General features: G+C 37.6%; 3 protein-coding genes across 4 annotated transcripts; 2 read left to right on the plus strand and 1 right to left on the minus strand.

Moving 5' to 3' along the window:
* The first annotated feature begins 1,020 nt into the window (after positions 1-1,020).
* Positions 1,021-22,121, plus strand: si:ch73-74h11.1 (desmoglein-2). Its single transcript, XM_052095235.1, has 14 exons — positions 1,021-1,155; positions 2,696-2,803; positions 4,651-4,809; positions 6,548-6,686; positions 10,827-10,996; positions 11,514-11,648; positions 11,752-11,937; positions 12,046-12,752; positions 14,715-14,857; positions 16,089-16,310; positions 16,857-17,096; positions 17,228-17,346; positions 18,476-18,787; positions 19,472-22,121. Exons 1-14 carry the CDS (start codon positions 1,099-1,101, stop codon positions 20,198-20,200), a joined length of 3,426 nt encoding a protein of 1,141 aa, XP_051951195.1. The 5' UTR covers positions 1,021-1,098; the 3' UTR covers positions 20,201-22,121.
* Positions 22,122-25,105: 2,984 nt separating this feature from the next.
* Positions 25,106-30,694, plus strand: LOC127621584 (transthyretin-like). Its single transcript, XM_052095241.1, has 4 exons — positions 25,106-25,221; positions 27,092-27,231; positions 27,588-27,723; positions 29,960-30,694. The coding sequence occupies exons 1-4, from the start codon at positions 25,159-25,161 to the stop codon at positions 30,065-30,067; spliced, it is 447 nt and encodes a 148-aa protein (XP_051951201.1). The 5' UTR covers positions 25,106-25,158; the 3' UTR covers positions 30,068-30,694.
* A 1,940-nt stretch (positions 30,695-32,634) lies between these two features.
* On the minus strand, positions 32,635-60,610 carry LOC127621582 (beta-1,4-galactosyltransferase 6-like). Of its 2 annotated transcripts, XM_052095238.1 has the most exons (9): positions 59,933-60,610; positions 50,075-50,191; positions 49,828-49,941; positions 48,253-48,374; positions 46,607-46,723; positions 46,218-46,405; positions 40,382-40,504; positions 40,021-40,122; positions 32,635-34,967 (listed from the first exon to the last, which is right to left on the minus strand). In XM_052095238.1, the coding sequence occupies exons 1-9, from the start codon at positions 60,081-60,083 to the stop codon at positions 34,820-34,822; spliced, it is 1,182 nt and encodes a 393-aa protein (XP_051951198.1). In that variant the 5' UTR covers positions 60,084-60,610; the 3' UTR covers positions 32,635-34,819. The 2 variants fall into 2 exon arrangements, with proteins under 2 accessions (XP_051951198.1, XP_051951199.1); XM_052095239.1 differs by lacking the exons at positions 49,828-49,941; positions 50,075-50,191; positions 59,933-60,610 and adding an exon at positions 49,338-49,477.
* Between the last annotated feature and the right edge of the window lie 11,479 nt (positions 60,611-72,089).

Consider the following 72,089-nt stretch of genomic DNA (forward strand, 5'->3'; position numbering starts at 1 on the left):
ACAAAATGAACAGCTGAACATTAAAGGTGCACTTTTTTCTTTGTCTGATTTATCAGTTGTCTTGGATAACGGACCCTTTGTGATATCTATGTATAGGAGTGACAATTTCTGAAGCCTATATGGAAACAAGTCAATCTATTGGCAGATGGCAGTTCATCCTATTTCTGCATGCATCATCGCTGGCATATAAACCGAAGCACAGCATCATTTTGTTGGACTATTTTGACTGAAAGGAGAAGCCATCTCTCAGTCCCTTGACGGTGAAAAATCAGTAGCGTGGCAAAGTTATTCAGAATCTCCTTCCTATGATATATGCGTAACTGAGACTTTCCCTTTCAAGTTGGTCTCTTAACACTGTCAGTAGCTGATGCTATGGGAATCGTATACCATAAGGCTGTGCTACTGATTCACACAAACTAGAACAATACTCACTAGCCAAAAGTGCAGTGAAAAATTATGAAAACGAACTCCCTCTTCACCTTGAAAAATGGAAAGAGGAAGAAATGCTTAACATTAAACATTAAGAGCAAAAACATTAAGAGCAAAGCCACTAGCCAGCCAGGGTAGTGAAACATTCACAAGCTAACCCTTCCTTGCATTCAAAACTTGGTAAAAAAGGAGTAAACATAGGGGAAGGGGAAAAACATGTCCATGCACAAAATTAAAAAGCACAATACACTTAACACAGTTAGGAGTTTTTCAGGTCAACTCTGGTTAACATTAGGTTTGGATTAGTTTCCTTTTTACATATTGAAACGGGATGAATTTAGTGCACACACTTTAAACAGAGGGTGAACAGTGAGTGAGTGAGTGAGTGCGTGAGCGAGTGAGCGAGGGAGTGAGTGATAGAAATTATTAGTAGGGGGCTCCTCTACTGTGGCAAAAATTCTCAATGCTGGGTGTGTTCAAGAGAAAGTGCTGGTTCAGATGCCCCACCCAAAAAAGGGAGGAAATCAGGAATCTAGCCCCCTCTGCCCACACTCTTCTCAAACCCTCTACACAAGCACAAGTCTGATCAACAGGTCAGGAATGAGAGACGAAGAAGAAGGACAGGAGAATATAGAGAGCCAGTGACTGGCCGCTTACTTCAGAAAAATCATGTCTCCTGTTTGGCTTAGAAGAATATGTTTGGTCCTGCTGCTGTGCAGGATTGTGGTAAGTGACACTGAACCATCAAGTGTTTTTGACCAAAATTTTTGATTAAAGTTTCAGTTTAGTTTAGTTCACAAATGTAGTGTCTCTATGCTATATAATTAAGAGTATAGCAATATAATGACAACAGGTAATGATAGAGCACATTTATTTTTTTACATGAGTGCTGCTCTTGATGTAAAAATGTTATTCTTCACCAAAACCACTTTGACCTTTTTCAAAACTTTTATACATCAGATTATGCAGTGTTCAATTGATAAATTGGGTCTGATCATTTCTACAAAGATGCAATAGTATGTTTATATTGGAAAATCCTAATCTAATCAATCAAGAAATTACCCCAAAACAAAGTGAGTTTCATAATAATCAAAGACTAATTGATGTGGCCTCTTGTTATCTTAAGCTTTGGCAGCAAGAAGTATCTGCCATTTGTCACTATTAATACTGAAAAACACCTTTGGGTAACATGGTCTCAAGTTTAAACTTGTGCTCTGTGCTATAGTAGCAGGTTCTCACAGATGACATATGAAAACTTTGTTCTAACCTTCGCACATACTTGGAACAATGTAGTACAGCTCACGATTCAGAAACAAATTTAGACAATTTGCATTAGCTCCTTAGGCTAAATTAATTTGAAAGAATACTAAGCATTGAACCAGTTTGCATAATAATGTGCACTGAATAATCTCTAATATACACATACATCTAATTGAATCAGTCAATACAAATACATGTATTTGAAATGGCAAATTTAACATATTATTTTAAAGATTATTATAACAAAGTGCATTATAAAAAAAGAATTACACTTTTTTATATTCAATTTGGACCTTCATTAATAAGGGTGATAGGGTTGGTTAATCGAAAGGGCAATTTTGATTTAGACACATACTGTAAATGCTTTACGAAGAAATTATTTTCAACTGTCTTCAATTCTGATCATTCCTATGAACAAATATTATGTACACACCTGGTGTAGTTTCACACAGATCATAAAGACTTCACAAAATAATTTACAGTTATAGAGTGGTAGTATGTACAAGAATAAGAAAAACTGCTTTCAAAGGACGCAACACTTACATAAGAATCTCTGTAAATTGCTGTAAGCTTCAGCACTCCATAAACAGTTACCAACCATAAACAGATGACATTGTACATAACATTGACTGACAAGAGAAAATCTTCATATGTATATTATAAATAATCAATATAAATTCCCCAAATCTTTACATCTATTTTACAGTATGTTTTAAGTAGTTACCATTTATTTAATACATTTTCTCAGCTGTTTCAATTTTTTTATCTGTATTTTGATTTTGTCAATATACTATATATGTAGATTTTTGTTCACTACAGATAAATTCACATATTATTAAAATATAGATTCATTTTAAACAAAGGTCAAAATATAAATGGGAAATGAAGTATACTAACATAATATAAATTTAAGATAATCTTATATAAATATAAGCAATGTCATGGTCAAAGCATTACACGTGTGCAACTGTAGTGTTGTAAATGTAAAGAAAATGTAATTGTTTAGGCATCGAGAACCCGTGGCAGATCTAGTCGAAGGAAACGAGAGTGGATTCTTCCACCAACAAGACTGTTTGAGAATGTTGACTACAGGAAAGAGGAGCATGTGGCAAAAGTAAGAATTTTAAGTCTCCATTGTCTCCATTTTTTTTTTTTTTTTTTTTTTTTTTGTGATACTATAATTATTTATATACATTTTTATTAAATATATAATTATTTATTTTATTATTATTTATTCATTGGCTAAAAACTATACACAGTCCAAAGACATGTTTTGCTGATGCTTGCACTGGGTGGTCAAAACTTTTGCTGTTACTGTTGTCATCTCATAAACTTGAGATGACAACTTGATCTACTGGTTCTTAAAGATCTACTGATCCTGAAGCTCCTCACATTTTCACCTGTTACATAAGCTGTCCTACAAACTGCACAATAAATCCTCCTGAGACCCAGCTGAAAAAAACATGTACGTTTGTTTATGTTTTTTAGTTTTATGATTAATTTAATTATCTTGTAAGAATTAAGTACTGGCCCAAAAACAAGGTTTTCTGCACGTGTGTATTTCTTGCACTTCTGCTAATACTACTGCTCCATTCAGGAACCTTAGTATGTTGTAATCCTTTTCAGAAATATGTAGTAACTCAAGCGGGGGTGCCGTTAGGAGTTTTGGGCCATCTGAAAACTTTGCAATCTGGGTATCCTATCTTAACTCAACCTGTAACGTGTTTATTGAATTTTTTTCATACAAATTCCCATTAATAAATGTAAACATAAACGTGATTGCACATTCAATAAGAGACACTTAAAAACAAACTAAAGTTTGAATTGTTCATTAAAATATAATTTATGCTTTAACATAGTATAATGTTTGATCAATTCATTTAGTTGAGACTGCGCTTTTGATGGAAATTTTGTCTTTTTATTTTTTGAAATGCTGATGTAAAACATTTATTGGTATATCTTTTGTGGTATATCACAAAAACATATTTTTCCCCTAAGATCAGAGAGCATTAGAATACAACAGACTTTTATACAGGAGGAAAACTGAAAGCTTGGTCAATAATTCATTGAAAGCCCTTGATATAACTTTATTCCTTTCTAAAAAAAAAAAAAAACAATTCGGTTAGGTAAGACTGTAGATGTATCGTCATAGATTAGATCAATGTCACTATGGTCTCTTTAAAACAAACTATAGCATTTGGTTATGCCTTTGTTATAATAGTTCTCCTTCCCCTTTTATAGTTTTAATGAATCTATAACATTTCTGTCAAATCATACCATTTATTAAAAATAGTGTTGCTACAGTAATGGCATATATTATATTTAGTCTATTCCTCATCAGTGCTGTTTAGAATATCATGGCTGTCTGGCCTTATGAGATGTTTGACATTCTCCATTGTGCATCAAATGATCAGTTTAATTCAGCTTTTGTGGTCTGTGCAGCATTGTTTAGTGTAATCTGCTCTGCACGCTCCAGTCAAGCCTAGTTTATGATGTGTTATTATTAAGTCACCATGAGGCCATTTGAAGTTACTATAATTATTAACAATTCTTTTAAAGTGAAAATCAGACTGTCATAGTTCCAGAAAGTAAGTATATCAAGTTAATATTATTTAATTATTTAAACGGCACTAAACCATAAAATAAACAGGCATCATAATTGCATTGCATAAAGCCTGAAACATGGTAACTTTTTTAAGGTCAATTTCTGGCAACCACAGCTGCAGGTATTTTACTGTAAATTGAAAAGATTTTTTATTTTTTTTACAGTGTAGTCAAAGAGTCAGAGATGCATGCCAAGCAATAAATCAGTTCTGGCTACTGATTCTTCCCTGCTTTTTTGCCTGCCTTCTTTAAATTGACAAAAGTTGAACAAAAGTGAATGGCTGGGTCACAGGAGGATAGACTGTAATATATAAAGATATTCACGTGTATTCTTAACATCATTTTGCTATTTTCTAGATCCGATCTGATAAAGATCTTCACAGACAGATGGTGGAATATGGACTGTCAGGTCATGGTGCTGACAAGGCACCCTATAATTTGTTTGTTATCAATCCTGAGACGGGCTTTGTTAAAATTACTGGCTTGCTAGACAGAGAGAAAACAGCCTTATACAATGTGAGTTACACCACCCCGATCTTATGAGACTTGTCACAATAGTACTGTATGAAATCATACGAGTTACATACCTACTAATGAGAGATGCTCATCCTCATGTCTTGTAGTTCCCGATGTGGCGTTTGTTCTGTGTTAAAACTGTTCTAACTGCTAAACAAAACCCCATCCCTGAACTTAAGCATAGAATGTAACACCTTACCCATCCCAGAGCATAAACATATTAATGTTAAAAGGCCTGATTTGTTATATAGAAGAAAGCAACACTTCAGGGTTCCAAAGCAGGTTCGTGAAGCATATGGCTTGATGTATAAGTTATAAGTATAATACCTCGTAGTATTGTGACGAATTCTCATGATGGATACACATTAATTGCCCTCTTGAAATGTCTGAATGCCTATGTAACTTCAATTTCCAGCCCCAAAGAAGATACCACACTCATCATTTTAGACAAGGAATTATACACTCACCTAAAGGATTATTAGGAACACCATACTAATACTGTGTTTGACCCCCTTTCACCTTCAGAACTGCTTTAATTCTACGTGGCATTGATTCAACAAGGTGCTGAAAGCATTCTTTAGAAATGTTGGCCCATATTGATAGGATAGCATCTTGCAGTTGATGGAGATTTGTGGGATGCACATCCAGGGCACGAAGCTCCCGTTCCACCACATCCCAAAGATGCTCTATTGGGTTGAGATCTGGTGACTGTGGGGGCCATTTTAGTACAGTGAACTCATTTTCATGTTCAAGAAACCAATTTGAAATGATTCGAGCTTTGTGACATGGTGCATTATCCTGCTGGAAGTAGCCATCAGAGGATGGGTACATGGTGGCCATAAAGGGATGGACATGGTCGGAAACAATGCTCAGGTAGGCCGTGGCATTTAAACGATGGCACTAAGGGGCCTAAAGTGTGCCAAGAAAACATCCCCCACACCATTACACCACCACCACCAGCCTGCACAGTGGTAACAAGGCATGATGGATCCATGTTCTCATTTACATGGATCATATTTACGCCAAATTCTGACTCTACCATCTGAATGTCTCAACAGAAATCGAGACTCATCAGACCAGGCAACATTTTTCCAGTCTTCAACTGTCCAATTTTGGTGAGCTCTTGCAAATTGTAGCCTCTTTTTCCTATTTGTAGTGGAGATGAGTGGTACCCGGTGGGGTCTTCTGCTGTTGTAGCCATCCGCCTCAAGGTTGTGCGTGTTGTGGCTCCACAAATGCTTTGCTGCATACCTCGGTTGTAACGAGTGGTTACTTCTATCAGCTTGAATCAGTCGGCCCGTTCTCCTCTGACCTCTAGCATCAACAAGGCATTTTCGCCCACAGGACTGCCGCATACTGGATGTTTTTCCCTTTTCACACCATTCTTTGTAAACCCTAGAAATGGTTGTGCGTGAAAATCCCAGTAACTGAGCAGATTGTGAAATACTCAGACCGGCCCGTCTGGCACCAACAACCATGCCACGCTCAAAATTGCTTAAATCACCTTTCTTTCCCATTCTGACATTCAGTTTGGAGTTCAGGAGATTGTCTTGACCAGGACCACACCCCTAAATGCATTGAAGCAACTGCCATGTGATTGGTTGATTAGATAATTGCATTAATGAGAAATTGAACAGGTGTTCCTAATAATCCTTTAGGTAAGTGTATTATGTTTGATACAATGACTGAATTATGAGAATGTGATACAAACAGCTTTTATATCGTTCTCTTTTTTTAGCTGACTGGAATAGCAAGATACCACAATGGATCAATCGCAGAGGAAAAAATTGATCTGAAGATTAAAGTTGATGATCAGAATGATAACCCACCAAAATTCAGATTACAAAACGGAGCTGTGAAGGAAAGCAGCAAGATCGGTGTGTAAAATAAACCATTCACTTTAAATTTTGTGATAACCTTTAACTAGACAGTGTCTGTTGACATGCTTCAGTAATTCTTTAAAGACTTTGGAATTGTTGAAATGACCTATCCCAACTTTTTTAAACATTTTGTAAAAAACGTTCACCCTCATCATGTCTTTCCAAACTCATTTGTCTTTCTTCCTTATGTGGAACACAAAAGTTAATAATTGATAGAGATAGTGGCCCCCAGCACCCAGAAGTATCATAAAAGAGGTTCATGCAGCTCATGTGTCACATTCCATTGTTTTCTGAAGGCATACGATTGGTCTGAAATAACCTGAAGAGTAAGTCATTTTTTAGAGAAAATCCTGATGTCCACTGCACATTAATGAAATCTATGAGAGCTTAACTTACAGTAGCTCACGTGTTCAAGTGAGAACTTGTGCTGTTTTTAGCGCTAAACGATGCAAGTTCTCGCAATCCAGTGTAAACAAACTTCTCTCTTAGCAATCATGAACGTGCAACAAACATTTTTCACTAAAAAACAGATTTATTTTTTCTTCAACACTTTTTTCTTGTGTTCGGAAAGCTGATAGGGGTGGGAACATACCACCACACATGGAGTCGTCTCAGTGTGTGGTGTTCTATGAGGTTCATACGACCGGGTAGAGACAAAAACACATCGGAAAACTCCTTTTGCAACCTGGCAACCTCGTTGACTTGGGACGGTGAGAGGTGGTCTCCACAGGGAACTGGGGTGGTTTGATGGGTGGTTTTTGATTCCACCCCCGCCCTCTCTGGGATGACCGTAGCCAAAGCCATGGGTACCACCTCTCTCCCTGTTTTTAAGAGATTAAGGTGATAAATTTACCATGCTCCGCATCTATCTGTTCATTTTACCTCATGTGGGTAATAACAAGAGGACCTTATCTCCCTGTGAGAATTCCCATAGCTGAGTGTCCCTGTTATACAGCTGGGACTACCATTCCTGGGTCTGGAGCAAATACTCCTGTGTTAGTTGCAAAAAACAGGGGTTCAAGCCATTTTGCACGTCTTCATGTACGAACTTCCGAACTATATTTTTAAGGGTCCGATTAAATCACTCGACCAGGCCATCTGTCTGAGGATGGTAAACACTTGTGCAGATCGACTGAATCCCCTGAAGTTAATAAATTTTGTGGAGTGTATGTATGTGACATAAACAAAGTGACCTGACAATTAGGATCTCTTTCGGGATCCCAACTCGACGGCTCAGGCAACGCCTCCCCAGCCAGTACTGCATAAATCCCAAACCGGATTACCCTATTGCAGGATACATCTGCACACATTCCCCTTAATAATGTCTGAAAAGCTGGCCAATTCGTACCCAAAATTAGTCGATGGGTGAGGCGTCGACTAACTGCTGCCTCTATTCTTTGTTTTTGTCCCTTGAATTGAACAATAGCATGTACTAAAGGGTATTCATGTATATCCCCAAGCACACACCTTACCTTCACCCAAAGCCTCACCTTGAACCAAGCTTTGGTGAATCAAAATCAAATTTCAACCCAAATCCACCAAGGCTTGATATGCACCCCATTACCATATACTCACTGGTATATGGAAGCGCTGATGGTGCCGTTCGGGGTTATGGCCAACCCCTTGCAGGATGGCAATTTCAGGTCAGAGTACTCCAGCAGACTCAAGTCAGGTAGCTGTTGTGCCACAAGCTGAGCCTCCCCTGAAAACAGTGGCAACAGATGGACCTCCCATTGTGTATGGGACCGCCCCAATCCCTCTGCAGCATGCTCGAAAAGTTCTATGAAGGCTTTGGGGTTGTCCTGTGATCCCATTTTCACCAGCATGATCTGAGCCACAGCAGGCATGGTTGGGGTCATGGCTGGAGTACCCCACTGTGGCAGCAAGCTCCGGATCACCTGTCGGTCCTCCGCCTGGTCTTGCATCAAGGTAACCGCAGCTGCAGGAGGATCTGGTGGATGCCAGCAAGGGCTTTGACAATCTCTGCTGACTGATATTCCTTGTTCCCGGGTTTCGGCACCACTGAAGCAAATCCCTTAGTTCCAGAGAATGAGGTACCAGGAGATGGTGTACTCCGTTCAAAATAACACATTATTAACACAGTATCCTCACTGTTCAGCTGAACATTCCAAAATCACACACACACACACACACACACACACACACACACACACACACACACACACACACACACACACACACACACACACACACACACAGTTTGAAGATTGGCTTTCTCTTTCCTCTGCTGCTGTCTCCTCCCCTTTTATCTCCTGGTTACTGCTCCCTGAGAATACAAACTATTGTTAGCACAGTAAATCTTTAACCACTCAGCTTTCCCAGACTTTACTCTCCACAGATCGGGGCTCAATCACACACCCGCCTTCACATTGAGTGAATTTTTATGTCATTTTTGCGGCTGTAAACTATTTACTGTCATGCAGATATAGAACAGTTTGTGGCTTCAAACTCTTATAATGTACAGGAAACTCTAAAGTTATATTGAATGCTACGGCCCTGAATGTAGCCTTAGTAGGCCTACTTATGAAATTATAATTGTTTTTTTCATTAAATACATTTTAAACTAACAGTATAATTTTTATAATTTGAATATCAGTCAAAACTCTATTAGCTGTCCATATTAAAGTCAGATGAAAAATATCAATGTGCAAATGAACTGAATTGATGCATATGCAAGTGAGGTAGTCTTATTGGCAACCAACAAGATACCTTTGTATATCAAAATACATAAAGCTGACTTTTAACATTAATATTTCTATTTTCAGTCAAATATCTTTTTAAATTATCAGATCAACTGAAAATACACCATGGACTGCTAAGAGTCTGCAGACCCCCTGGTTGAGAAACACTAGGCAACACCATAGAGCAATGGTCCTCAACTGGTTTTGCTTCAGGACCCATATTTAACATTGGGAATCTAGTGGTGACTCACCAAAGTAAACAGTAGCCTGTATTTAATGTAGCCTGGGACACATTTTATTTTATCTTGCATAGTTTTTTTGTTGATAATGTCTTGGAGGTCCAGACTTTAAAGTCTTTATGTACTTGCCCTTATATTTACAGTGCAATGCCATATAAGCACAAGTAAGTCCATGGATGGCTCCTCATTACCGTCGTTAGGTCAGTGTAGCCAGTCTTTCTAACAATTATAATATTACATTATATTCCTTTTTATGAAAAAATAGTTGCCTATACATATTAAAAAACTTGAACTACAACTGCCACAGTTGGAATAAAGGAAGGTCTAAGAGATTCTACCCAATAGATTAGTAAAGATGATAACGTGCAATTTGTATAAACCTTTGTTTTTGTGCATGGCATAATTTTATATCTTTTCCTCTTCAGTGCTGTCTAGTATGTCAGGGCTGGCTACCCTTTGAGAGGCTTGACTTCCTCTATAGCCATTTAAACTAGAAATTTCTCACTAGAATTCAAATGAGTCTCATTGGTTTTGTGATCTGCGCTGTGACATTGAGGGAAACCGGTTGATTTGTGCATGCTCCAGAAATTCATAGGTTTAGAGCAGAGCAGATTATCAGTGCGAGTGGTTCTGTACTCAAACCAGGCTTCAATTGCACCGTGAAAATATGGCATTGCATATGAGAAGCATACTAAGCACATTTAAAGCCCCGGTAAAATTTCAGATTAAGTCATACTGTTCTTTCCCTGCTGTCCGCGACCCTATCCGAACAGTCCTGCGACCCACCAGTTGAGCAACACTGCCATAGAGTACCTTAGTGGGCCCCCCTCTTCCCCAAAGACAGCCCTGGCTCGGGGCTAACACATTCCTCATTAATTCATTTTCAGTGTAAAAGCCTAATGTGCACTGATGTGAGAAAATATCCACAAGAGGAGATCAACTTCTGTAATTACAAACATTTCAAAATGGAAACATAGCTGACACATACAAAAATGTAAAAACATAAATCACATTTTACATAAATAATTTGAATTCCTATTCACAGCCCCCTAGTGATTAAGCCTTGAGGTTGTAGCCCATTTTGCCATTGGGTTAATGTGGACTTGTGCTATTGCCAATGTCATACTCTTTATACTTGATAAAAATTACTAATTTTTCTATCTACATTCAACAAAATGTTTCTTATGAATCAACAGGAACACCTGTCATACAGATAAAAGCTACTGACGCAGACGAGGAAGGCACTATCAATTCCAAAATAGCATACAGTATAGTAAAACAAACACCAATGGAATCTGGGCATATGTTCTCCATAGATAGAGATACTGGGATGGTCTATGTAAAGGAAAAAACCCTGGATCGAGAGGTAACTGAAATTAAATCTGACACTACAAAATATTAACAATATCAAGTATCACAACCACGGTAACTGAAGTTCTGAGCTTTTATTTAATTAAAATTTTCCTTTCAATTCATTTTCTTTTGTTCCTACTACACGATGGTTAAATTTTGTTTTCTAGTGTCAGTTTAAAGTTTTTCAGTGCATTTACTTTTTAGTTTAATTTTAATTGTTAAAGTTTTTGGTCTGTCAAATTTAATGTGTTAAATGATATCAGTTAGGTATTCATGCTTAAATAAAGACAAACTGTAAAGGCTTAAAATTATATCTATCAAAAACTGGTGGTGTGTATATTTTAGTTAGTTTGGGTCATGAAAATTAAATTTGGTTTGCCATTTTTCCAATCGTCTTAATATATCTATTTTTATTTCATTTATTGAAATTAATTAGTTTTAATTTTAGTTTTAGTTAACAATAATAACACAACAGCAAAATGTAACACTGAGCATTAAAATTCAGATTTTGGTAATATTTTCTTTCACAGAGACATGACACATATACTTTAATAGTTCAGGGGGTTGATATGAATGGAGCCCCATCTGGAAACACAGGGACAGGCACAGTTCAAATTCACATTTTGGACATAAATGACAATGTCCCCAGTCTTGAGAAGGAGGAGGTAAGATGAAACGTTGATTGTCAAATCAACAAATATTTTTTTTATATAAAACATTTTCATGACACATCATGTTTATTATAGGTTTTTGTCTTTCTTCTGTCAGTATTCAGGCAGTGTTGATGAAGGTGTGGTTGATGTGGTCGTGATGAGAATAAAAGCGCAAGATAAGGACCTGGAATTCACTGATAACTGGCTGGCGGTTTTTAATATTCAAAAAGGAAATGAAGATGGTCTCTTCACCATTGAAACTGACCCGAAAAGGAATGAAGGAATTCTAAAACTTGTCAAGGTAAATGCATTTGAATTTACTTACACTTATCGTGCATCTCCTGTTAAAATAAGCTACATTATGTAATCCTTTTTTCTTTTTTCCTTAACCTTTGCTTACTGTCCAAAGCCTGTTGATTTTGAAAAGGTAAAAGCATTGGACCTCAGCTTGGTTATATCAAATGTAGCTCCTTTTATAAATCAAAGTTCTTTGGAACTAGATGTTGGTCTGGACAATGATGGACTAGGGGCTGGAGCAGGTATAGGGGCAGGGGCTGGGGCTGGGGTTGGACTTGGGGCAGGGGTGGGGGTTGGGGTAGGGTTAGGTGTGGGAGTAGGTTTAGGAGTTGGAGTGGATCTTGGAGTGGATGCTGGATTGGATTTGGGTGCTGGATTGGATCTGGGCGCTGGAGTGGATCTGGGCGCTGGAGTGGATCTGGGTGCTGGAGTAGATCTGGGAGCTGGAGTGTATTTGGATGCTGGAATGGATGTTGGACTAGATGCAGGTGGTGGGGCTAAACCTGATATTGGGCTTAAACCAAACCCTGAAACTAAACCTGGAACCAAGCCTGGCCCCTCACCTGGTGTCAAACCTGGGACAAAACCAGGAACAAAACCTGGCTCCAAACCTTCTGGATCTGACCCAGATAAAAAACAAAGTGGGAAAGGTTACCCAGTAAGGATCAGTGTTAACAACTTACCTGATGGTCCTATCTTCTCACCTTCTGTGAAAGACTTCCCTGTGTCAGAGGATCCTGATAATGCAGAAATTCCCAAAGTGCTTGGCACATTTGCTGCTTTGGATGGTGATACTGGAGAACCAGCTGAAAATGTAAGGTGAGCTTTAATACCAATAAACATACCAAGGCAATAATGAAGTGTATCACAAATTATACCGCTAATCTTATTTAAAGGAGTCATGTCATGAGGAATAACATTTTCCTTGATATTCTGACATATAAGATGTCATTCTACTATAAAATAGACTATATTTTAGAATTCAAAACTTAATCACCAATGCTATAAAAGCATTTGTTGAAACCAAGCAGCTAAAATACATCGTTCTCAACTTAAGCGACTTCTCTACGAGGGCCCATTAATTCATGACCACCTCTTCAGTGAAAGAACATCTATGCCTACTTTACGTCATTAAATCCTTGACCCCATCCACTGGTGCTTCAGTTCATAAACTAAGAGAGAGCAAGGCAGGCAGGCCTAGCGTGGCCTAACTATTCCTGAACACCAAAGGGGACCCATCTGGATTATTTTTAATTATTTTTGTAAATAAACATGCACTAGACAGACATCTTTGACCACTGTCATGTATCTACCATTGTTATTAAAAATAGCTCAACAACCTGTTCTTTTGCCCATTTATGCAATTTTTAATTGTTGGTGTATGTAAACAAGCACTGGATGTGTGTGTGTGTGTGTGTGTGTGTGTGTGTGTGTGTGTGTGTGTGTGTGTGTGTGTGTGTGTGTGTGCCTATACTCCATGCTTTGGATTATGTATGTGTGTTTTATTCGGCTTATATCAGGGTGGATTTTTTGTGAACCAGTCATAATACGATTCAAACTTTGCAAAGGAACTGTTTTTGAAGGATAAGGCAGTTAAAAACACTTGAACCCAATCAAAAACACATGAATATTTCAAATGTCATGACTGTTTATAATTTATGGTCCTGAGAGTTAATTAACAGTTGTGCATATTCAGATACAATGTGTTGGATGTGCGATGTGTGTAAACCCTGAAATTTAGTTTTAAAATGTTGAGGGGCTTGTTCATTCTCTTCCGATAGAGTTTCAAATATGGATGTATTTGCTACACAATGTCAGCCAATCATAACAGTGGCTGTTTACGTTGAAGCTTTAATGAGGTGCTTAGGCCAAAACTGAGCCTTTCAGACAGATGGCTCTGTTCGACTTGCCTCAACTCTACTCGTTTTACTTTTCCGAGCTTGCATTTCCACTGCAGTATAGTGCCACCTCAACGTGGATGGGATTATAGGCTGATCGTCATATATGCGCCGCCTCTACTGCCATGACATCATCTTAAACATGACACAGACTGACCAAAACAATAACATGACCGCTAGCTTTTAGCTACTAGCTCATTGTGCAGCATAAAGGAGTTGTTGCGTGGTAATTTTACACAAGTGTAACACTTAAATTGACCTGGTTGTTTTAGAAGCAAGCTTCCAGTAGCTGGTCAACTAAATAAAGTGAAGCTGTCACACAGAGTATAGAGTTAACATAACAAAACATACCACCCTCCATCATGGATCAAAACCAGTCCAGGGCACTCTCCCTCCCATTGCTCGCTGGTTTAGATTGCGTCCATTTGGTCGAACCACTTCCACGTTTCCTTGATGTTTCTGTAGTCACTTTTAAGTTTGTTTTACTTGGTAGGTTCAGTGGTAGCCGTGTGTGGCCAACAGCTACTATCCACAGTGGAAAACCCCAAAATGCGAGTAAGTCGAGTAGAGTTGTACCGTGCAGTGGAAAAGACCCATATGACAGGGTGGAAAATTATCATATATTCCTAAATTATGTTTTAATGGGGGAAAAATTGTTTTACTTACATTATCAGTGGAACTCAGGGAAGATACTAAAACTAAAAAAAAAAGAGCATTTCATGACCCGTTTAAATTACTGTTCATGTCAATTATTTATGCACATATCATGTAATGCAATTAGATCATTGCCTGACATTGTTTCCATTGGGGCATTAAATTAATACATTTTGGTCATTTGATCATAATTTTTTGTCATTGTTTAAATCATGTATGAAACACCCAGGTATGCTAAAGGTCATGACCCTGATAACTGGATTACCATCGATGAGGAGAAAGCAGAGATTAAACTGGCAAAGGTTCCTGATAGAGAATCGAAGTTTCTGGTCAATGGAACTTACATTGCAAAGATTATCTGCATGACTCAAGGCAAGACTTTTGTTTATCAGTTATTAATGACATCTAATGACAGAATTACTTAGTAATTCTAAGTATTTCACTACATGCTAGTATTTGGTCTTTTGAGGTGCAGAAAGTGTTTAGCACCTTAAAGGAAAAATCTAGTTTAAATTTAGCTCAATCCACAGCATTTGTGGCATAAGGTTAATTAACACAAAAATTAATTTCGACTTTCTGGCAAAAACTTTAGGTATGTACTGCAGGCTATCTTTTTTAGTTTTGTTTATGGTAATCAGCATTATGCCACAAAAGCAGTCAATTGATCTTAACAGGTATTGAACCTGGAATATTCTTTTAAAACCGACACAATTGCAGGGCGCCTGGGTAGCTCAGCGAGAATTGACACTGACTACCACCCCTGGAGTTGCAAGTTCAAATCCAGGGTGTGCTGAGTGTCTCCAGCCAGATCTCCTAAGCAACCAAATTGGCCCAGTTGCTAGGGTGGGTAGAGTCACATGGGGTAGCCTCCATGTGGTCACGATAGTTGTGCGATAAGTTGTTCTTGGATCGCAGAGAGTACCGTGAGCCTCCACATGTCAGAGACTCTACAAGTCTCTGCGGTGTCATGCACAACAAGCCACGTGATAAGATGTGCGAACTGATGGTCTCAGAAGCGGAGGCAACTGTGACTTGTCCTCAACCACAATGAGGACCTACTAAGTGGTGGGAATTGGGCATTCCAAATTGGGGAGAAAAGGGGATAAAAAATAAAAACATCTGACACCATTGCAAAGAATATGAAGTCTAACCTTGTCAGAAGGCTAAATATTTACATTCAAAGAAAGCCGAGAGAACCTGTTTCTAGAGAACTACTTTCTAAAACATAATTTTTTGGAATGTGCAGGTACGATGGTGTGGGGGTATATTTTCTCTAAATAATTTTCTGAAAATAACCCTGAAGTATATAATTCTAAATATTCTCATTTGAATTATTTTTACAATATTCAGATATTTAAACAATGATTTTTAGATTAGATTTAGCATTTTTTCATTTGAATAGTCACAATTTTGAAATGGTCTGGTCACTTAGCTAATTCTTCTTCTAAGTTACAAAAGCTTTTGTAAATTGTGGGTCACAGGTTCAACATTTTGACATAAAAAATGTCTTATATTCTTTTGATTGATTTATTATTTATGCAACATGGAGAATATGTCAATTTTCCCTTTTCATAATATCTGCTTAATTTCTCTACATTTTTAGATGTGCCAGTTAAGACAGCTACTGGGACATTAGCATTGAATGTGGAGGATTCCAATGACCACTGCCCCACACTGACCAGCACCTATCAACAAGTCTGTGATGATACTAAAGTGGTGAATGTCACAGCTTTCGATGAGGATGTTCATCCTAATGGCGCCCCATACCAGTTTGTATTAATAGAGGAGGAAACTATGGGAAAATGGGAGCTGGTACCTATAAATGGTAAAATACAGCTGGGTTGTTTACTTTAAACACACAAATAACCACTTTCATTAATTTAATGAGAATCACTGGAGTATAAGGGATGTAGTGTACATAGGTGGTGAAAAAATCTTGACATGTGGAAAAGTTCACCTAAAAATTCATAATGTACTCATTCCAAACATGAATTGCTTTCTTTCTTCAGTGGAACACAAAATAATTATAGGTCACTCTTTACTATGCAATTAAAATGAATGGGGCCTTTGGGTGAAAGCTGTCTCATGACTTTAGAAGACTTGGAAAATAACACAAAAGTCATACTGACCACTATTACAATACACTTTATGGTGCTTTTGCAGCTTGAAAGCTTTAGTCCCCATTTATTGTAATTGTGTGGAAATTAGCAACTAAGTATATTTTGGGTGAACTAATCCAAATAACCACTTTCCTTAAAAAAAAATGGTTACACCATTTTAATGTTACTGGGCATGCAAAGTTATGGTAAGCTGCACAAATTAGAGTAAGTAAACTACTCCAAACCTCTAAGTGTTCCCCTCTTATTTGTAGGAACATCAGTGAGTTTTCATACACAGGAGTCTCTGTGGCCAGGCATCTATGAGCTGTCAGTGAAAATATCTGATGTTCAGGGTCTGACCTGTACAGATAACCAAAAGCTGGAAGTAGAAGTTTGCAGCTGTAGGAAACATGGCTCCTGTGGGCCAAGGCTAGCAGCTCAGCATGGCTCTCCATTCAAAATCAGAGCACCAGCTCTTGGATTATTCCTCATAGGCCCATGTTTACTCCTGAGTGAGTTACATTCAGATGAATGAATAACAAGAAATTGATATGGCTTGTAATCCATACATAAAGCCATTACAACAAAACTTTGATAGAGCTCTACTTACTTGTAACACAAACTCTATGTCCCCCATGTGCAGTGATACCATTACTCCTGATCTTCTGCCGGTGTGGGACAGTGGTCGAGTTCACAGATTTACCCTTTGGCGCTAAAGAATATCTCATCCCATATCACACTGAAGGAAAGGGGGAGAACAAGGTAAAAATATCTGTGTAAACAAATCAGCGATGTTTCTAGCAAAAAAGTGATTGGCTCTTTTAACTGTAATACAGAACGTCCATGCCTGTAGCCGCCATATTGACCGTTGCCATCAACATGATCACACTGAAAATTGATATTCTGCTTCTGAATGTACATGTACCCAGATATAGACCCCATTCTGGCGAATTACTGACAAGCAGTATCTGTAAACTGCCGAATTAATATTACTAAATCAAATGTGTTCACTTTTTCCTGTGGTGCTAATTATAGCCTGTTGTGCACACAGTGATTTCTGGTCCAACAGAAACCAGGAAGTAATCACATTCATTCTGAGACACGGGTTCTGGTCCTGTAGGTATCAGGAAGTATTTGCATTCACTCCGAGACATGGGTTCTGAGGAAGTAAACTATTTCACATAAACAATGCTGGGGGCATTAAAAAAAATAATAATTTATTCCATTGATGGTTAGGTTTAGGGTTTGGGTTAAGGGAGCAGAGTTAATAAAATATGAATTTGTGTTGACTTTATTACATAATTTACAACTAAAACTACAACTTGATTTTGGCACCATTCTTTGGACATTTCACCTGAAACTGATCAACAACACTGGGAGCAGTGTTTCGAATTTTGATAAGCACAGACAATTTTAGCAGCAAAAACTTTGATTGTCCATTGCCAAATTCACTGTGAGATCAGTCTTTTGCAATGCCTCTATCAAAAAGCAATTGACTGCATTAACTATACAGCAGTGACTGCAGCCACCATATTTAACAGTACGATTTCTTCTATTCATATGTGTATTAAGGGCCGTTTCATCCCTTATAATAGCTCTGGTCCAAACAATCATGAGCTTGGCACAACCACCCCCTTACCCACACATACACTGCTATGGCATATCCTGAGAATACAATGGCCCATCTTACATATTAGAGCTTGAATCGAGCCTGACAGTCAGTCAAACTACTGTACATGCTATGAAGATATGCAAGGAGTCAGCATGAATGCAATTTATATAACTCTCTTTTTTATATATATTTTATATAAATCAAGCATCACAAAAATACTTTGTCTTCACAACATGTGGCTATAATATGAACTTGATTTTGTATGTACTCTCACTGCAGGAGGTTCCTCTTCTCAGCAGTCCGCTTCCTACAACAGATCAAAACAACAGACTACTGTTGCTGAATGGCAAGGATTCCAACAACGTATGCTCGATGCCTGCTTATGCAATTGATGCAAATGACAGTAGAACATTCAACCAGGATATACTTGGAGGGTTTTCAGAAACTGACAGCAGGCTTTGGTACCGGCAAAACACCCTTGTAGCCAACCAGCGCAGCAATTACTACTTATCATCCCTAAGGAATGAAAAGAATGACATTTATGAAGATATGGCACTGGCTGATGAGTTTCTGAATGAATACTACTCTCAGGTTTGAAATATACCTTGTTGCAAAGCATTTCATACACCATAAGGCCAAAAGTATGTGCACACCAATATACCCCAAATAACCCGATAGTGCTTGTTATGCATTTCTTTCAAATCCATTAACATGAAATGGAATTTAGTCCTCATTACAGCTTCCACTCTTCTGGAAAGGCTTTCTACTGTAATTTTGAACATGGCTACAGGGATTTGTTTTCATCGAGACACAAGCATTAGGGAGGCTAGTCACGGATGTTGGGCAATGGGGCCTGACTTGCAGTCAGTGTTCCAATTAATCCAAAGGTTGTTCAGTGGGGTTCAGGTCTGGCTTTGTGCAGGCCAGTCAAGTTTTTTTATGGACCTTGCTTTGTGCGCAGGGTCAATGTCATGCTGGAAAAGAAAACTCCCCAAACTGTTGCTACGAAGTTGGAAACACATTCTCTAGCATGTCACTGTATGCCATGACATTACGATTTGTCTTCACTGAAATTAGATGGCCTAGCTAAATTCATTAATTAGAAGTGGGTGTATACATACTATTAGCCATGTGGTGTAAATTCATGTAATAATAATTTGAAAAGAAATATAAACTACTATGAACATTTCTCTACATGTCTCAGAGTAGAATTTGTGAATAGTGGGGCACCCATATGATATTAAGGAACTAACAATTTAATATTCGTGATTGCAGAAAGCAAGTTGTGCCGCAGACAACCCTCCTCTGAAAGATGGTCCTCTGGTGTATGAGTATGAGGGTCGAGGAACCCCTGCTGGCTCTTTTAGCTGCTGCAGCCTCGAGTCAGATGAAGACCTGGAGTTCCTGAACAACTTGGGTTCAAAGTTCCTTACATTAGCAGAGATATGCCATCCTCTAAAACCTTGCTCACCACATCCCAAAATTGAGCAAAATGTCAAATTAGTTGAAACTAGCTTGAAAAGTGAGAGCCCTGTCACAACTAGCACTCTCCAGGTTACCAAAACCTCTCCACTTCCACAACAGGTACAGCAAAGCTCCATTACCGAAGTTAAGGAGACAGTCCACAAATCAGCCACCCTTCCAAGTGCCAAAGCAAGTCAGACCGTTATTGGGCATCAGCAGCCTGTATTCTATCTGATGGAGAAGCAACAACCAAGAACGGTTCTTCTAGCTGAAAGTCCCACACAGGGTTTATACATAATAAATGGAAACCCAGGAACGGAAGGTTTGGTACTCCAAGGCAAAAACATTTCACAGGCAACTCTGAGCAGAGGACAGCAGGCAATGTATGTGATCGATGGAACCCTTGTATCTCCTAAGCAGCTAGTACAGGTGAAAACAGCAGAGCAGGGACAGGAATCTGAGCTAGGATTTAGCCCTGTCTCATCTCCCATCGGAGTGACTAGGGGTGTAGTGTTAATGCAGACCCAGATGAGCACATAGAAATCATGCAAGGGGAGGTCAGTGGACTAAAAAGGGTGCTTCATGACCCTACAGAACTGGGAAAAAAATATAAAAAGACACCACCATCTGAGGCAATGGTTACTAAGGTAGAGTAGACTGATCTAAAAGCAAACAAAAATGGTATCATCTAAACTAGTATCAGTAGATTAGTAGGGCCCAAAATGAACCTTTTGCCTCATCTGCCAATGATGAATGGTGAATTATTCACTTTAAATATTCCTTACTGGCCATGAAACAGTGACTACGTTTAAATGGACACCAGAAAGCAGCTTATTGCGAGAAAGTAGCATATACATTGGTGTGTATATATGGGTATAGTTTATAGTGTATTTTCTTTTCCCACTGGACTCCCAGAAAGGTTCAATTCTTTCCACTTTGTTGACTTTGGCGCCATTCTATGAGGTTTGTTATCCGGTCTGTTCACACACATGCGCACTCCTCAAAAACCTGTTAGAACGCTGCCTATGTGTTTACATGACCACATAAGTCACAATTTCTGGGAGAAACCTGGGTGTGTTAAACTCCCTTATATAGCTAAAGAAGTCGTCGTTTTTTTATACATGCTCTTTCAAAAAAAGAACCATTGTGAATATAATTTAGTTTTGGTGGCTTATCTCTAGGAATTTGTCACCACATGGAGTTACGACAATACAAGAAAATTAGTGTCCTAGCTAATCTTTTGATGATACATTTTCTGCTATGGTAAAAGTTGTTATATAATATGCAACAGTTACTGACATTAACTTGTTTATATCTCTTTGATTTAATATGCTCATGTTGCTAATATCAGAGAGTTTGAGAGGCCATTCACACTGAATGTGTCCTTGAGCTAAATAAGCTATATTATGTTGCAATTCCTAAAAAGGCATGTTTTTATTTACTCACCAAAGCCAATTTATTCTTACTTGATGCTTGGCAAGTTAATTTTGGACCCTGTCTATACAGCTTGTTGAAATGGATAGATCTAAAACATCTGCATATATTTTAGCAAAGTAAATGGCCATGTCTAAAAAAGTAGTTAGCTGTCTACAAAGGCATCTTTTTATGGTGTCATAGGTGTGCTCTTGATATTTCAGTTTAAAAAGCACCTTCTAAGATATCGTTTAGCTACGATGGATTGCGACAAGCTTAGCGAAAACAAAAACAAGAAGTTGGATGGAGCAGAGGGAAATATTGACTATAAATTACTTAAAAGTATATTTTTGTTCATTGCAGAAAAGCATCATTAAGAAATAGTTCCATCAAATAAAACATTTATTATTTCATCTAATATATGAATGTATTGCATTTGCGATTATTATTTTGTGCTTGTTTGCCTTTTTACATGCGACCGACAGAATGATCATTTAGTTCACATGAGGAGCACAATTTGCTTTTGCTGTCTATGAAAAGTACTTCAAATTAGTCTCTTCTGAGGTTCCATTTCAGCCCATGTAAGCATTAGACAGCGAGCCAGCTCACTGAACAGACAGATATAGAGGGCATAAAGACAGAATCAGGAGGTGACCTCTTTCAACAGTAGAGCAAATGCTTGAATCAAAACAGCAAAACTTGAAAACCCAGGTGCTTTATCTATTGCAGCTACTGCTTGTTTGAATCCAACTAATGTTTTGACCCGATTCTGTCCCCCTCTCCTTCTCACCATTGTTTTGGATCATCTTTACACTTTTGCTGGCCAAGCAAAGGCCCACACAAGCTATATTAAAAACAATAATAAAAAAAATATAATCTAAATTCTTTAAATATTATTCAATTTTTTTTTCTCAATTTCTATTTTTTTTTTTTAATTCTTATTAACTTTAAATTTTAACTTTTGACACTTGCAAGCAATTTTACTAATACTGACAATTATGACAATTATCTAGTGATATCTTTTGCCTGTATTCATGGGATTTCTAATGACAATGCTCTTTAATAAATTACTTTAACACTCAAGTTCTCCAGCATCTCTGTTTGTCATATACTGTCAGTTTGACAGCTTTCTCGTTAACCCTCAGGAACTTTTTTAAAAAATCACATTTTCCCTTTTCACCCCACCTGCTAAAACCTGCCTTACCAGCAGTTTTTTAATACAGTCATATATTTACAACTACCTTTTAACTTGAGTGGACACCTTACTGTCACAGTGTATGAGTAAAAGAATGAGAAGTTGATCTCACCTGAACCTTTCACGAAAAGACAGAATGACACAACTGATTTATAAACTCGAGTCACATGGAGTCCAATTTCCACACTTTTCCCAATTCAAACAGGATGATGTGAATCAAGATGATCATGGTGGATAAATCAGCATGTTTCACAGCGGCACTTTTAGAAGTCATATTCAAACATGATCTTGATGACTTATAGATGTCCTTATACAGAAAGTGAATATCCCTAACAGTTGTGACTGTATTGAGTGTAATTTATATGAAATTCCTATATAAATATGTATCTTTCTAAATAAGACCCACCAACATGATCAACGATAGTTCCGATAGTTCATTACCCAGAAAATTCCATACAGATGATTTACTGAAAAGCACCATCCCCCATCAGATATTTTTGCATCAATGCATACGTGTATCATATTGCGTGAGCAAGCTCTAAGAGAAAGGTTCTGGTTGGGACAAATATATGCCCCCTAAATTTAAAATGTGGGGGTAAAAATTGCCTAAATTCTTCTTTGTTTGTATCATCTGATGTATTTTATTTTAGCCCTGGTTTATTTTATCACAAATTGTTTTTAATTTTATTGGCTAAAAATGAACTGATTACGTATTTTGCATAAAAAGATGATATAGTGTGTTTTTATATGGTAAGAAAAAAAATGTTGGCTCATAAAGGTTAAAATGCCCCTGAAAATCAATTTAAGGGGACAGATATTGCCCCTTAATAATAAGTTAATTTCTGACCCTCATTGGTGTTTGGATTAGGAAGTATGGTTAATAAATATGCATAATTCTGTTAAATGTAAAAATTCTGTATTATTTTATAAAAAAAAAAAAAACTATTTGACCAAATTTTGGCAGTTAGTCCACAGTATGTGGAAATGGTGAGCCTTTAAATTTGAGTGTGAAAATGTTATCACAAAAAAAAAAGAAATTGAAAGTTTTTAATATTTGGCTGGTCATGCAGGCCTTATGAGGAGACCCTGTCCATGTAGAATAAAACACCTTTTATAAGGTTACTGATATTACTGGAGTCTTCATCTCGTGGGATTGCACATGATTTTATACCTATGTTTCAAAATTACTATTCATTTATTTAGGAGTAAAACTTTTTAAAATGAGGAAAACATTGACGAGTGTACATTTAAACTGAGTTTCTGATTCTCTGTGGTCATTATAAAAATCCCAGGGTACTTTTTGTTAAAGAGTAGGGGTGTAACCCCGGTATCCTGGCCAAATCTGTCCATATGCCTCTATCCATTATGGCTTCCAAATAGTTCCCTATAAATGTGAATTGGCTACATCACTTTACTCTCCACCAATATACCAAATACTATGTAAAGTGCTTTGAGTGCCTAGAAATGCACTAATATATATATATATATATATATATATATATATATATATATATATAGGAATTATTATTATTGTTGTTATCATTATAACTAAAATACATCTCGATTTTGATGCCACTCTGTGGACATTTCACCTGGAAACTGAAGCTCATATATGGAGATGGAATTGTTTCATGTTAACATATAAATGTAAAGAGATTCACAAATAGAAAGTTGGTTCACAAATAAATGGAATGAGATCCACAAATAAAAAGAATGAGATTTGATTCCATGCTCATGAGAGCTCTGTGACTCTGGTCCCGCCCTGATATTAAAACAAAGCGTGATTGGTTGAAGATACCTATTTCCACCTATTTGTAGATTTGTTTCAAAATGGATGCATGTAGAGATCCACAAATGCACATGAAGCAATCCACACATAAAAGTGTGTGATTCACAAATGAATGCTGGACAGAGTTGTTTGTGAGTTAAAAAATATATTGTAAATATGTTTTTGATTTGCTAATCATTCTTTTTATTTGTGAATTGATTTAATTTTTGTGAAAAACCTTAATTTATTTGTGGATCTTACTTAATTTAATTGTGAACCAACTTTCTATTTGTGAATCTCCTTCCATTTGTATGTTAATATGCAACAATTCCATCTCCATACTCACACGTGCCCATATGTTAGACAACACTTCCAGCTTCAGCTACTGGAGGGCAGTGATTCATAATTTGGTCAGACCAATTTCAGCAACAAAACTTTCAATCTATTTTTGCCGAATTTACAACATGCAATATAACAGAGTATGTGAAAATATCTGTATAGTTGGAATGTTTTTAATATGTCCCTACTAATGGTAAGACAAGACTTACACCCTTGCTATAAAGTCAGTACTGCTCACAAGCAAAGAAATACTGATGCTCTCCACCTAGTAATTCAATGCTCAATGCCTTTGGCGATACAGCTAGAACATGTAAATATGTGAAAAACAAGTGTGTGCCCGCCTCTCAGCGGTTAACTGTACACTTTTCTTTGAACTGTCAATAAGAGCTCAGACTCTAAAATTTGTACTGCCCAGAAACATTTCACTAGTGCGCCCGTCGATTAGGTTCTCCAGAAAGCAAACAGACAAGCAAAACAATCAATCAGATCTTACTACTGAGTGGGGGATCATTGGAATTTAACATGCAGGAAGTACACAAATTTGGGTTGAGTTTAATAAAATAAAAAACAAAGAGATAAGGTATGTCCTTGATTGGTTAATCTGGATTAACAAAATCCAGTCAGACAAATTTGTATGGAGTTACTCATTCCCCTCTTTATTTACAATGTCAACAGGGAGCTGTAGATACCCCACCCCCACCTCCCCCTTGAGTCACCTGAGTGCAGGGTCAACAGCTGTATAAAGGGCATTATGAATGCTATCTCTTACAGTCTTGCTCTAACATGGCTAAAGCAGTGATTTTTGTGCTCACATCTCTGTTCGCCTTCTCTACTTCTGCTCCAGTGGTAAGTTAAATCACTCAGTGGCGTAGAATAGAAAGATACAGAAATATTGCAGTGTGAAATTAAAAGTTTGAATAAGAAGTGAAGTGACCAGATCAATGCTAAGTGCAATTGCAATTCTCTGCTTGCCTTCAGTGTATGTTGTTTACCAAAGAGCTCTAATTAGAAGGATTTTGTATGTTTAAAGTAAAAAGAAATATACACTGCATATTTTCTTGGGACAACATTTTCATGATTAGTGTGATTTCTTATAAAAGACATCTAAAAGATAAACTTTCTACCCTCTGTAGTGGTTTACATTTAAGAGTCATAAACCTTCTCGAATGAAGGTCTTTAAATATTTTAACCAATTACTTATACTATAACCAACTATAATTTGACAGGTCTATCTATCTATATTTATACAGTCATATATATATATATATATATATATATATATATATATATATATCCACATCTGTCAAAATAGAATAAGGTTTATTTATTTGTCTTAGCTGATGAGAAAAGGAACCAATCAGAAATGCGTAATGTGTCATTTTGCACATTTGAGATTGCTGTGTTTTGGATAGAGGGTGTGCGGTTGAAGTCAGCAAAATGGCTGCAATCGCTTACAGAACCTTTAAGTAATATTTAACTTGGCAGAGACACAAAATCTATGAAATGTATATGATAGATAGATAAACTATCCACTTAGCTGGCACTTTCTGGGTGAAACAAGGTACATTCAGTTGTTGGACAGGCTAACATATAGGTCACAAGGTTATGTACACTCTACCATACTACAAAGTGCTGCAGTAAACTCTATCTGTACCTGGAAAAAAATCACTTTATACACCCTGTATGTCCAAGCGGTCACTTACCCCACAAACTGTCAGAGCTGATGTACAGCTACTGCCATCCATTAAAAAGAAAGGTAATTTGACTTTACATACCTAAACAAGCAAAACTAATCTGCCAAATGACTAGAGCTGACAATTCACCACAGTGCTTAGAATGATCAAAGAAGACAAAAGGTGTAGTTTACACAAAAATCATCATTTACTCACCCTCATGCCATTTCTTCTGCTGAACACAAAGATTTTTAGAAGAATATCTTAGCTCCGTAGTGCCATACAAACAGGATTCAAAACTTTGAAGCTCATAAAAGCACAAAAAGGCAGCATAAAAGTAATGTATATGACTTCAGTTGTTAAATCCATGTCTTCAGAAGTGATATGATAGGTGTGGGTGAGAAACAGATCAATATTTATGTCCTTTTTTACTATAAATTCTCAAAGAATGTGAATAGCCAAAAACAAAAGAAGAACTCTTAGAAGGGCTGTTTGAAAGCGGAGATTTAAAGTGTTGATTTAAAGACTTTAAAATGTATCTGTTTCTCACTGACATCTATCATATCGCTACTGAAGACAACAGTAGATTTCACCACTGGATCATTAATGTTTTGTATCCTGCTGACTTGCATTGTTTGGACCAACAGAGCTGAGATATTCTACTTAAAATCCTTGTTTGTGTTGAGCAGAGGAAAGAAAGTTATACACATCTGAGAGTAAATGATGAGAGAATTTTTGGGCTGAGTACAGCTCAAGCTGGGGGAGCCCATCCAACTCTGACAGACACATAAATGCTCATTAAAGGGATAATGAACATTTATGCGAGTGCCAGTGTTGGATGGGCTCCCCCCAGCTTGAGTTTTGTTCCAACATTTTTGTAGGGAATTTTTACTTTCCACAGTCACCTTTGGCAGATATTTGTTAGGCACTATTTTTAGTGACGCTGCTATAAAACAAAAAAAAAATATTCTGAAAAGCACTATACAAATAAGACTGACATTTGTATGCACACTGATTCTGAATGGCTTTGACTTGTGTCCCAGGGCTTTCATGGTGGTTCAGATGCTCAATGTCCTCTGACCGTAAAGATTCTGGATGCTGTGAAAGGCATTCCAGCTGGAAATGTGGCTCTGGATGTTTACCGCCAGGGTCAGGGTGGAACATGGGAAAAGATTGCCAGTGGGTAGGATCACATTAACCCACATGCTCTGACTAACATTTTCTTTGAGGTCACAGAGTACTTGTATTAGTAAACATAATTTTGAATTGTAACTTACCTCTGACCTAAAGACAGAGAGAAAATGCATTGCGTTTATATATGTTTATATTTTTATGGAGGATATTTCTTAAATGTTATCATGTTGAAATCGTGTTCATATTTAAAAAACAAAACATAAATTTGTCATTATTAACTTGATACTGTTTTCATGACCTATTAAAAAGGCGTATGGTTTCCTACAATCTTCCTTGTGGTTTCTCGTTCTTGTATCTGTTATTATTATCTTATTACAATCAAGTATCTTTCTTGCTCTCACACAGGAAAGTGGATATGACTGGTGAGGTGCACAACTTGATCACAGAGCAGGAATTCACTCCTGGTGTGTATCGGGTAGAGTTTGACACTAAAACCTACTGGAAAGCTGAGGATCGTACTCCTTTCCACCAGATGGCTGATGTAAGTAGCACTGTGACTGCACTCTTATATTCATGAGCAATCGTTGGTAGCCAAGTGATGGTTTATTCTTGTAATGAAACACCTGAAGAATGAATATTTAAGATATCTGATCTCTTGTGATCCTTTAGGTATAAATGCATAAAATACAAAGGTTAATAAATGAAAAATAGTATCAAAGGAATCTGTTTGTATGTTATATAGCTATATATATGGGAGTGGTGGCGGCGTAGTGGGCTAATGCACACAACTGTTAATCAGAAGGTCATTGGTTTAATCCCCACAGCCACCACCATTATGTCCTTGGGCAAGACACTTAACTCCATGTTCCTCCGGGCGATTGTCCCTGTAATAAGTGCACTGTAAGTCGCTTTGGATAAAAGCATCTGCCAAATGCATAAATGTAAATGTAAATATAGCTCACGGAAATAGTCAGTTTCTAATTATTATTATTATCATTTAAATGGACCTCACCTTTAAAGGGTTAGTTCAACCAAAACTTTAAATGTTGTCATTTAAAGGGACAGCTCACCCAAAACGCAAAATTCTCTCAGAATTTACTCACCCTCATGCCATCACAGATATGTATGACTTCTCAACACAACTAAAGATTTCAGCTCTGTAGGTCCTTTCAATGCAAGTGAATGGTGGCCAGAAACTTGAAGCTCTAAAAAGCATATAAAGGCAGCATAAAAGTAATCCATAAGACTCCAGTGTTTTAATGTTTTCTGAAATTATATGATAAGTGTGGGTGAGAAACAGTTAAATATTTAAGTTTATATTATATTTATATTAAAATCCGTTTGAACTGTTTGAATTGACATGAGGTTAACCATCACTTGTTATATAGATAAATAGTTATATAGATACATTTGAAAAACCTTACCGAATTTGCAGTGCTGTGTAAACTCGACTCCAGATACTTACTCCAGATTAATAATACCCTGAATAATTGTCTTGGATGAGAACCAAGAGCTATATTAACTGTGGGGAGGTAAATATTAAAGAACCTATATCTTGTTTTCTATAGACACACAGTAAATGTTAGATAAGAGCATGGCAGATCAATCAAGGACAACCCATGTTGACAGACATGTATAGTACATAGGCTTTGTTCATGTAACGAGGTACTGACATCAACTATAAAAGGGAGTATTTTCATTTAGTCAATTCATGCGTTTTATGGGTCAAGTCCGCAATCCATTTGAGGTGGTTAATGCCACAAATTCTTACCAAACAGGACTATGTCAGCATATATAGGTTTGGGAGCCTCACAATCAACATGAGGAAACAATCACAGAGACACAATACCGGTCAAAAGTTTTGAAACACTTGACTGAAATGTTTCTCATAATCCTAAAATTCTTTTGATCTTAAGGCATATACTTAAATGTTTGAAAAGTTTTGTAGACAAAAATATAATTGTGCCATCATATTAATTTATTTCATGATAAAACTAATATTGTTTTAAAAAAAGGTTTTGAAATCGATGACTTGGACCAAATAATAAAGAAAAGCAGCCAATAAGTGCACAACATTGATGGGAACTCCTTCAATACTGTTAAAAAAGCATCCCAGGGTGATTCCTCTGCAATTCTAGGCAAAGGGGGACTACTTTGAATATGCTAAAATATCACACAGTTTTGATTTATTTTGGATTTTCTTTAGTCACAACATAATTCCCATAGTTCCATTTGTTATTCCATAGTTCCAAAGATGGCTTTACTATTGTAAAAAAAAAAAAAGAATTCTAATAAAGAGTGAGTGTTTCAAAACTTTTGACCGGAAGTGTCTGTAAGGAGCGGCCACAAAATTCAAACACTAATTGCCACATGGGTTGAACAAAGCATTCAACAGGAACTCTCTAAAAATACACAAAACAATTTATGAAATCAGCATAATATTGCTGCCAGAATTATCAAGAAATTGTGCTCTTGTAATATTAGCATACAAATCTGGAATGGCAGACTGGATTTATATCCATTTATGTGGCAGAGAGTAAATGGAATGTGCATATCCAATCAGATCCGATCAATTAAAACAAATGAAAAGACCAAGAGAAAAAAGGCCCAAAGAGCCTGTGAGGTGACAAATGTAGACATATATATATATATATATATATATATATATATATATATATATATATATATATATATATATATATAAAACACTAGTGTTTACCAGATGTGTTTGTGTTGAGATGGTTGGCAGGTGTTTTCAGTGTTTAATGTGTTTGCAGGTGGTGTTTGAGGCTCATGCAGAGGGGCATCGCCATTACACACTGGCACTTCTACTGAGCCCCTTCTCATACACTACAACAGCTGTGGTCATCAAAGCACATGAGTGACCATACATCCAACAGAACCACTGTAAGAGGGTCCATATCAACACCCCATACATAAAGAAATGACAAGACACCCAACTCCACTCTCTCCAGCCACACCAATTAAAGAGATTAGACTCAGTGTAAGCTTTCAACTATAAAGTCTTTTAATGATCATTACAGTGCGTAACGCAGTGAACAGAGCAGTCCAACAAAAGAAAAGGGAATCTGGAACCAGGATTGTACATATCAAAGCAGACATCATCAAGAGATTCTGCTTCTCACCCTTGTTACAGTAAAAGTGGACCCTCAACAACAGAGAAACGCATAGGAAAGGTCTTCATGTTTCTCAGTTCTGAATCAATGACAAGCAAACATATCAGGTTTTTTGACATAGCTCCAGATTCAAATAAAAACTCGGAATAAAATGTAAAAGAAAATGTAAATGCGCATCCAATTATATTTTGAAACATCATCCACACGCACCCCACTGCACATCTCAACAAACAATGCAAAAATGAAAATGTAATAAAAAAAAAAGATATATAATAAATAAAAAAAACTTCAAGGCACAAATATGAATACTGCAAAATTGTAACACTCTACATTACAGATTTGTAATTATGAATAATAAATCCTCTTTTAAAATTCTCTATTGTTTCTGGATTTTTTCAAATGACAGCTGGACAGGATGGGGCAGATATGAGAGGGTAAGTTTGGGGTGGGAACTGAAATGAGATGAATCTAAACCAGACCAGAACTGAACAAATATTTTTCAAAAGCTACAACTAACCACCAGATCAAAACATAAACGATCACTCCAGAGCAGTCTCGCTGATGCATTTACACAGGAAACATGACTTGCATCAGCCAATTCTTCAAATTATGGGAATATGGGCATGACACCACCAGAAGAATTATTGTGACATTTAATATACATATATTGCGACTCACCTCAGTTTAAGAACAATCTGTGCAACTGAGTCCCATTCTTTGTAACCCAAATAAAAGTGCAAAAATGTGTGCAAAAATCGAATGATTAAAGTGATGGTTCACTCAAAAATAAAAATGTGGTCTATTGCTCACTCATATGTCGTTCAAAACCCCCTATGGCTTTCCTCCATGGAACGCAAGACAATAAATTATGAAAAATATTGATATAGATCTTTTTTCCATTCAATGAAATTAAATGGGGACTGACTGTCTCAGTCTTCTACCTAATTCCTCCTTTTGCGTTCCACAGAGGAAAGTTTTGGTTTGGAACACCATGAGGGTTAGTAAATGACATCATTTTAATTTTGGGGTGAACTACCCCTTTAAAACAAGTCGCTAAATGTCAATCAGTTCATTGGGGTGTAAGAAAAACTATTTCGTTACTATGTCAGTGCACTGTGTAGGTGCAATAATACTGGTTTACTTGAGCATACTGGAAACTAATGAGCTTAGATCAACATGTGTAAAGAACTACATTTCCCCCCTTTGAAAGTCTGTATTGGTCCAAGACTACTCTATTTCTACATTAAACAACACGCGTATGTGGTTAGAAATGGATCCTCACCCATTGCGTAATTCAATAGCTCAATGTGTCAACGTCTCATCTTTGGCACCAAACTAGAAGCTATAAGATCTTGCACCTATATACTTTGCTTAAGTAAATTCATGGGCCATGTGTAGGGGAAAAGTAAAGCGAAGGTTTCTCCCACTGTGTTCCTGCAATCCTTTCACATAAGACTGCATATTAATGTGACCAATTTACTTTCAACATAAACGTAAACTCACATTAAACTGAAGCTAGACTGGACAGAAAGTTTAAGACTCCAGCTGATCACCCAGCTGAGCTACGTTTCACCCTACAAAGCTTAGGAAGAATGGTCAAAGCTTTTATGCAGAACAAGAGGTGATGAAAACCAGACTTTGACAACAGTAACCTCAATCTAAGTCCATTATATTTTGTTTCCACTCAGACAGTATTTTTCCATTCCACATCTCGGTTGGTCAAGTAGATTTCTGTAACTTGTAAACACAGTGACCGGGATCGGTTAGGCCCAGCCTTTAGTCTGCCGGTTTAAGAAGTGACTGTAAACACCAGACTGGGCACTGGAGGAAACTATCACATAAGGAAGAAGTACATAAGGGACTGGAGTACAACAGATCTCAGTGTGCACTAGGGCCCAAAGGGAGCATCCACTCAGAAAAAGATAAAGCAGGTATCCTCAAGAGAAGCCATGGCTCAACTATGCCTCAAAAGACATGCAGAGAGAAAGATTATACCCTATAACCGCCTTTGAAGCAGATGAAATAAAGCGCTTTTCACAGATCTTGCTAGCTAGGATGTGAAGTTGTGAGTGTGTCTCAACTTCCAAGTGTCAAAAGTTCAATTAGTGTCGCAAACCACGGGGAGCTGGTGTTTTATTCTGAGCAGACTGAATCACACGCACACATCCACATACACTCTATATGAAAAAGGCTATGAAACAGCAGTTATGACATAAATATATATATATATATATATATATATATATATATATATATATATATATATATATATATATATATAACTTAACAGACAAAATTAAAGCAACATATGGTACATCAACAACTCCTAAACAATACAATTATATACAAAGGCAAACATGTATCAACAAAAAGACTAGTCTAAGTGTCGTTTTCCTACATCTTGTGATGCTCAAAACTTTAACAGAATAAAGTCGTCATGGCCCAAGTGTACTTCAAATGCCATTCAAGAGCAACGCAGACATCGCTCTCTCATCTTGGCCCAACTAACTGTCTGATCAGAGTGCAATATTGCCCAGTACTTCACACTGAGAGCCACACACACAGACAGACGGACGGACAAAAAAAACACACAGGTTGAGACGCACGGCAAACCCTGCGGAGGGTGTTTTGGCTTTAGCAGCTGTAAACCCGACCAGTCATCAGATCAGGACTATCTGCGAAGACCTGAAAGATAAACTCTCTCCGTAAACACCTCGTTATAGTTTCAGTCAAATCTTTCCTTCATCTACTACATTGGAGTGCACTTCAAAACAGAGACAGGAGAATGATTATGCTATTAAAAAAATTGTTCACCCTAAAAAATGAAAAAGTGTCATAATTTACTCACTTCCATGTTGCTCCAAAAAAGTGCAACTTTCTTCTGAGGAACACAAAAGATGATATTTTAGAGGATGTTACATTTTCTGAATTCAATAGTCACAGTTGATAGTGGCTCACTTTAAAGCGTACAAAAGTACACAAAACTGTCCTAAAAGTAGTCCATGTGACTCATGCGTCATAATCCAAGTCTACAGAAGGCATACAATAACTTTGTATAATGAACACACTGAAATTTAAGTTGCTAATCCAAGCTACAATCCAATATAGCGACACGTCAATAGCATCAAATATCATTGGGTCTTGCTCTTCTAGTGACCAACATCATAATGTCATTATACAAGAACCAATGAGGTTTGATCGTATTAAAGTGTTTATCAATAACAAAGAAATGTGGTCTGTTCATTGTACAAAGTGATCGTATGTATTCAGAAGGCTTGAAATATGATACAATCCAAATTAACTACATTTATGACATTTTTAGGTGCGTTAAGTTTTAAAGTGAGTCACTTTCAACTCCTATTGTACTGAAATCAGCAAACTGGAAATCTTTTAATATATATCATTTGAGTTCCACATAAGAAAGTCATATGAGGTTGGAACTACAATAGAGTGAGTAAATAATGACTACATTTTCTTTTCTTTTTTTTTGGGTTGCACTATTCCTGTCTCAAAAGCAAAGACAAAAAGAAACATTCAATATCAAAAAAAAAAAATAATAATAATGAAATGTTAAAGACAAAATAACCATGTAACAAAAAATGTAATTAAGGCATGCAGCTGGTAATCTGTTCGTTGTTTCTGATTCATTTTCCTGCATTCTAATGGTCATCGATGATATTTTTATGAGTCAATCAGTTAAAATTAATCCCACACCCATAAACATAAAAAAAAAAAAAAGATTAAATTAACAGAAGTCAAAACAACAATAGCTGCCAAAAGGAAGAGTACTTCCAATGGAATCGCAGGTAATAGCTAAAGCATTGTTTAAAAAGCCAGTTATTTACAGGGGAGTCTGGGTCATGCATTCACTTGTCACAGCTTTCTGTATAGCCATGGGATTGAAATAAAAACCTTATAACACACCACTGGAGTGAAATGTATCTCTCAATAAAAGAAGAAAATGTGTAACTAAAGCCGAATTTAAGATTTAAAATACATCCATTTAAATCGCATTGACTTCTAAACAAGTATTGTCTTCAAAAAAGATATGTATAAAAAAATTATACTAACAGAACATGAAAAATGTCTATTGGCATCAAGAGTGCTGTTGTAATGTAAAACCAAGCTTTCAACAATGTAAGCACATATGAATGTATTTACAGAGTCTGATAGCCTATCAAATTCTATTAAGGCTTTGTAGTAAACATCTGATTTGTTGATGCTGGCACTCCCCACCTTTTTTAGAATGTGTTGTGATCGGATTCACTTAAGCCAACATGGACACAGGAACATGCAATTAACCATACACAGTCACACTACACACCTTCACAGATATGATCCAGTGATCTAACACACACACACATAAACACATCACGCAATTAACTGTGCATTAGACCGGCCGTTGCCCTTCTCATTCCTGTTTTTAAGGGCATTTGGCATCGATACGTCACGTTTTCCTCCACCCTGACCCCAGGGTCACACAGGGGTGGGCGGAGCCTGTCAGTACTCTGTTATGGGGGCGAGCTCAGGACTCAGATTCACTGTGATGTTTTTATACAAGCTGCTCAGAGAGATTTCTGGAGTGTATTGAAGATTTTTCAAGCCGTCCAGATGTTGCCTCTCTTTTGAGTACCTTAGCAACTTGTACCTGAGAGAGAGAGAGAGAGAGAGAGAGAGAGAAATTTAACTCATGCTAGCATGTTTCCAGCATGTCCCTGGGATAATCTACAATATGCCAAGGCCAATAAAGTTATTACTGTAAATATGCTTTTGTCAAGCGTAGGTCAATCCACTGTGGGTTACATACCAACAGGCACATACGAATACAACATTGGTTTGAGGTCAGGCCAAGTGTAAATGTGTCAGAGGTAAAGATTGAAAATGCAGTGGAAAGAAAAAAATTCTCACCCAAAAATTTTAATTCTGTTATTACTTACTTTCTCTTCACTCTCTAGATGTTTAAATTCTTGCATTATTATCTTGCAAAAAATTCAAAATGACTTCTAAAATCATAAGATTTTATTTTTATTTTTGTGAGGTACAGACAGAAATTTAAGTTGTAATCTTCAATTCTGCAGAAACTTGCATCCAGAATCCGAAATAGTGCATCATTGTTGCCAAAACAGTATTGGTTCTCACGTGTGTAATAACCGAATTGGAGCCCATTTTTGAATTTTGAACATAAACGTGGTCTAGATGCAAGCTATGGTGAAGGGGAAGATTATCAGTGAATAACGATGTAAATTTTTAGTTTCTTACATTTTGTTCCTCACATAAACCTATTGTTGAGTTACTGAACACTTGGATTAACAATGCTTGTACGTGTCAAATGAACTACTTTTAAGACACTTTTACAATGCTTCACCCCCCCCTCCTTTTTGAGCTTGACAACAGTGGTGCTATGAACGAGTATAGTCACTTTTCCATCATCAGACTAAACGGTTCAGAGCATGGTGAGGAACGATTATACCATGTAGCATTTCTACTTTAGCACGGTTCAACACGGCATGATTACAAACCGTTCTCAGCCCGGATTCCTTGGGTGGGACGGCTTTAGTACGTGGGGATTCATGATTGTCAATTTGCCAAAACCAAGGTAACTCATTTGTTTTGAGGTAGTTGGAAAAATTCGCAATGGTGACGTTAATAAAATTTGATAAAAAAATTTGCATGTTTGGTGCATCTTCATGATGGTTTAACTAGTATTGTACATCATTTTTGTATAAGGCTTTTTCATCAGTGAGGTAGATTACACTAACTCATTAAAAGTCATATCATATCACTCGTATAATATTTAGTAAATAACTGTCCTTTTTGGTAGTCTAGGAACTGTGTGCGTTTGTGTCCAGTGGCATGCACAATCGCTCAGCTAATGATGGTAAAACTCTTACCTTTTTATGACTTATGACATGTCTTTCCTGTGCTTTAAGCCAAAAGTATGCTTCGCTCAGATGCCAAGAATCCATGTACAGGGCACACAATGTAATTCTCGTCGTGAGCACTGAATGCACGCAGCCTGATGTTTCTAACGACACGTATTTGAACGTGCAGAATGCACATGAAGTTATTTGCACTAATCAGTGGGTCCACAAGGTGGCAACACTTACATTTTGAGCCATTGCTATCACAAATAAGTGCTTGAAGATGTAATCGCTGCTAAACATCAGGAGATGAAGGTAAAGACAACAACAGTGGATGTGCAAGTCAAGAGAGCGTGTGTGAGGAGGTCAGAAGATACCTACATTTGTATAACTCTAGTCTGAAGGAATATAAAGACATATTTAAGTGTCTAAACTCCCGAGGAGAAAGTCTGGTGTCTCATAGCAGTCGTAGCGCACATGCGCGCACAGTTATATAGAGTATATTTTGACAGGCTCGCGTTTGACTGTACACAGACGATGAGCGTCCGCGTCAAATTGGAAGTATACCTTATATGCATAAGCGGAGTCAAAACTAGGGAAAACAGTAGTCCAACAAACTGGAATATGTGATCCTTCTTTATAGTGCACTCGTTCCAGTGTTTACCTCTCATGCTGTTGCCAACTGACGTATTTGTTATGTACATTCAAGCACCACAGTGGACAGCCGCAGTTGCAACAACAACCGTTCAACCAGATGGTGGAGACTGCGTAAAGATTCTTCAAAACGGAGTCTTAATTTTTGGGTGAACTACTCAAATTATTAATTGGTGAGAAACAGAAGAGAGATAGAAGGCGGAGCAGTGATCATGCTCTCTATCGATGAAGAAAATAAGGAACATCCTTAGTGAAACTGACCCTTTGCTAACTCAAACATGAAGGGACGAGTGATCACATTGAGTGAATTACCTCAGGAAATATTTTATAACATCTGGATAACATTGCCTGTATCTAGTAATCTTATCTAGTGGCCAAAAAGGACTCCAGTACTCCATGGAAGTACATCCAAAACCTGAAAGTGGGCAAAGAAATGTGTGATGGATAAATCTATGTTCAACTAAAAAGAGAGCTAATTTATTGTTTGGATTACACTAATATATATATAAAAATAAATAAAAGGCAAATGCTATTTACACAGTGTAAAAAGCAACAAAAAGCATCTTCTTTGCACTAACTGCAAATAGTGGAAGATACTTTAACACCCCTGTTTAAATACAGGCATACAGTATAGGGGCATCACTGCAGCATTTTTATTGTGTTTCTTTGGAGTCCCACTGACACTACACCAACCCCTAAATCTAACACTAACCTTCCCTTACAAAAAGTAACCACCATAGTATCACCATAGTATTTTTCTAGTAAAATCATAGTAACCACAAAATTAAACATGGTTACTATTAACTACTATTAACAAAATGTTACTGTAGTAACACCATAGTTAGTACATCAGAACTATAAACAGTTGAAGTCAGAAGTTTACATACACCGTAGCCATATACATTTAAACTCAGTTTTTCACAAATCCAGACATTTAATCGTAGAAAACATTCCCCGTCTTAGGTCAGTTAGGATCACTACTTTATTTTAAGAATGTGAAATGTCAGAATAATAGTAGTGTGTATGATTTATTTCAGATTTTATTTCTTTCATCACATTCCCAGTGGGTCAGAAGTTTACATACACTTTGTTAGTATTTGGTAGCATTGCCTTTAAATTGTTTAACTTGGGTCAAATGTTTTGGGTAGCCTTCCACAAGGTTTTCACAATAAGTTTCTGGAATTTTGTCCCATTCCTCCAGACAGAACTGATGTAACCGAGTCAGATTTGTAGGCCTCCTTGCTGGCACACGCTTTTTCAGTTCTGCCCACAAATTTACTATCGTATTGAGGTCAGGGCTGTTTGATGGCCTCTCCAATCCCATGACTTTGTTTTCCTAAAGCCATTTTGCCACAACTTTGGAGGAATGCTTGGGGTCAGTGTCCATTTGGAAGACCCATTTGTGACTGAGCTTTAACTTCTTTGCTGATCTCTTGAGATTCAATATATCCACATACATTTCCTTCCTCGAGATTCCATCTATTTTGTAAAGTGCACCAGTCCCCCCTGCAGCAAAGCACCCCCACAACATGATGCTGCCAACCCCATGCTTCACAGTTGGGATGGTGTTTTTCCTCCAAACATAAGTGGTCATTATAGCCAAACAGTAAAAAAAAAATTTGTCTTCATCAGACCAGAGGACATTTCTCCAAAAGGAAGATCTTTGTCCCCATGTGCATTTGCAAATTGTAGTCTGGCTTTATTATGGCAGTTTTGGAGCAGTGGCTTCTTCCTTGCCGAGCGGCCTTTCAGGTTATGTCGATATAGGACATGTTTCACTGTGGATATAGATACTCATCACCTGTTTCCTCTAGCATCTTCACAAGGTCCTTTGCTGTTGTTCTGGTATTAATATGCACTTTAGGCACCAAACTATGTTCATCTCTAGGAGACAGAATATATCTCCTTCCTGAGCAGTATGATGGCTGCGTGGTCCCATGGTGTTTATACTTAAGTTCTATTGTTTTTTCAGATGAACGTGGTACCTTCATGCTTTGGAAATTGCTCCCAAGGAGTCCCCTGACCCACAGGAATTGTGATATAGTCAATTAAAATTGAAACAATCTGTCTGTAATCAATTGTTGGAAAAATTAATCATATCATACACAAAGTAGATGTCCTACACGACTTGCCAAAACTATAGTTTGCTAATATAAAATCTGTGGAGTGGTTAAAAAATTTGGTTTAATGACTAAACTAAGTTTATGTAAAATTATGACTGCAACTGTAGTTTCCACCAAAACACATTGTTACTAAAATATTAATACAGTAAATTCATGGTTAATTTTATCTGGATCAAATCCTTCTTTCAACTCCCCAACATTCACTGTGACCAAATCACTGTGAGGAATCTCTTTTATTACTATTAGTAGTATTATAGGATATATTAATAGTACAGACATGGGGACAACCTATGTCAAGGGGTGGAATTTGAATCCGGATCTCCAGCACGACAACACATACACATACCGTCGTTAGACCCAGAGCTACTACAGCTGCACATGGGGGCGCAGTTTGTCATGAAATCCTGTTTCCACCAGACTATTGGAGAGCAAATAGTAACTTAGTTATCCAATCTCTTAATCTACTTAATGTCTAACCCGTTAACTGGTTTGATGTCTCTGCCCCATCACGAAAAATTGTAATATGCCCGCCTTCATTTGATCAGCAGTTGACCACAAATAAATCTGTCATGGCTGTCTTGTGTGGTCTGAGCGGTGGTGTGCGGAGTTAGTGTAAATAGACTCTGCCATAAAAAGATGGGCTATTTGCACTTAGTGTAAATAAACACTGATTAAAAACAAACAGTTATAGTATGTAGTAAAAGCATTTTCTTTTATTATTATTATGCAAAAATACAATTCTTATTTTTTTTATTGCTATATGAAAAATGTTTCATTGATTAATGACGGTTTAAATTAAAAAAAAAACGTGCAATAGGCCTAAATTTACTTTTAGTTTTTAATCACTTTTCTATAAAAAGCATGTTTAATGTGTAAAAAAAAAAAAGAAAAAAAAAAAAGATATATTTATTTTAAATAAACATTTTTATAAATACATAAATATTTTGATAGATTAAAAAGGCTAGTTGTAAACAGCGGAGTCTAGGTCAAGCCTTCTGTAGTCAGTCTTCAGTATATTTATACAATTTTTATTTTTTGTAAGTATGTGTGTTTATGTACTCACCTCCCCAGGAACTGGACCTCTCCTCTGTGGTGATGGGGGATAGATTTGTATTTGCCAATATCTCCCTCTGGCCTGGTCACATTGAAACCTGCGTAATGAACCCTGAGAACAAGAAACACAAACACACAACATATGTTTCTGTTACATGTTAATCTATTTGTTTATGATAACCTGCTTCATACATCAGATACAAACAGCATTATGATGCAATAACTGTTTGCTGGATATACTGGGCTCACTGGCCATTACAAACTAAACAGTGTAATAAAAAACGAACTGGACAGTTTAAAAAAACAAAAAAAAAACAATTGTTATTCTGCTCTTATGATTATGCACATGCAAATGATCAAACATAACTGACCTGTTCCAGAGGTCATCGTCCTCTCCGCCCCAGCCCCAGAACGCATTGGGAAAGCCATTGATCTTACGGAATTGTTCGACAGTAAGTCCACTTACTCCACCGAAGAACTCATTGTAGGGAAGTCTGAAATAAATACATTCACACTTGGTAAACTAAAATACCTCTACTCCACCATCACTTGTAAAACATAAAAATGAGATGAGAAGGGGAAAATAAAAAGAATGAAAGAAACCTTACCATCAGGAATCACTTGAAAGCAATAGGTAACAAAAGAACAAGCCTGTTTAAGAGTAAAGACTGTGATGCTACTTCACAAGGAGATACAGTACACATTTACTTGTTTGCACCCCTTTGGTTTTACCCAGAATATGTCCAGAGGACAAAAATAGCCTTATTCAGGCAAATCTTCAACGCAAGGTCTAAAATCAGTCCATGGTGATGCTCAAAATACAGGTAAATTATTTAACTACACTAATCCAAACACTTCTGAGAGGCAACTAGGGCTGCATTTACATCACAATTCACAAATTAAAAAATTTGCATTACACGCATGACCCTAAAATCACCATGTCTCAGAAGCATTTTAGTCAAAACTTGACTAAAGGGTTCATGAACGGTTATTTGCCAGGAGTTGTGAATAAAGAACATTCCAATAGTTAGCCTGTGTGTCAAACATTACTTAAAAAAGCAGGGATATACATATATCTTCAAATGATAAAATAATTGTACAACTTTGTTGCCATGACGATGTAATGTAATAAACCCTAAAATGACTGTTAAAATTATGATTTTAACAACTTTACTGCTCAAATAATACAAGTTTTAACAGCAGAAAGAATTTTCATTTAACTCATGTAAAATTCATAATTAAGTGCCAAACCTGATATGTGCTTAGCCTGCTCAAGTTCACATTTCCACGAGGCAGCAAATTCGATTATTTTTATGTGCATGGAGTTATATTGCTGAGGTTTAGTAGCCTCTTGATTTTTGTTTGCTTTGGATTTTTAAATGGTTAAGCACTGAACTTGTCTAGTTATTGTACATACAGCAAGAGATGCTAAAAAAATAAACTGTGAGATCTGGGTCCATCCAGTGAGTGTTCCCATAGAAAAACAGTGCAGACACAAGCACAAATGCCTGTGGACAGCCCCTAACTCTCCCTATATATAAATTAAAGAAAAAAAAAAAAAGAAATGTCCTCTCACTTTCTGCTTTTATTTTCAGCAAACTTAACATGTGTAAATATTTGTATGAACAAAAAAAGATTCAACAACTAAGACAAACTGAACAAGTTTCTAACAGAAAACATGTGACTAACAGAAATGGATTAATGTGTCCCTGAACAAAGGGGGTCAAAATCAAAAGTAACGGTCAGTATCTGGTCCATCTCCTCCTCGTGGACTGCACCAGATTTGCCAGTTCTTGCTGTGAGATGTTACTCCACTCTTCCACCAAGGCACTTGCAAGTTCCTGGACATTTCTGGGGGGAATGGCCCTAGCCCTCAACAGATCTAACAGGTCCCAGACATGCTCAATGGGATTGAGATCCGGTTTTATAATTTAATCGTTACCCTTTGAATCGTAATCGAATCGTAACACGTGGTCTGCCACTGCGCGGATGATCAGCTGTCCTTCCTGTCTCCCTGTAGCGCTGTCTTAGGCGTCTCACAGTACGGACACTGCAATTTATTGCCTTGGCCACATCTGCAGTCCTCATGCCTCATTCAGCATACCTAAGGCAAATTCACGCAGATGAGCAGGAACCATACTCATCTTTCTTTTGGTGTTTTTCAGAGTGAGTAGAAAGGTCTCTTTAATGTCCTACGTTTTTATAACAGTGATCTTAATTGCCAACTGACTGTAAGTTGTTAGTGTATTAATGACCGTTTCATTAATTGTTTATGGTTCATTGAACAAGCATGTAAAACATAGTTTTAACCCTTTACAATATAGATCTGTAAAGTTATTTGGATTTTTACAAAATTATCTTTAATATACAGTGTCCTGAAAAAGGTATGTTTCCTTTTTTTGAGTTTATTAAGAAACTGACCGGAACCTGCCCTGACAGCACAGCGGTTTGTCTGTTTACATCGGGCTCAGATCAGGGTTGCAGACCTCTACTGCATGTGAAGAATAACCGAACAGTGATTTTGGTATTCGAATGGAGGTGTGTCATCAAACAGTTAACCGTACATCAACTATCCATGCACTTTCCAAATGCAAATCATTGTGAAAATGCTGAAAATGTAAGAAAAACCCTAAATGAGAGGAAGAATTAAATTAAACCATGCAAAAGGACCTTATCTCGACTGCAGAGTTTTCACCCGTGACCACAAGGGTCCTGACTCCTGAAGAATGCCAAGCTGCCAACAAAATTAAATGCCAATACATTTAGGAACACTGCAACTTCAGGACTGAAACAGAAGAAACATTGTGTTGTGGAAGGCCAACTGAAATTCTTCAGCACAATCCCTAACCCAACTGAAATCAAACTACTCCTGTAATTGAAGAAAAACTGCCCATAAATGACTTTACAAAAAAAAAAAAAAACAGTCCCAAGATTATCAAATTAAAGTTGGACTACAGTTTATTAGAAAGAAGTCAAACTTTCTCTCCACTTAATCTCCCCCACAAGCTCACAAGAGTGATGAAGGAAACGACAGCAACATCTAAACACACAAAAACATTGTATGATAGCAAATCACAAGACACTTTTTTAGTGAAATAAAAGAAGCTGTGGTTTAAAACACAAAACTATTGTTTTAGCACAACATTAGGTGGTATACAATTTGTTTCATGAAGCAGTTTTTCCACATTTTATGCAGTTTTTGGTGAAGTGAATTTCAAACCTGTAGATTTTTCATTTCTGGTTCAGTGAAAAGGGCCCTGCAATCACCTTCCCATCCTCAATTGGACAAAACCTCAAATACAAACAAACACTCCAACCAACCAACTAACTAAACACTCACAAACATGCTGGATATATCTCTTAAGATCTTTTCTACAGGTGGTGGATGACAACACAACAGTCTGTACACTCACACACCCTTAAAGGGATAGTTCACCCAAAAATGAAAATCCTCTCATCATTGTCTCACCCTAATGCTATCCCAGATGTGTATGGCTTTCTTTCTTCTGCTGACCAAAGATTTTTTTGAAGAATATCTCCAAAAAGGTCCAAAAAGCACAAAGGCATTGTAAAAGTAATCCAGTGGTTAAATCCATGACTTCAGAAGAGATATGATAGGTGTGGGTTAGAAACGGATACATTTTAAGACCTTTTTTAATATACATTTCCACTTTCACATTCTTCTTTGTTTTTGTGATTTGCATTCTTTGTGCATATCACCACCTACTGGGAAGGGAGGATTATAGCAAAAAAGGACTTAAATATTGTTCTATTTCTCACACATATCATATAACATCTGAAGATATGAATTTAACCACTGGAGCGGTGTTGATTACTTTTATGCTAGCTTTATGTGCTTTTAGATAATTCACAGCTCATTGTGGCAATACCGATAACCAATACATATAAAAGATTACATTTTTAATCCTTTAACCTGGAACTGCCATCTAATACATTAAAAGCTTCTCATTTGAAAAATATGTGTCATTTAAAAGTTTGTAATTTGGACTTGCTGCTATTTAAAGTTTGGCAGATGTAACATGAACCAGAAATGTGCCTATTACAGATGAATGTTGATTTGAATGAGAAATAAATGACAATACACTTGCATAAATTATAGGTAACCATTTATATGTGTTTACGGTAATCCTGATGGCATTAAAGCAGAATGAGGCTATACACAGCATGTGACGAACATTGAACGATAAAACACACAATGCAAACCCTAATCTCTGCAAACATGATGTAATATTTATGATAATAGCCAGACTGCATGTGCAGTGGTTGTGTGTGTGATTGTTATGTTTGTGTGCTTATGCGCGTCCCATTCGCAGATGCTTGTTTCAGCACTAACCTGTAACAGTTCCACTGTGTAACTTATGAAATTTGAACACAACAATTATAATGGGAATAGGTAACATCATACAGATCGAATGGTCATGAGTAGACTTGCCAAGGTATCATCATTTTCACACCAGTGGGGTGTTCACATTCAAACCGACTAACACCGGTATTACAGCTGATTGGATGCTAAGTGGTACTATGGGGTAATTTTCGTTAAGCAATAGCCTACACAATAACGCAAGGCAGCTTGATTTCAAACTCTGAACTTAATTTTTTATTTATTTTAACTAAATAATATATGAAAAAAACTGAAAAAATATGAAGTGTACTTAATATGTGTGTTGTAACATTTGTGAAGAGCAACATCCCTTTGGCACTGAAACTAATTCATCTGTGAATTTTCTCCATCATGGGCTACCGGTTGGGTATTTCATTGGCCAGGCAAATACATCACTTATTATGGGATGTCGCAGGTTTAATGTTGGTGTTTTATTACCTTTCATCCCAGGTCCCAGTTTAGCTGCTTCGGAAGTGTAATGACTTTGAGCGTGTGTGAATAAATTATTTTTGTTCCCTCCTAGGGCTGGCGATATGCAAGAAATATTTGTATTATATATTATACTATTCATGCAAAAAAAGAAAGAGCGAGAACCATGTACATACGCGTGTTCCACGAGACTGCACGCCTCGAACAAACAGCGCATCAGACATGCACATAGAAGGCTTTTCTGTCATCTGTCAAAAATATGAAACAAGTGTGTTTCTTCAAGCACGTGTCTGTGTGTTTAACAGCATTTCTTGGGTCATTCCGAATCCGAGACGTCGGACTGTTACTCACCATGCACATTATATTCACTACCTGCAATTAAACATCTGTCAGCGCACGTACTTTGGTGCCTGTGTACTTTGATACGCTGGTAAAGAAAATTTGGTTTTCAATGCGTTATATAGGTTCATTTGTCATGGGTCAAAAAGTTTTCATTAGGCAACTATTCTTTATTTAAGGCTATTTTATTGATATTGGAAGTTCCATTCATAATGTTTCCCCCTTTTACCAGGCATCATGATATTAGAAACCTCTTCAACTCGTTTCACTTACAAACTAATGTTTTTAGCCATCTGAAGTCACTCTGTAACAATTCTGTCAAGATCTATGAACCGCATTAGGTTGTTTTAGGGCTGTTGTTTCACAATGAAACAATTGTTTCACAATGCTGTGCTGCAAGTACCGATGTGCAATTTCCCACATTCTGTTTATGTTTCATTAAGTAATACACAAAAATGATCGCTCCCAAGTAACATAACATACGTGTTTTTGTCACGATTTCATTTATTGCCTCATGAAACACGACATGGGAAATGGCATGTTACTTACAGCAGATGATCTCTAATTAAAACCAGACCCAACACAACGTAACAAGGTGCAGAGATGTTGAAATAATCCACACGGAGCAAGTTCTCACCTGCTCTCACTCACACAGACACACTGTACACATGCGCACTGTCGCTTGCGGCTGCCCGAGTCCTTGCCTGAAGGAAAGATGCCGCAGGCAGTCAGAGATTATTAGTCACATGCAAATAAACCAAAAAATGATCGCCGAAAATATTGCAGTTAATTCCATTATCGGAGTGATAATAATATTTCGATTTTCCCAGTTATCGGCCAATAAGATATCAGCTGCCGATATATTGTGCATCCCTAATCTAGAGCCAGGCTATAAAAAAAAGAAGTTAAACAATGAGAAAAATATGATTATGCCATATATATAAATAAAAGGAGAGAGGGGGGAACACAAAAGGAGGAAGTGAAAAAAATGAATAACTTTGGAAATCTAAACCAGTGCTTGCAGATGGCTCACTTACATGTACATGTACTTGTCGAGCTTCGCGGCGAAGTGTCGAGGCATCTGACCACAGCCGTAGTAATTATGGTCGTTTTCCGGGATGTGATCGACGTCATGAAACACCACACAGTCCCAGTCCAGGTCTTTCATTGCCTCTTTAAAGCCCACATTAAACAGCATGGCACGGTTGAACGGCTGAGTACCCATCTAAAAGCATAATCACTAATTATTTAAAATGCATAGGAAATACAATCCTAAAGACAACATGCAAGAGTCAATCAAAATGTAAAAAACCATAAAAGAAATGCAAATACTACATTCTGGTTTTAAGCTGTGAGGGAGACACCTCTAATGTATACACCAGTGGTTGGCAGTGCAACATTACAGTACAGAACTGCATATGCGTACCTGTTCAATGACATAGAAGGCAAACTGCAAGCGTTGACGTTGGAGCATAGTAGTGAGGTGCTGAAAGAGAATGGGAAGATGCTCATGGCGATTCCTAAAGGGGATTAATATGGCCACCTGAGAAAGACACAAAACCAGTTATGATGATGCCATGAATGAACATACAAGTGACAAACCTCTTGTTTGTGAGGGCCAAAAAAAAAAACTGTCTGTTCATGTGGGAATATATCTACTAGCGATGATTTAATAAGCATTGCAAGGCATGATCTTTAATCGTGTATCAAATGTAATTCATTACTATCCATTGTTACTGAGTATTTGCAATTTTATATAATTTACTTCCTCATCAAAAAAGTTATCACTCCAGTCATATCAGTAACCTTATAAAAGCTGATTTAATATACAGTACATGGAGAAGGTCCACACATGGTTAGATTCACATGACCAGCTGCATACTGCTCACTAAATTTCTACAAGCTGATTTTAAATGATGCTGCATCCAAGCCGCTAGGTGTCAGTGCAAGTCCAAGATGAAACAATTACAAAAGTTACTGAGTGCACCTTTAAAACGTATACAATTTTAAAATTGCATGTTAAATTTTGTACGTTCATTATCTTCATATCTTCGCTTCATTTTCTCACCTGCACGTGCTAAATAAAATTTACTAAATTAAATTATAATACTGTGAACTAGCCTACAAACAGACATTTCCAGGACTTCCTGGAGTGTCCCGACTGTCAAAATAAAAGCCAGCGGGTATTAAAGTTAAAGGTGCACGACTGAAATATATTAATGTTGTATTTTAAAATTCTAAATGTCAATAATAATTATTCAACTTAATTATAATTACTATTTGTTCACAAATAACAACAATATTTAAGTTGAATGGGTTCCAAAAAATAACTGCGAATGAAAAGTGGACTGATATCCTCGAACTAAATTGGAGAAAGAAAAAAAAAAGTCCAAATACAAGTTGAAAAAAATTGTGCAATGAAAACTGGATTCTTTTTTTGCTGAAGACTTAGGCTGGAATTACTGTAAATTTTGCAGCTACATTACCCAGTATAATAGTTAACAATTAAGCTTTTCTTAATAAGCTATACATTTATATTGAAATAATGTGTACGATTGCGTTTGGTGTACAAATGGGAGTGTGAATGGATGAATGAGTCACAGTGTAAAGTGCTTTGAATATCGTTAAGGTTAAAAAGGCGCTATATAAGTGAAGCGCAGACCATAATGTGTAGTTAGAGGTTTGGGTTTCTTTACATTTAAAAGAGTACCATTTGTTCCACACAATGAGGTATAGATATTCTAAAATGAGATTTCAGATATCGGATTCAAAGAGAAAAAGTTGTATTGGTGCAACCCTAATTATTACAGGAGCATTCTGAATTTGATGTTTTCACTTCCTTGCTACATTTGCTGTGAGGAAGTGATCCCCTCAGTGTGAGAGACAACGTTGATTCTGAAACCAGACTAGGTGTGCACTGTAGAGATGAGACTCAATGGTGCCAATGGTAAAGTTGTTCTGAACTTGTGTAAAGAATGCAGAGCAATGTGTCATTTCCATAAAGAAAAACAAAGGGACAAAAAAAAAACATGGACACAACATCTATAATATTTAACTGCCACAGTGACACACCTTCCAGCGTGGTTTGCAATCTTTGGGCTTCCAGTGGCCTCCGAACTGAACGCCGAGATGTTTAAGCCTTAGTTCAATCTCCTCCATAGGTACCTCAGTCATGTTAACTTCCATCTGACCCTCTGCAAATGAAACAGCAGCATTTTTCAACCAACCAGCTAAGCAAAGAAAACACCCTATGTTATCTGCAATGCATATAAGTGCACACATTTTTGCAGCATAAAACAGATCTGTTGCACATAACCACATCGAGAGTCTGCAAGAATTCTAAGCAAATATGCATGAGAAATGTGTGATAAGTGTCCTGAGTGAGAGACAGAACGGAGTATGTGAAAATTGAACGTTTCGAAGAAAATTTGAAAGTCACTAGATCAAGGAACTCTCTTACTCAGTTTTAAACCCCTTCCTATTAAGGCAGTATTTTAATGCATCAGGCCAATTTAAGTGTTACACTTGTGTAAAATCACCATGCAACAACTGCTTTATGCAGCACAATTAGCTAGTAGCTAACAGCTAGCGGTCGTGTTATTGTTTTGGTCAGTTTGTGTAATGTTTAAGATGATGTCACGGCAGTAGAGGCGGCGCAACTATGACGACCAGCCTATAATCCCACCCACGTTGAGAAACAATTGAAGGAAACATGCTATTGTTTCGTTTCTTGATACTTATTGAAACGTAACATTTTAAGAATGTGTTCAATATCATATTACCTATTTTTTCTGTGGTGAAATTGTACTGGTATCGGTACATTCTAGTGAAATTTTGATATTGTGACAACACTAGTAGCCAGCAGCTGTGATTCCCTTTTTAGGGTGTGTTCACACTTGGCAGGTTTGGTTTGATTTAAACGAACTCTGGTGTGATTGCTCTGTTAATGTGGTTTATTTGAACAAGTGTGAACACTGCCACACGAACCTTGGTGCGCACCAAACTAGTGGACCGAGACCCCCTGAATAGTGGGTCTCGGTCCGCTTCCAAACGAACTCTGGTGCGGTTCCACTGATATATGAATGCAACATGGACCAAAGACGTCTAAACGGACCAAAAACAGGAAATAATTTGCCTAATACTGATCTCAAGCATACCTGGTTCTTCTCATCATAGGAGCAATGTTGCCCATTACAGTTCGGTACAGGCGTCAGAACTGGCATCAGCTGTCCTTGCAGCATATCTTCGTTTGTGTGTGCAACGGAGGAATTCCTGGCGCTGTTTTGACTCCTTCACACATTTTATTAGCTCTTCGTTTGTTCTCAGCTGGTAAAAATACCACCATATATACATATATAAATCCAACGAGTGCATTTCGCCAAGCAGTCAGCATTGTTTAGGATGTTTGGCAAGTTCAGTCACAAAATATACGTCATAAAAGCGGTCCAATCAGGTTGTGACATTTTCCTGATGCCTTTTGTTTTGTATCTTTAGGTTCAGTGTTAAAAATGCCAGCGTGAACGCTAAGCGAACCAGGATTAACTGTATCATTTTCCTTTTGGGTTTTTGGTCCGGACCAAGAAAACCAAAAGCACCGAACTACAAGTGTGAACACACCCTTAGGCTTGTTTAACTTAAGGCACTTACTCATAGAAGGTAACCGCTCGGGGCAGGGCAGGTTCTGAGAATACGTGAAGTTCTCAGGGAGGTATGTGGTTGGCTGAGCGATATACTCACTCGAATTATTCCCATCTGGATAATCTATAATATCAAACAAACAAAAAGACTGATTAAAGCAGAGAAACAGGATATTTGCAAGTAGGGTTGAGTTTAAATAGTAGTCTGGTTATTGTAGGGAGTTAATTTATGTATGCAGGCATGTGTGCTCTCTTACCTGTGCCGTTCAGAGTACTATTCTTATTGGTGTACAGCCTGATCATGTGACCAATGGTCCGCACATTGTCTCGTAACATGATACCCTGAGCCTGTACCATGAAGAAATATGTGTTGACTGCAAAAGAGAGAGATTTAATGAGGTTAAGAGGACACAATAGTTATGAATCGTAACAACAGTAAAATGACCTTGTGAGTCGTAACGTACTCACTGAGTTGCCCAGAAAAAAAAAAGTAAAAGGGTAAAGTCGCAAATGTGCAAATGTAAAACTGAACAAATTGTTTTATTTGTTGTTCATTTTAATAAGTTATGAGAAGCATTCCAAGAAATGTATTTGTAGGGACAATTATATCATTATGTCTTTAGTAACAGTCCTGTTTAAAGGTATAGTTTAAAGTATACAAAAAAAAAACAAAAGGAATAAACATAAGGGCCACAGATTGACTTTTACAACAATGTACCGTCATCCTAGCCAGTAAATTCTAGTGATAGACTGATATTATATATTTGGTTATTCCGCATAAATCAATAGCTGAGCCTGCTCAACCAACACCACCCATATGTGCTTGCTAAACATTTAATTTCAAAACCATGCATATTAACAAGTTAATAGGTCCTGCATTTACTGATATAACAGCTTTCACTCTTGGAAGGTTTTCCAATAGATGTTGGATAATGGTTATAGGGTTTTGCTTTCATTTAGGCAAAAGAGCACTGATGTTGGCTGATGGTACAGAAGATGGTTCCAATTCATCCCAAAGGTGTTCACTGGGGTTTAAGTCTGGGCATTGTGCAGGCCAGTCAATGTTCTTTCACACCAGATTCAAACCATTTTGTTATGCTAGAACAGAACACGGCCTCATTTTACTGTAAATGTTTGTAATGTCTAAGGACATTACATTACTGTATGCTTGATTTAAATGCTTTTTAAACTTTTAAAAAATGTAGACGAACTAGCCAAACTTTTGAATTTAAAGGGCTTTTCCACATAGTTTTTACCATGTAATGGATATCTATCTGGATTTAAATCTGTTTTATGATATAGACATAGAATACAGTCATTATATCAGCTATAGTTGAACAGTTGGTGTTGGTAAGGACAATAACATGTAATTAGGCTCCGTTTTGTACACGTGATCCCGATCAGGAAATACAGAGGCTAAGAGCAGCACTTTAACATGGTAACAACAAATAAATAGGCTAAATAACTATAACATCTTATTGCACAAAACTATCAAAGTAAGAAACACACAAACAGAGCAGCACAAAGCCGCTTTGCCCATTCTTCATGCAGAATGGCACGTTTCAATGTAACCAGCGTAACCAGAGTGCTAAACACCAATAGGGACAAACTTACATTGGTTGGTCCTAACCGCCCAGCCTAAGTATATCAACCATTGCCAGCAGCCATATCACCTTGTAGCTCAAGACCAGTTAACTACTGAAGCTAAGCAGGATTGAACCTGGTCAGTACCTGGATGGGAGACCTCCTTGTGGCAAACTAAGGTTGCTGCTGGAAGAGGTTTTAAGGAGGCCAGCTGGGGGTGCTCACCTTGCATTCTTTGTGGGTCCTAATGCCCCAGTATATTGATGGGGACAGGTTGCTGTTGCTTCATCCAGATGGATGCTGCACACTGGTGGTGGTTGAGGAGAGTTCCCTGTTCACTATGTAAAGTGCTTTGAATGTAGTGTCAAAAAAGCACTATATAAATGTAAAGGTCATTCATATTGTAGAAACCATAGCACCATGGTCTCTACAAGCATGGAATTCTTTTGGGAAATGCAGCCCAGAGCTCTTCATACAGTCCAGAGAATACCAGTGAGGAAAAAACACACACATTCTTGGGCACTTGTTATATAAACACAGCAAGGGATTTTGCTATTTGTTTCCTAGTGGCATGTGTTGAAGGGTTTCCTGGATTTGAAGTGAAGGGTTTTACAACAGGCACTGAAAGCAGGGACAGAAGCCTGACCTGTTTAATGTCATCCAGCTTTTTGAGTGGCACCATGGTCTATCAACACAAAACCTGATTCCCAAGGGGGCAGTGAAATACCTTCTTTATTCTAACTGCTATGAGGACAACACTGTTCAGTGAGCCCTTAAACATTAGCAGTGGCTTCAAGCACCATGACATTTTCGTAAACACTCAGTGAAACAACTAAAGACAACAGTCGTGCATTGATCAGGAAATTTGAGGCCGATACCAATCACCGATATTCTTTTTTAAGTGCCCTTAGCCACACTTTAGCAAGTTATATTCTGCAGTTATGTTTATGCCCCACATGGTAAATTTACATTAATTGTATTGAAAACAGTTATTAATAGTTCTGTTGTCAATATCAAAGGTCATTGTGACATACTGGCAACCAGTAAAAACCATGAGGGCAACACACAGCAGAAATATGTAAAAAAAATTAATAAACTTGTCTTATACTAGCTCCAAAACTGCTCCTGTGAGGAATCATTAGTATTTATGATTTGTTTACCACCTTTGGTGTTTTGTTGTAAAACAAATCACGAATTATTAAGCAATAAGTGAAGATGCTGTGCCATTACTTAAGGTTAAACAGTAATATCTGTTATTAGTGGTATTATCACCAACATTAGTCTGATTTAAATTGGAATCCTCAATTAAATTGGGAATAGTGCTGAGATATTGAGAGCATGTGGAGACCGTGCCTGTTTGATTGACACCGAGAGCACTCATGCTGAAGGGGGAGAAGCTAATAGTGCTCATGATCGCTCAAACAGTCTCAATCGCTCTACACAACATCTAATTGTCACAACTCAATTTACATCATGTATACTGATATTTGCATGTTTATTTGTTGTTTAGTTTTATGCCCGTTTGCAGTCTCTTTATCCTCTCCGTGCTCACTGAGCAGCAAGTCAGAATTACTACCGTAATTACTAAAGAAAATGGGCAACTTAATATTCATACACAAGTAATTCTTACACGTTTTAAAAAAAACTGGCATAGTCATCTAAATTACACCATGTCTGAAAGTTTAAATACATGAATGACTAGAATTGCTAACAATTTACCTTACAGTGTCCACACTGTCATGCATCAAGGGCTGAGCAAGCGCTCATTCATTAAAGTAGCAGTGTATGTGTGCTGCAAAAAAGATCAGCCTTGAATCTCGGCCATTCATGGATTTAAGACGAAAACTGGACAACTTAGATAGCAGCACCCCTAAAAGACAAACTGCAAAATGTTTAAGAATAGATACATTTGTTGTGTGAAAGTCCTACTAAAGCTATGGGCAAGAGGTTGAGATGAAAGGAATCTAAAGCTTAGTTTTACTATAGTAACCTCACTTAACGAAGTAACTACGGCACTTGGCCTGCGGCCTCGTGCCTGCGGCTGAATCACAGCAGTGCTGATGTAGGGCTATATAGCACGATTGCAAGTGTGATATTGCTTATACAACAGTTCAATTAACAAGTAAATTTAAAAAAATTAGAAAAAAAACAGAGTACGGTCATAAAAACGCATTTGTGCATGGAACTACTTTATTACGCGACCGATCAGAATCTGCCGTTGATGGTTCAAAACGATGCGTCCAAGCCTCTGTTAGTAATTCAAAAATTTCACTTCAGAAATAGTATCACAGCTTGTGCTGTTTCTAACAAGTTATTGGATAAACACGCAGAGAGAGAGAGAGAGAGAGAGAGAGAGAGAGAGAGGAGTGTGTGCAATCACCTGTTGCCAAACCCAATCAGATATTTCTCAGTGGAAAATAGACATCCAAGCGGGGGTATTCCTCTCTATTTCGTGGTAGCCGGTGTGCAAGAGTCATTCACTATAACAGCGATGTCCTCCACCATTTTAAACAGTATGTATCCAATGTGGCAACTCCGATAAAAGGCAAGCACTTGAGTTCTGTAATAAATCAGTCTGTTGAGTCTCTCAGCATGAGCCTTAATCCTGAAGTTGTCCGTTTAAAGCCATTTCCTCGCTTTGGTAATGTATTAGTATTAATACGAGCAATCACAGAGCACAGTTCTATGAAAACAATGACTAACGGATTCACTTTACATCACAAACTGGCTCATATTACACACAAAAATGCCACCACCTGCTGGCTAACATATGTCATTTCAAAAATAATGCCACTAACTCCTTACAGACACACTTTAGTTTAGAACAGCATGAATGCGGAGTGATACACACACAGTGAAGCATCTGATTGCTGATGCTGTCACACCATCAGTGCTCATGTAACGTCTCTCGTCCAATCAGATTCGAGGACCAGAACTAACTGTGGTATATATACATATTTAAATATATAGGGTAATTCTCACAGAACCAGTCAAGAAAATGTCATGGTCCCTTTTTACTGCAAAATCAAAAGGAACAAAGAAAATATACTTTGCTCATAGAAAATAAAGAAATGCAATCTTAAAAGTGCAATCAATAATTTTTATGTCTTCTTGGATAAAGCGTGTTCGGTGCTAGAGAAAAATATTCAAGAATTCAGCACAGAAAGATCAGCTTTGGTGTACACAGCACTGTTGTTTTGTCATGCTGCTCACTAGAGACGATGAGAGGGTGTAACTGTCCTCATGATGTCTTGCAGTCCAGATGGAATCAATCAAGGGTCTAGCCTGGATTCCACGGTGACTGGTGTAGCCTAATCATTAGCAAGGCAGCTAACATTAGCAACTTCATAGAGACATAGAAAGCCAAACTGATTGTGTTTTTTGTGACACACACCTGATCATCTAGAAATAGAACACAGGTAAAATACCGAAAATTACCCAAAAGCTTAAAATTGATATTGTGGATTTTTTTTTGTGATAAATATCGAGATTCTTTTATCTCCCAAGAATAATATATACATATACAGCCACAACATTAAAACTACCTGCCTAACATTGTGTAGGTCCCCCTCGTGCTGCCAAAACAGCACCAACCCGCATCTCAGAATAGAATTCGGAGATGCTAATCTTCTCATCACAATGGTACAGAGCGGTTAACTGAGTTACTGTAGACTTTGTAAGTTCGAACCAGTCTGGCCATTCTCTTCGCTCATCAACAAGGCATTTCCGTCCATAGAACTGCTGCTCATTGGATGTTTTTTGTTTTTGCCACCATTCTAGTAAATTCTAGAGACTGTTGTGCCTGAAAATCCCAGGAGATCAGCAGTTACAGAAATTCTCAAATTAGCCCAGCTGGCACCAACAATCATCCATGTGATTATCTAATCAGCCAATGCTGCACATCATATGGCAGCATTGCAGTGCATAAAATCATGTAGATACGGGTCATGAGCTTCAGTTAATGTTCACATCAACCATCAGATTGGGGAAAATTTTGATCTCAGTGATTTGTACCGTAGAATGATTGTGAACGTGGTGATTCATATTATCGAAATGAAAAGCTCTCAAAGCTAGAAAGACAGCCAGTAGCTCTAGGCAGTTGATAAGTCACAGCCGTTTCACACCTGTTTCCAGGACGGTGTCAAAAGTCAGGCATCCATTACACACCATGCCCCAACCTGTGTTGGATGCATTTGTGGCCAGCACTTTCTTTCTGAAACTTGACCCAGGATAACACCCTGTTGGTAGAAGGCTGGAGCTGTCCATGGTGCTAGAGCAGCCAGACAGTGGCAAGTTACCGCAATGCACATAAAAATTTAATTACTTCAGTGGTAATGTTTTTTCAGTTTGAAATGAAACAGACACCGAAGAATGGTCTGAACACGCTCATTCATGAGGTGTGCAAGCATGAACTCCTGCCCGAAGTGTGCTTTTCACCCAGCTGACATTAGACCAGATTTTCCATATGGCAAAGCAGCAAGTCTCTGTGCACAAATTGTGCTTAATCATTGTAAACACCAGCTCTGACACGCCTGTGAGGACATGCCACGCATTCGCGCAGCAGGCTTATTAATTAATATGAAACGACCTCTATCGTGTTCTTTGCAACAAGGTTGTTTATTTTGGCTTGTAAAACCGGTGCATTTTCGGACAAAACCGTGGAAGACAGAACACCATTGAAATGGTAGCTGACGTGCATACTGGATTGTATTCATGTTCGATCATTTTTCAGCACCCAGTTGGTATGCCAGTAAAAGCTTGCCATGAGTCCACGTAATGGGAAAGAGGACAAATTGGTTTGTTCATAACATGATATAATGCGCCGCTCTCCATTGGGATGGGGTTGCACATAATATCAGGCATTGAAGAGAGAAAGCTCTTAATTGAAAAAGTGTGAGTGTCTTGTGCATGTGCAACAAGCACTGTAATCTTTTTGCAATCTTTGTAATTCATTACAAGATATAATGCACCGCTCACCATTGGGAAGCGGTTTTGCAAAATACGTGGGCTTGAAGTGAGAAAGCCCTTTATTGAAAAAGAGTGAGCATCTTCTGCGAGCTCTTTTTACAACCTTTACAATGGCTTCAGGCTTGACAGAACCAGACACTGTTGAAACTTCAGTGTCAAAGAGGAACAGTATGTCAGTTGCGTGGGACTATTTTGGCTTAAAAAAAAGATGCTGCACAGCATCAGGTATTGTGGAAAACCTGCCTTGCTAATGCTGCTACCTCACGGTACAACACTACTAACCTGTATCATTGCTTAAAAAAACACCACAAAGCCATGTACAATAGTGCATAACATTTTTCCTTTCTAAATTTAGTTTTATTAATCAGCATGTACCAAGTATTTAATAATAAACAAATAGATTTCTGTTCTAATTTTGTGAAATTATTCAGATTTCATCATCTCTGACAAGGATGAAAGACAAAACAATTACTAGTGTGTAGCCTAGTCTTTCTCACTTTAATGAAAATAGAAAAATGGTCCATTCAGACTTTTACATTTTCAAAAGTTTCTCCCTGGAGATACTCCTGAACCCCCATACATTATCATTCCTCAGTCACAAGGGCTTATATGCCCCCATACTTGGATATCTGTATGTAAAGAAATATTAAAATAATTGTAATTAAAAAATATATATATATATACACACCTTCATTATGATTCAAAATGAACAGATCCTCTTATAACATTCATATCCAACTGCACTCAATTGATAAACTCTATAAAATATTGTAATATTTTCATAGAAGATCCCTCAAACACCACTGTATTGGCTGTGTCTGGGCCGCCAATGCAGTTTTGTAAAGATTATTTAGACTGTTTAGGATTTTGTTTTCTCTTCTTTTTTTGGAAATTCAAAAAAATGTCCAATGTGCAAACGTGATTGACTATTGTGATAAATATCGATATCGAATGATATGAAAAAAATATTGTGATAATATATTTTAATATAAAGAAAGCCTGGTGTGAGATTGAGTAAATGATGAGAGAATTTAAATATTTGGGTAAACTATCCCTATAAGGGTAACTAAACACCTGCTCAGAGTCTGACTCCACCCACTAAAAATATTTGAAAATGCTGGAAAAGTGGGCAGACCCCGGCGGGGATAGAGGGAACGAACTGAGTGCGGTGCTGAGCGGGGGACCTGAGACTCCTAGTGACGGATTAATTGACAGCTGCTGTCAGGCTCTATGTTATTATTATTCCTCACACGGTCGCAAGACGACATGTACATGAATCTGGCGTGGTGAGCTGGAACCTGCTTACGTCAGCTGTCACCGCTTACGTCATGAAGTACCGCAAACAGCCAATAGGAAAATGCAACTGCAGTAGCCACAGGGCAGCACTCAGACGTTTTTAAACCATATATTGTACAATTAAAACACTTTATACACAAATGTCAAAAAAATTACTTGAATCAATGACCAGTACTAATAAAGCCCCATGCTTACAGATCATTAACTAAAAAACGTTGGTTTAGGGTTTAGTTACCCTTTAAGGTCAATTTATTAAAACAGTCTGAATGTATTAAAAACAAATTAGCTGAAATGAACATATATTAAGTGGAAAATACCAATCCTTCTTTAAATTATATATATAAATTACAGTAGACATCGGTCCGGATGAAAAAAAAAAGAATGAAAACATTTTTACTTTGAATAAACGAAGATTTAATTGAAGAAAACTATGCGTCTTGTATTTTTTGAGTTTCAAGCTTTTCACCTCTTACAGTTTATCACAGTTATTGATTTACTGATTTTCATGCATTAACTATTGTCAAATGAGAAGATGTCTTAAATTTGTCAACCCTATCTAGAAAATATAATTACAGTGCTAAACCATGCTAATGAGAAAATATACATTGTTACATGTGGTCATTATGGTCTTACAACAATTACCACAGATAAAGTTATTGTGCTAAACTATAATAAATAATTCGGATATGTCTGGCTTTATGATCTTAGCAGTTACAACAAGAGGCAATTGAGCTAAACAAACAGATATAAACAGCCCACAATTCAAAACAATTCGTATGTTCAAATTTGTATGGACAGCATTAGCAATTCACGAATGAACCATTGTATAGTGGATAATGTTTAATTTACCCATTTAGGGAATCTAACAAACTCGTTGTGCCTCAAAGCCCAGCGAGCTGCCTGCCTAGACGAGACATATCCAGCTGCAGACCCGCAGCACCACCAGTTTCAGAACCCCAGTTTCAGAACTCCAGCGCCAGAACCTGAAGTGAGGGGCGGAGTTATTGACAATGAGACAAGCATGACGGAGAGCATGGTGAGTTGTGTAACGGTTTTGACATCATGTTGTGAAAAAGTATCGCATATATTAAGTTCAGCGTTTATCTGCTAAATATTTAATTTGTGCATAACTTTATCATCTTAATGAAGCTTGAATATGTTGTCATACTTTACTGTATTAAAAGTTTTGAAGACATCTTGTGAAGGTGTTAAAGTGTTTGTTCCACGTTCCTCTGTTATATGCATTGTTTGTGAGTTAATGTTACCTTATAGTTGATGGGTTTTTTTATGTTGAGATTATTGTGTGGTGCTTTCATCTCTTGTAGAGACATTTCGAATGAATGAAGACCACAAGGAAAAGGCCCGCAACAATCTCCTGGAACAGTCAGAAGCTTCCAGAGAGCCCTTTCTATTTCATTTTGTGTTCAGGGATGACATGGAGTTATTTTAGCAAGAATGTAAGGACAAAATGGGCCTGAGAGTGAATTCCTCATTTGATACATTTTAAGTTTAATTTATACAGGATTGTCATGATAAAATGGGCCTAGGGGTGAATTGGTCATTTGTTGTATATATTTTTATTGTTTCTTTTAAAATTATGCTGAATCTTCTCTCTTTTTTTAGTTTTTTGGCATGTTTTATTTTACATAAAGAAAAATGCATGCTGCACATGTTCTTGTGAAATAAAGTATATTTCATATAAAATGCCCATAAGTTTCAAGCATTTTTTTTCACCATCATGATCAGGAAGTAACTCTCATAATACAATGAAACGGATAACTATATACAATTATATTACACAAGATCAATGTTTTAAAGTGCTTATTGTACTGTACCTTAAAGAATCATTATAACATACGTATAAAGTATGATGTTTCGTTTGTAATAAAAGCAAAGTACTCTCCAAAAACGTTAGGTGGCGCTACTCGGTTTCGAACGTAAGCTCCGCCCCTCACTTCAGGTTCTGGCGCTGGTGTTCTGAAACTGGTGGTGCTGCGGCTCTGCAGCTGGATACTATTGGCCTAGACAGCACATATGGTCGCCATGGAAGCGTGCGTGCAGCACTGTACGTCATGTCAGCATTTCTGAGCATTATTATGAGGCTGTGGTGCCCAAAAAAGATGCCGATCTAGGCAAACAGCCTGCTGATCAGTATTTGTGGTTAGTGATGAATGAAACGCGATTAACACAGCGATGAGTAACTAAACCAGCTGCAGTTTTGATCACATTACTCCCATTCCTCATCATGATCAATACAGATAATTTACCTATTCCAGGAGCCGCATAGATGAAGTACAGGCAGGTCGTGGACATGGAGAAGAAAAAGACGAAGGCCATTAAAGAGCGGTTGGACAACCGCATCAGCCGTCTCCACTTCAACATTGTACCCTTGCTACGAGCTATCCCCATCAATCCCATAAAAACACGTAGATAGAAGAAACGCAGCGCTGATCTGATGTGTTGAAACGGTCATCCGTGTGAAATGTGGCGGTGAATCAGGGGGCTGGTGAAGTCCGCATCGTTCATTCAGCCGGCTGCAGCGAAAGCTAGGCCGCGCTCTCCCAAATAGTCAAGAAATGTCCTGATATAAAATAAATATTTAATAAAAATCTGCAAGGGCCTACATCAAACAGCGTCCGGTCTCGGCGCGCGGTCAATACGATGCATTTTGTTTCGCTTGATTTGGCAGCAGCTGTTGCTGCTGTTTCTTTGGTGTTCCGGTGCGTTTCTATCCCGGACGCAGAGTCGAGAGAGCGCAGACACGCCTCGTTGCGATGTTCATGTTTTGGAATGATGAAGGGAGTGAACGTGATGATGAGGGACCTGCCCTTCCTCCCCCTCTCGAGAAACCCCCGCTCCGGCAGCCAGACCCCCGCCCTAAAGAAACCCGACACAGAAGCGCTTGACCTGTTTTGGGAGGGGGGGGGGCAACGATAGCCGGGAGAAGCGTGACGGGGTGTATCGGTTCTGCTGTCGGTGCAGACTCCGTTTCCGGTAGGCGTAACCTACAAAATGTCTGTCGTTGAAATGCGTCATAAATCACGATGAGATGTTTTTCAAAATAAAGGTCGACACGAACAAGTTGCTGGACGCCAGTAAGTATGCATGATAAAATCCCATAATAATAATCGACTTTTATTTTGGCGTAGATAGTTTTATCATTATTCATTTTAATAATGAATACCTAGGACAATTCTTTAAAATTGATTGTAATTTTCAGGTACTTTACTGTGTTCAAAACAATCTCTTTGATAATTAATCTGACTAATTCATAGACTGTAAAATCTGACCTAATGCAGGAAGACTGGTTTAAATTGTTCAAACAAATCAAAATAAGTTCCACTTATGTTGCACAAACAAACAACTGGTTTACAATGACCAAATACAAATATTACTACAAATATTTCCATCTACACTACTTTGGCAATTTTACTGCATTTAAGGAATATTCCAGGTTCAGTACAATCAATCGACATCATTTGTGGCATAATGTTCATCATTGCACCATATTATGTTTATTGTGTGAATTTATAGTGACACACTGCATGACAAAAAGGTGAAAAGTGCCTTCTATAAATTTGTTACAAGGCCAAACTTACATCTTAACCTCATGATGTGATTTAGAGATGTCATCTATTCTTCCTGGTTTTGCACATATTTCCTCTTTATCTTTTGTTTTCTCTTTTGAGTTACACTATAGAGTACCTCACCATATTTACTGTGACAACATTTATTTGAACACAGATAATCGCTGTATAATGAATGGATGTCAGAATTTACAGTGTAGATCATATGATCATGATTTAAACTTTAAATCTAGGAATTGTTCTCTTTTTATTTTAGGCTGAAACAAATAAAAGTATGTCTCAGAAACACCCCATATAGGCAGGCACGGATTTAGGAAGCAGAGGCCCCTGGGCACAAAATCTTGGAGGCCCCTCCTCCTCCTCTCCTCTTTTTCTTTTTCCTTTCCTCCTTTTTCTTTAGTTAAAAACAAAAACACCAACTCCATTTCTTGTGATGTTAACTGTGACAGCAAAAGAGATCTATAAATATCTATAAAACAAAAGACAAAATGGAAACTATCACAGAACAAAATCAACAGAATTTATTGGAATAAAAGCAGATTAAAATCTATGAAAATACAGGCTAATAACATAACTAAGAATAACTATAGTCATGTCTGTACAGTCTGTTTTTTTTACGGAGAAACAGATGATCAACGATATACTAGGTTGTAACGTGACAGAGGCTGGTAGCAGAGCAATCAATTCAGTGAATTACACTGCGCAAATCAAAAGTAATAGTACCCACCGGCACCGGACGAAGAAGGATTGACAGTCTCCACAGAATAAAATATTCATTTTATTTTATTTTTCGTGTTCGCATTTATGAGGAAAAAAATGTTACGGACGTGACAGTTCTCCGTTACGGACGTGACCGCTCTGAAAGCGGCACTAAAAGTAAAAGAATGCTTTAAAACGTTTTCACAGAGACCTCAAACAGAAAGCACAAAGCCTTTCTTTAAAGTGAATTTCGTTTTGTATTCATTTAAATCCTAATTTTAATCAATGTTTCATCAACCAATTCCCTAGATCCGGGCATCTAATAATCAGGGTTTTTAATAAGGGGAAAAGGTAATAGATATGCCTACATTTTGAGGCGGTCAAACTGGTAATGCACGTCACCGCCGGGACTCTGCCGCCTTCAGCACCTGCTTCGGTTTCGGTCTCAAGCGGAGTCGGAGACTGTGGTGGTGGGGAGGCATTTGAATAGGTGTCTGTCACTCCAGGCGGGCTGGGGTTCTCTGTCTTGTCGTGCTGGTGCTGGTGCTGGTGCTGATGCTCAGGTTCATCTAAAATAGCAAAGCTGGATATTGTGCTAAACTCAGCATCACCGCAGGCGCCGGCGCCGCCAGGCTCTTTATTTTCGTCGAGCCGACTTTTGAAAAAAGTAGAGATGGCTGGAATATTACTCCTAATTAAAACCTCTCTGCTATCCTTCTCCTTTTTAGCTTTACGTTTTGTGGCTCCGCTGCTCCACCGTTTTTTATCCATTTTGTTTGTTTTTTTCGATGTCCTCAATTCTCTGTTTTTCACACTATCTTCTACCGCCTGTTTTGCTATCAACAGTTTCCGCGGTAACCTGACTCGTCATCAGCCGAAAAACTGATCATGATACTTTTTGCGTGTAAATAAATTATTGTTAACACATACGCACAATTACACACGCATTCATGAATTTTAATTTAATTTAATACTAATAAAAAATTACAAAAAAGGATGAGGCCACACAGTTAGTGGGGTCTTGGAGGCCCCCTAGAGGTCGGAGGCCCCCGGGCACCGGCCCAATCGGCCCGGTGGTAAATCCGGCCTTGCATATAGGAATTGAGCATGTTCATTTTACATTTTGGATATAAAAGTTTCAGTAATGATCCGCATACTAAACTATGTCTATACAGCAGGTACAGATTATGAACTGCGAGGCCCCAATTATCTCCAAAGGCCCCCTCCAAACGTTGTTGGGTGGTTCATTTTCATTGTTGATGGGTTTTTGGGGATCGCCAAACTGGATCACGACCCCGGCAGTCAAGGGCCCCTGGTAGTCAAGGGCCCCGGGGCACTGGCCCCATTGGCCCGGTCGGTAATCAATCCCTGCTATACAGTATACAGTATAACCAGTGGGGATTTCTTTAAGACTGCAAGGGAAGCTCAGCTTCCCCTATAATGTCAAAAAAATAATGGTCAAATATGTACTATTGTGTAAACAATTTATTGACTAAAAATGCGTTAGAACACGTTCATCTCGAAGACGAGTTCGTTCAGAATCAGCTACATTACATATAGCAGGTCGGCTGACTCGATTTACTTCTCATACATTCCCGTGAAGCGCCAGTGCATTTCCCTGTTGAAGCCGAGCGTCCATTGACTTCAATGGGGCTGCTCTGAACAGTTTTTTCAGTGCTCGAAAATAGACGGTCATTGGATAAATGCTGCAATTATGTCCGCCCACGGACGCTCAGCGTCTCTGGGGGTGAATGAGGGGTGGCCGGGCTTCAGCGTGATGATTGGAGGATCTGTCGAAAGACTGCATCTCCTTTTGATTGACAGCTGAATCTGTACTATAAGAAGTCACTGAAGCTATTTCAGCTCAGTCCCATCACGGATTTCTCAAGTGTAGTCGAAAGACAAACTGCTGCAACCTATTTCTTTATATTTGTTTGGCGAAATTGCTAGTCAGTTTGCATAATACATTTCACACAATTATACACCACATTCCTTGTTTCAGTTTTACCAAGTTTAATATATTTTGTTTTAGATCGTTCGTTCGTTCGTTCGTTCGTTCGTTCGTTCGTTCGTTCGTTCGTTCGTTCGTTCGTTCATTCATTCATTCATTCAGTAGGCTAGGCTAGCGTCGTACGGGTGAAACTGCGCACGATGGCAGACGGTGCTAATATTGTCGACCTGATTTTGGCGAAGCCATTTGAAAGTCTTCCTTACGAGGAAAAAATTAGAATTAAACAGATCAACACCTAAGATTGATTTAGTGCAAAAAATAGGGTAAATAAGTTTATAATGTAGGCCAAAAATGAGCTTCCCCTCTTTGAAAGACCAGCAGCCGCCACTGAGTATAACCCCCCCCCCCCCTCCCCTCCCCCGAACAGCCACTGATATGAGGGCAGTTAATCATCTGATAGAGGCCCCAGTTTAATAGAACTGGCAAAGAACCCATTTTTATCCAATGTCATTACAAGGTCCTTTGCACAAAAGGCTCTGGATTACTGGTACATATTTTCAGAAAAGAGGCTTTTAGGGTTGTTGAACGAATGCCAGCCTGCAGAGTGCTTTTAACAGCACCCGAAACATCAATAGAGATCAAGGTGAAAAGGAAAACCAAAGGACACTGGGGAAATACAATTATCTCCTTTTTTTCCCAACAAGCCTTTTATTGGGATATGACTTTTAATGTTTGCATTGTAATTGATGGGAAGGAAACACAATTGATTTGTGGTTATAATTTACCATTTGTAATTAGCTTTATTATCTAAGGCAGATTAAAGACCAATTGAAAAGTCCCTGTAGCGTAATTGAGGTTTATGTGTCTGACTGGGGAGTCTATGATATAGCAGGGCTGCGATCAACCTCTGAAACGGTCCTGTTGGTTTAATTTTATAGACATGATAAGAACTTTCAGTGATGTATGATTCTCTGCTGTCTTTATAGGGAAAGATTTTTTTTTGTTCCAACTCTGCACAGAACTGGGCTGCACGTTAACCTCATATTGGTTTGTACTGTATGTTGCCAACTTCTACTGAGCCTAAATAGACTAAATATGGTTAGTGCCAGGGGCCAGTTTAGACTAGGGTGCTGCATACCCCTAGGCAAACTTTTATGTACATTATACAGTGTATCCAAGGATAGCAAGTGTTTTGTAGAAGACATTTATGACGGTAACAAAAAGCATTATGTTATTCAAATATGCAAATATTTTCAGCAAAGGAAAACTGTGTTTAGCGCCCACCGTCGGCCATTTTGTGTAAAGTCGTTCGGTGTCTTACTTTTCCCACAATACAATGCTAATTAAACTGTCTTACTAAAGACAGCTGTGAGCTTAGGTGCTTCCCAAACCGCACACTTCTGCACTATTCTATGTCATTTTGAGTAGTATTTAACACTGAAAATGCAACAAATAGAAGTGGACTATATCCGGATTATGCACTTCTTCAACCATCAAAAGGAGTGTGGAATGTAGGGCACTTCCTGCAATTGGCATATGTGGCTTTCCATATGTAGCGGAAGTGGCAGAGTTACCTAGCTGCAATACTAGTCTGACAAAACAATTGAAATTAATGGAGAATGTAGCAATTAGCGAAACTTCAGTAAAGACAGCACCTGACAAATGTAAGGTAAATGCTTTACCATCACCCCACACTGTGTAAATATGTACAATGTTTGAGATACATGTGCTGAACTGATGTTGGCTAACACATTTTAATGTGCAAGCAGCAATGCATCACATGTGTCACTTCCGTCAGCAGTTAAAAGGCAAATGTTTCTGTGTTGGAAAAAAACCCATTAAGGGTGCATTTTGGGATTCATAAGCTACATGACTGAGTGCATAGTGTATATTGTAAGAGTATATTGTAGGCTATAGTGCATAATTTGGGACACAGCTCTTGTTTTATGCAACAGACTTTCTCTGGCGTCTTTATTTAGTCAGACTAATTGTTAGATGCGGTCTGAAATTAATGGCTATGTTTATGCAACTGGACCCAGATCTGGCCTCATTACTTGTTAATTGATAATTACTAATAAAAAGATTATAACTCAGATAGCCAAGTACAAGAACATTAAACTGATTAAAGGTGCCGTGGTTTTGCTGCTATTAATGTAAAATATTAGTCATAAAGGTTTTTAGGATTATTTCAGCCATCTAACTGACTGATCAATGTTGCAACCAGTAAAATAGGTTTACTGATCTTTTAATAAATGTATCTGCAGTATTGAGAGAGTATATCTAATTTGATTATACTGTAGGTGGAGTCTGGGGATTTCCTTTCTTAGAGAGTCCAAACAAATGGTTTACAGGTAAGTAGGCCAAAATGATCCAAAAATGGCCTTGCGCAAGGTCGTCACTGACCAAAACATTTGCCTGTTTGAATACTGCTATTTACAAGTAAAATTCAGTACCTCGCAACAAGTGGCTTGTGCTTTTCTTCTACAACAATAGTGTGAAGGCTGTCTGACTATTTCATTACTAATGTCTAAACATGATTGAAAGAATATATATATATATATATATATATATATATATATATATATATATACAGTATATCAGCTAATGTATATATGAACTTGGTATGCATACTAAAGGCAACATGGTAACTAGCCTACAGTATGTTAGAATAATACCCGGTCCCTACTGTTGCCTGTTTGCTCTCTGATAAACCACATCTGATAGCAGCCTAATTCTCATGAAACAGCTACACCAACAGCTTTATGTTAATAGAAGTGAGATAAGGATGTAGAATTTGACAGTGAGACAGTTTTGAAATATGCATAGTAACATACTGGCATACATACATACATTATCAGTTATCTTTCAATTTAGATAAACACATTTATTTACCAGCATATGAAAGTTTCTTAAAGGGATAGTTCACCCAAAGATTAAATAATTTACTCATTTGAAATCATTAAATCATTTACTCCGCCTCATGCCATTCCAGATGTGTATGACTATCTTTCTTCTGCAGAACACAAAGATTTTTAGAAGAATATCCCTGCTCTGTAGGTCCTTATAATGCAAGTGAATGGTGATCAGACCATTGTTGCTCCAAAAATCACATAAATCAGAATCAGCTTTATTGCCAAGTATGCTTACACATACACTTGGTGACAGAAGCTTTTAGTGTGCAAAAAAACAACAACAAGACAGAAATAATAAAACATAGAATGAAGAATAAAAAAACGTTAATGGAATATAAAGTATATAAAAATACACAAAACATTTTTGTGTATACAAATGCAATCTCTTATATACAAATAGTGGAAAGGAATGTAATGTGCAGAAGAAGTAGGATATGTGAAATACATATAATTGACTAAGCTTGTTATTGCACATAACTGTTCATGAGATGGATAGCTTGAGGGAAAAAGCTGTTCTTGACAGTTCTGATGCTCAGAGCTCTGTAGGGCCAGCCAGAAGGCAACAGTTCAAAGATGTAGTGGGCTAGGTGAGTGGGATCCAGAGTGATTTTTTTCCAGCACTTTTCCTCATTCTGGAAATGTACAGTTCTTGGAGGGTGGGAAGGGGAAAATCAATAATCCACTCAGCAGTCCAAACTGTCCTTTGTATCTTCTGATTTCTGATTTGGTACGAACCAAACCAGACAGTTACTGAAGTGCAGAAACAGACTCAGTGACTGCTGAGTGGAACTGTATCAGCAGCTCCTGTGGCAGGCTGAACTTCCTCAACTGGCGAAGGAAGTAAAACCTCTGCTGAGCCTTTTTCACAATGTAGTCAATGTGTGTCTCCCACTTCAGTTCCTGTGAGATGGTAGAACCTGACTGACTCCACTGCTGTTCAGAATAGTGAGCGGGCTCAATGTTGGGGTGTTCCTCCTAAAGTCCACTGTCATCTCCACTGTTTTGAGCATGTTCAGCTCCAGACTGTTTTGATTGCACCAGTAAGCCAGCTGTTCAGCCTCCCTTCAGTATGCAGACTCATCAGCATCTTGAATGAGGCAGATGACAGTGGTGTGGTCTGAAAACTTTGGGAGCTTGACAGAGTGGTTAACATATGGAAAAATAAAAGTAATCCATTTGACTCCAGTGGTTTAATCTATATCTTCAAAAGCGATTTAAAAGGTGTGGGTGAGAAACAGATCAAAATTGAAGTCCTTTTTTTACTTGTGTGTGTATGCTGAATAAATAAAGTCCTACACATCTGAGATGGCATGATGGTGAGTAAATGATGAGAGAATTTTTATTTTTGGGTGAATTATCTCTTTCAAGTTTGTCTGAATTGTTACCTCAAATTGTTACTAAGTCTAACATAAAAAAATTATGCAATTTTTTTTTTTTTTTTTTTTTTCAGCTATTGACATGGTTTTCTAATAAAATTTAAAGCACATGACTTTACCAAATATACAAAGTAGCACACACTGTAACCCTGCCGCATCTCCTTACCTTAGCTATGTAATGATATGAAATGTCTTCATTTTCCCATTTCAGACTTTTAGCTAAAGTCTGACCTTGCCTTTTTGATCGGAAACTCTGTAGGAAAATGTAGGTGCACTATTTAGTAAGTGAAACACTGTATTGCATTTTCTGACCTGTAGATGGAGACACAGCACACAAGTCATGTCTTGTACTCCTCTACGACGTCAACTTTCAGTGCAGTCACAACTTTTTTTTTGTTATAATGAATGTTGTCATCTCCCTTAATATCTTCCAGAAATAATGGGGAAGCATATTTTTGGGTGAACTATCCCTTTAACAAAACCAGATTCTTCCTCATCTCAACAGGTCCTCTTAGGAACCTCTCTCTGCTATGTGCAGAAATGATTCTCCTTGTAGCATTTAGCAATCTGAACTCAGTTTAAAGTGTTTTCCTCCACAATGTGGTTGGCTCTTATGAAGAAAGAATTAACTGAATCAAAACCTTCTTACTCTCTGCACTTTGACCTCTAAACTGAATCAATCAATGGCCTGGGATTGAAGATACTATAGCTGCCACAAAGAATCCACAAGCCGGCCTGACAAAGGATACAATTTTGGATTTATTTATTCCATTAGCTGATAAAGTTCTTTAACGGATCGAAGCAGGGATGCTAGTAAGTCACGTGTCAGAGATAATTCAGTGTATTGGCAGCACTTTACGATAAGGTTGTATATATTTACATTGGTTAATGCCTTTGTTAACATGCAGTTACCACGAATAATACTTTTGCTGCACTTGTTAGTCTCGATTAATGTTAATTTTGACAAATGCTAGTACATTTTTTTATAATCAAAAGTTATGCATGTTAGGCATGTGTTGTGAGGTTACATTACCTTATCAATGAACAAGGTAAAATGAGTTACATAAGCAATAAAACATTGCTCATTGTTAGCATGCATACTGCATACTGTTATGGAACCTTATTGTAAAGTGTTACCACTGTATCTTAAAATGTGTATTATTGATAGTAATTAAATTATTATTTGTGTATAATTACACTATTTATTTATATGTATAAGTGGTTTACTTGTTTATTTATATAGTTCTTAATATTTGCTTACAATGAAGTTGATTTAATATCCTAATATGCCGCCATTGGTGTGTGAATGTGAGTGTGGATGGGTGATTGGGACACAGTGTAAAGCGCTTTGGTAACCTGTAAGGTTAATAAAAAAGCGCTATATAAGTGCAGACCATTTACCATTTACCATGTAATATGTTCTATTTCTCCATTAGCCACAATTGTCAATTTAAATAAACAGGTATAAGGTGGTAAAGACATGCATAATTTAGACATTACAATCATTGTTTGTATTTAAGACATATGAGAACCAAACAAGAGTAACTGAAGTCATACTGAATCAGCATTTGGAAGAGTATGCAACGAGACTTTCAGTGTATTTTTGCATTTTTCTATGTAAATAGAACGTTTAACTTGTTCACCAACATTTAGCCTTGCACATTGAATGACAGGGACTTCAGCTCTTGCCAATTGAAGTTTTGAACTTTTCACTACACCATGGTTGCAAACAACACTTTTTTTATTTTATATTTAATCTTGGAGCCTTTAAAATGGAAGAATTACATTCCTAAACCACCCACATCCACTTCCTAATGTTTAGGATCAGCCAGATCACTCTGTATTCATTACATATTACCTTATTCACAGCAGCACAATCTTTGACTTAAATGACAACGAGGTTGTGAGGGATAGATTTACTCTTCTGTCTCTACATTGGGTTGTACAATTGTTTTAAGTGTTTTTGGATCGTTCTGCTGACGAAAGATTGAAAAATATCTTTCCTAGAAATTGAATTAGACAAAAAACTCCAGACAACATGAGCTTTTTGATAGCTTGTCATTAAATAGACAGTATGTTTATCCCTCACAGCCTCATTTTCATTCCCGTCATTCACTACAGTGAATAAGATCTAGCTTCAGGGCTGTATGTATGTCGATTAGAGTGGGAGTTGAACCTAATGCTTGAATTGTCAATGATTTCTTACCCTTTACTGCAACCTGTCCAATTAATAATTTGACTTATATCACTACCACTGAGAACAGCAGAAAACTATACTCCACATACAGATAGTTAACCACTCTTAATATACAAACACAGACTCTAATGTACATGTGCTCCCCTATATATTGAAGGATACACATTTGTCTTTGATCTTCATTGCTTTAAAGGGAATGAGGTAAAACAGCAATGTCTCACACAGGATTGTGCTGGATAGCTGATTGAGTCAGAAAGCCCCTGCACAAGTTCTGTTTCTTCCAAAATTAATGTAAGCGTCCAATCCCAGCTATGCCTCTACTGGAAATGTGGGCAACAACAACAGCAGCACTAGAAGACCATTGATCAGCACAGTCATGAAGTCCAACTATATGATGGTGAAATGTTGGATTTTGAGATTTAATTTGAGTATTGTACCTTCCCATTTTTTGGAAGTGAATCGCATCAGGCAATGAAACAGTCACATTAAAATGTATAAGTGGAATTATTTGAAAAAATTTTATGACAATTTTTCTCCCTTATACTCTGACCCTTAGAATTACACATTACTTTTTTGCTGCAGTGCCTTTAAAACTTTGAGAATTGTGACAAAATCACAAAGCGATCTACACTGAAATGTGTCACACAAACTGTGAAGGTCAGACTGAAATGGTCAGAGATCTTGTTTAAATTTCAGCTACTCGATTCTAACGTTAGTATCCTTCAGAAGGATATGCAGAGTCAAAGGTGCTTCACCCAGCCAGGAACAGCACAAGTTTTGAACAAAATTCCTAAATTTGTTTTTTATCATTAGTTCTTCTGATGTTTCAGAATAACTACATTTACATTTATGCATTTGGCAGACGCTTTTATACAAAGCGACTTACAGTGCAATTATTACAGGGACAATCCCCCCGGAGCAACCTGGAGTTAAGTGCCTTGCTCAAGGACACAATGGTGGTGGCCGTGGGGTTAGAACCTGCAACTGATTAACAGCCCTGTGCTTTAGCCACTACACCACCACACAAACTGATCTCAAGGAAAGCACTGTTCCCAGTGGCCGAAGCGGGATGTGTTTTTGATCATAAATGCATGTGTGATCTCCAGTTTCGAAATGTTCTCTGAAGGCCGCCAACGGCCAGTTGTGAAGAGAAATTCATATTTTATTAACTCTACCCCCTAAACCTAACCAATAGTGGAGTAAAAATGTAATCTTAGAGGGAAAATGGAACCTCCAAATTGTGTTCATCACTGATAATTCAAATGTGGTTACTTCCTGAGACAAGAATACAGGTCTCACACACTGCAGACACAACACACCACTGGTCATGCCACAGGAGAAAAATATCTTATGGGAAATTATGCTTGTCAGTTACTCAGAATGTGGCCGATGTCAAATTTGCATGATTTGCTGTGTGATCATGTTGAAATAACAGGGGAAGTATGGAATGAGCCGAATGAGCTTAGTTTCAATATTGCAGTTTTTCTATTCTTTGTAGCAAGCAGTATTTATTAAAACACATTTTTGGGAGAAAAAAAAAAGAAAGATAGTGATTTCTCAAAAAAAAACATTCTTATTTGCTGTTGTTTCTTCAAATGTTTTTATCCTGCAGTAAAAATGTAAATACACATTTTACAGTTTCTCAAATGTGTGTTTGGACTTTCTCGAATGTGTGTTGATGGCCTCCACTCTCCTCTGATGA

This window comes from Xyrauchen texanus, chromosome 28, assembly GCF_025860055.1.
Source record: "Xyrauchen texanus isolate HMW12.3.18 chromosome 28, RBS_HiC_50CHRs, whole genome shotgun sequence".
Classification (NCBI taxonomy): Eukaryota; Metazoa; Chordata; class Actinopteri; order Cypriniformes; family Catostomidae; genus Xyrauchen; species Xyrauchen texanus.

Coding starts and splice junctions, on each gene's coding strand:
- LOC127621584 (XM_052095241.1), top strand. CDS start 25,159: ATGGCTAAAGCAGTGATTTTTGTGCTCACATCTCTGTTCGCCTTCTCT. Junction 25,222..27,091: donor TCTCTACTTCTGCTCCAGTG/GTAAGTTAAATC, acceptor CTTGTGTCCCAG/GGCTTTCATGGTGGTTCAGA. Junction 27,232..27,587: donor TGGGAAAAGATTGCCAGTGG/GTAGGATCACAT, acceptor GCTCTCACACAG/GAAAGTGGATATGACTGGTG.
- LOC127621582 (XM_052095238.1), bottom strand. CDS start 60,083: ATGGGATTGATGGGGATAGCTCGTAGCAAGGGTACAATGTTGAAGTGG. Junction 50,192..59,932: donor CTATGCGGCTCCTGGAATAG/GTAAATTATCTG, acceptor TCTCTTTTGCAG/TCAACACATATTTCTTCATG. Junction 49,942..50,074: donor TAGTACTCTGAACGGCACAG/GTAAGAGAGCAC, acceptor TTGATATTATAG/ATTATCCAGATGGGAATAAT.
- si:ch73-74h11.1 (XM_052095235.1), top strand. CDS start 1,099: ATGTCTCCTGTTTGGCTTAGAAGAATATGTTTGGTCCTGCTGCTGTGC. Junction 11,938..12,045: donor GAATTCTAAAACTTGTCAAG/GTAAATGCATTT, acceptor TACTGTCCAAAG/CCTGTTGATTTTGAAAAGGT. Junction 16,311..16,856: donor GGAGCTGGTACCTATAAATG/GTAAAATACAGC, acceptor TCTTATTTGTAG/GAACATCAGTGAGTTTTCAT.